This window comes from Schistocerca nitens, chromosome 4, assembly GCF_023898315.1.
Source record: "Schistocerca nitens isolate TAMUIC-IGC-003100 chromosome 4, iqSchNite1.1, whole genome shotgun sequence".
Taxonomy (NCBI): Eukaryota; Metazoa; Arthropoda; class Insecta; order Orthoptera; family Acrididae; genus Schistocerca; species Schistocerca nitens.
The window spans coordinates 126,805,677-126,877,765 of record NC_064617.1 but is presented as its reverse complement, the minus strand read 5'-3'; positions in this window follow the sequence as shown (position 1 = coordinate 126,877,765).

Here is a 72,089-nt window from a genome sequence, read left to right as displayed (position 1 = left end):
GGTGTGTTGGACCGAGACTCGAACTCGGCACCTTTGCCTTTCTCGGGCAAGTGCACACCGTTTTAATCTGCCAGGAAGTTTGATATCAGCGCACACTCCGCTGTAGAGTGAAAATTTAATTCTAGAAACATCCCCCAGGCTGTGGCTAAGCCATGTCTCCGCAATATCCTTTCATCCAGGAGTGCTAGTTCTGCAAGGTTCGCAGGAGAGCTTCTGTGAAGTTTGGAAGCTAGGAGACGAGGTACTGTGAGGACGGGGCGTGAGTAGTGCTTGGGTAGCTCATTTGGTAGAGCACTTGCCCGCGAAAGGCAAATGTCCTCAATTCGAGTCTCGGTCCGGAACACCGTTTTCATCTGCCAGGAAGTTTCATATCAGCATACACTCCGCTGTAGAGTGAAAATTTCATTCACTACAGGAGGTGCTGTGAGGGCATGCCTGAATAGCTCAGCTGGTAGAGCATTCCTCCACGAAAGGCAAACGTTCTGGGTTCGACTCTACTTTGACTAAAAGTTCCAATCTGCCAGAATTTTCGAATCAACACACACTCCATTGACTTGTATGCTATGTTCCGTCAGTTTAGCACATGTCTTTCTTCTTTCTTACCCAGCCAGTAAAAAAACTTGTTTCCGTGCAAGACGATGTGATGCATCCTCTTTTGAGTACAAACCACTGTTCACAACGTTTTATAGGGCTAAGTAGCCATGAACGTTACAGTGTGTGTGTGTGTGTGTGTGTGTGTGTGTGTGTGTGTGTCTTTCCTGCAGTACGCAGCTTGCAGCAGAGAGGTCGCCTAGCCTTCGCAAGACGAAGGAACTCTGCAGCACCGTCGGGAGTCGATAACACCTTTTCTCATCTCCGCTCTGCTCCACTACGGCCGGCAGGCCATTCGCCCTCACGTTTGCTCGAAGCTGCGTGCGGACGCCCTTTACGGCACGGGCCGTTTAGCTGGCGTGGTTATGCCGGCCAGCTTATCACCCTAACTGCCCATTCTGTCGGCTAACACTGCGTTCCGAGCCTCCCTACTGACGACAATCAGGTGCCGCCGTAAAAGCAACGTCCCTCTTTACTATTGCCTGGCAAGGCCGGTGTTTATAATAACCGCTCGCTCTCCCTCTCGTAGTATCCTGCAATTTCCGCACAACGAAATCACCGGATGCCGTCATAAAAGCCCGAAATGTTCTCTGCTTGAAACGTGTTTATTCTTTCGTCTTCCTCCGTTCATCGTTTTCACCGCACTTTACCCTGCAGTTCGTATTTCTTTCCTATTCAGACTTCACGAGCTGGGCAGACACATTATTGTTATTTAAGTTCGAAGACAAACAACTTCCCACCCCACCCCCCCTCTCTCTCTCTCTTGCTAAAGCAAAAGCAGAAAATGATATATTAAATCGAATCTTTACCGTACTGCTAGCCGATGTGGAAAAATGACGAACACAGGAACTCTTTTTATGATGTCTGTAGCTCGAAACCGTGCTTCCGACGAGGTACTTAACCGTGCCGTTTAATCGTTCTGGAAAATAAAAGAGCGAACACAGCAAATTGGGTCATCCTACCATTAAAGCGAAAAATATGAAATCTCTGCTGTAGCCGAAACCAAGCCCGCTCCTTTATACAGGGTGATTCAAAAAGAATACCACAACTTTAAAAATGTGTATTTAATGAAAGAAACATAATATAACCTTCTGTTATATATCATTACAAAGAGTATTTAAAAAGGTTTTTTTCACTCAAAAACAAGTTCAGAGATGTTCAATATGGCCCCCTCCAGACACACGAGCAATATCAACCCGATACTCCAACTCGTTCCACACTCTCTGTAGCATATCAGGCGTAACAGTTTGGATAGCTGCTGTTATTTCTCGTTTCAAATCATCAATGCTGGCTGGGAGAGGTGGCCGAAACACCATATCCTTAACATATCCCCATAAGAAAAAATCGCAGGGGGTATGATCAGGGCTTCTTGGAGGCAAGTGATGAAGTGCTCTGTCACGGGCTGCCTGGCGGCCGATCCATCGCCTCGGGTAGTTGACGTTCAGGTTTCATAACTAACCTTTTTCGTAGGACTCTCCATACAGTTGACTGTGGAATTTGCAGCTCTCTGCTAGCTCTGTGAGTCGATTTTCCTGGGCTACGAACAAATGCTTGCTGGATGCGTGCTACATTTTCATCACTCGTTCTCGGCCGTCCAGAACTTTTCCCTTTGCACAAACACCCATTCTCTGTAAACTGTTTATACCAACGTTTAATACACCACCTATCAGGAGGTTTAACACCATACTTCGTTCGAAATGCACGCTGAACAACTGTCGTCGATTCACTTCTGCCGTACTCAATAACACAAAAAGCTTTCTGTTGAGCGGTCGCCATCTTAGCATCAACTGACGCTGACGCCTAGTCAACAGCGCCTCAAGCGAACAAATGTACAACTAAATGAAACTTTATAGCTCCCTTAATTCGCCGACAGATAGTGCTTAGCTCTGCCTTTTGTCGTTGCAGAGTTTTAAATTCCTAAAGTTGTGGTATTCTTTTTGAATCACCCTGTATACTGCCACGTTCGGATTGAGATGCTACCAGCGTCCTAGGGACGGCTGACTTGATAAGTGCATGAGATACAGAGGACACTCTAAAGTATTCACAGGGTAAATTACATCACTGCCGCGCGGAGTGGCCGCGCGGTTAGAGGCGCCATGTTACTAATCGTGCGGCCTTTCCCGACGGACGTACAAGTCCTCCTTCGGGCATGGGTGTGAGTGTTGTCCTTAGCGTTAAATTAGTTTAAGTAGTGTGTAAGTCTGGGGACCGATGACCTCAGCAGTTTGCTCCCTTAGGAATTCACGCACATTTGAATATTTCGTTACCTCACCGTCGCATGGCGGGCAAAAAGCGCTACACATTTGCGAATAGCGACGCTGCAAATATAAAATGTTCCCGCGTATAGCCAGACGGGCAGGTGGTCACATCCACGTATTGCCGTCATTACGACTCGAGTATCTGTACGTACCTATAAGCGGCAGTTCTTCCTTTCTGGCGTGTTTCATAGCAGTTCGGCATTCAGAAAAACAGTGATGTTCTCCTAAACAGAAACAGGGATAGTAGGCATATCATTGTGGAAAAGATCGAAACTAGTGAGGTACAAATGACAAATTATATTACGACATACAGTCTGTTAAGTAAGATCGTGGTCGGCTTAACCAGTACAAAAATTTATTTGACAACAAACTAGTATATACATAAACTGCATATATATATATATATATATATATATATATATATATATATATATATATATATATATATACTTGTGATCAGATGCAGTATACAGAATATGCAGAAATACTGACAACGCGTGCTATGTTGTAAGAGATGACGAAATGGGGTCTTTCAAATAGGTAATCCTGTCTGAAATTTCAGAATTTGGGTAGTTTGGAGATTTGGAATTGGTTATCCTAATTACGCATGGAGTCAAACTTTAACATCAGCTGTGATGCGACAGGTGCGTGCTCCAAAATCTGTAAGTCGATAGTGAAGTGTGATCGGTTGTAGGCTGGAGGATGCAAATGGTTGACGTAAATTTTGGTTCAATATTGCAATAACTGTCATTTCATACGAACTGAATAGCAGTTTTGAGTAGAAGCGGCTACAGCAGCAACTACAGTTATAGCCAAAGTCTTCCCGATGGTGTATAGCTGATGAAGGGATAGTTTGGAAAAGAATAACTGCAAAGTGACTAACTAAATGTAAACGGACGAGTACATTAATAAGTAGTTCGTATTCTGCGAAGTAAATAGTATTTCGATTGTTCAAGCATTTTCAAGGAGCACACTAAGTGCTAAGTGAAGTTTAATTTTGGTTTTATAACACATGATGAACTTTAAATATGTATTATTGGGCAAGCACTGTTGCAATATAACTCTAAAGTGTATCATTCCCTTAACTGCTTGCTGAGTTTTCTTTGAACTGGTACGCTAAAATACGTTTACCTCCTGATCTAATGTCTGCAAGAACTGCAGAAGTTGATCCTATAATGTTTCTTGCACCCCAATCAAGTTGAACTCTTGAGAAGTTTTGTTTAATGAAGGCAGTCCAGATCGATTATTATAGTGCAAATTTCCACATTTTTGTGAGTAAAAAACTATAATTGTGTACGTTCTTGATAGCACAAATCATCAAAAATCGAATAAATAACATTTTGAGAGCATATGCTGATCGTGAGTGCTTAAAGAAAGTCCGGGCTTACCAGACTTTTAAATTCTCAATTAGAGCGTTTTAATCATATTATTAACAGGGTCCTTTCTGAACCAGCTGTTGTTTTAAGGAGGGATTTATACAAGTAATCTGTTTTAAATTTCATTTCCATGAACACATGAGGGCAATTGTAGCTTCCTATTTTTAATGTATGGTTATTCGTTTTTGTGTGATGTAATTATGACTATTAGCTGTCGTGTGAGCTTGTGAATCAAATACTGTATGGTGATTATATCAGGAAGAATAACGTTTGTTCCATAAACAAATACCACGTATCTGCAGCGGGTGTGGAGGTGAGTTGTATCATAAATTTCAATTGGCCGATAATTCAGTTTTCCGTTACAAACTTTTGCTGTAAGGCGGATGGACGGCGTAAGCCTTGTACCCTTACGAGACGCGCCCAGCCTCATCCCAAAGTCTTTCGTTCTCGTCATGTTGAAAATTTAGTGTTGCCTACTCTGCAGTAACCTTGTTGGCAGCAGTTTCACATTTACCGTGTACTAGAATCGTAATGAAGAACAGTCTTCTTGCATACGGCAAAGCTGATTCCGTTGCACGACTTTATGCTGTAAGGGCTTCCAGCGTTAGAATAAACCGGGAAAAGTCTAAGAGAGGGCGGTGTAAGGGAGACTGAGAATGTGACAGTTGTGGTGAAATATGTTAGAGTAAGCACAAATATACAGGGAGTTCGACTATTATCCAAAAGAAAGTGGCGAGTAGAGCACAAAGAAAGAAGCAAATAAACCTAACGAACGTAGGTCTGGAAAGTAATGGTTTCCTTGATACGATATCTTAAGACTGAATACACGAACACATTATAATAGCTATAATAGCGTCCGCGAGAATTCAAACTGAAAGTATGCATTGGAAAACAAACACGCTACAACAAGTGTACCACACGGACTGTCCAGTGAAGGCAGTCTTTAGAACATCTTTTCATTGATTCTCCCACCAGTTAAAAAATCACAGGCCTATTAAAATCCGTTGGGAACTATCCCAAATCGTTCCCGAATCTGGTCTGGAAAATAGCAATGCTTTTAAACATCCCCACACAAAAAATCAAATGGTTTAAAGTCGGGGTCCGTGGGAGGTCATGGTGTTTGCGAATCACGAGCAAGAAAGTTGCTACGTTACCAGTACTTAGGTGTCTAGAAAGATGATGAAATTACACCAAGGCAGTGTATCACTTTGTACGAGGGTTATTCGGAAAGTAAGGAACGATCGGTCGCGAAGTAGAAACCACAGTGAAAATCCTATGACGTTCTGCACAGGTGTCTTGGGCAGTGTCTCTAATATGCCCATCGATCGTATTACCTCGTTCTTTTTAGTTCTGAGCACACAGGGAGCACATAAAGATATCTAAAAGAATCGTGTCTCCCGCCAAGTACGAGGGCTTGGTGAGAAATTTCGCCTGAAGCTATGCAGCCAACATAACTGTCATGCGCTTTCATCTTCAAGACAGTTCTCAGCCGCATTCTCCAGGGGCAATGAAGATGCTCCTGCAACGTTTTCAATTGGAAATGTTTGATTACCCACAGTACAGCCCGTAATTGTCTCCCTTTGAGACTCATCTCTGCTCGCATGAACTCCTGGCTATGTAGACAACATTTTGGTACAGACAACGAGCTGTAGGCCAGCGTAGAGAATTGGCGGAAAGCACTGGCAGGTGCCAATGAGGGTATTGGAAAGTTGGTACAACGCTACGACAAACGTCTAAGCCGGATCGGCGACTATGGAGATAAGTAGCTGGAAGCTGTAGCTAACTGTTGCAAATAAAATAGCCTTGATTTTCACTGTGGTCTCCATTTCGAGACCTACCGTTCCTTACTTTCCGAACAGCCCTCGTAATTTACGCCTCAGTCGCATTGTTTCAAAATAAAATTAGCAGTGTTATAACATGCATGTGACTGCCCTTGTGCATACGTATGTCACATAGGGGAAACCATTGGTTTTCAGCCCCATGTTTATTACGATTATTTGCTTGTGTAATTGTCCTTTATTCGCCCAATCTTTTAGAACTATAATACCCAAAAACCACGTATAAGCGTGTATCGCCATAATGTGGAGCATGCTTAGATATACAGCCCCATCGCTGCACAGTGTGCGTAGACACTGCTTGACAAAAAAGAAAACGTTATCAGATGTCAGTGTAACTCCTTACACGTATACAACATCAGCCGCTGTATAAATGATTAAAATTACAATTCTTTACGACGGGTAGAACTGCCACTAGAATGCTTTAGTGTTGCTCATGTTTAGTGTTGTTACTAGGCCTGGTAGGGTATATATGACGTATGAAAACATCATATGTTGAGTGATTGCTGTGAAGGGCATGGAGATGCCGTATACAGCTGTGACACAGCATTATTACACCAGCTAGCGTTTGAAAGAGGCCTTATTGTGGTTTTCCATTTGTTTTGCTTGTCGAATTGTGCAGTATCCAGATTTGTATTGCATCTGGATGTGCCAGTGGCCTGATGTTGGACTACATGGGAACATGAGGGGAGGTAAACTGTTCATCAAGGTTCCAGTGGATCACGTCCAACCTCCACAAGGGTGGATCAGTGTATTGTGCACTGAGCACATTATAAGTTGATCACATTTACACCTGCCATCTGAGAACAAGTAATTTACTACCTACAATGTTCTGTGTCATCCCGCAACATCAGAATGCGGGCTAAGGATTTACTGACCCGTCTGTAGGCCACCGTTGACACCACAACATAAACGGTCGTATTTAGAGTGGACGCCGTGAACGGCAAGCATGGACTGCTCATGAGTGGCATTGAATTGTTCTAGACTGTCCTGGATCACCACAGTCGGTGAGTATAGGTATGACCAGAAGAAAGGTCCCATTCCTCCAATGCTTTGGAAAGGCACTGCATAGTTACTCCTGGCATTATTTCATGGTGAGCCATTAGGTCAGGGTTGGTATCCATTGAAGGATCTATCATGGTAGAATGTTACATGGGGATACTGCATTCTCATGTGCCATTAATCATGCAACAGTATCACGATGCAATTTTTCAACAGGACAACGCTCACCTGCACACGTTACATGTCTCTATGGATTGTCTGCATGTTTTAGATGCTGCTGCAGCCAGAGAGATCCTCATATCTGTCCTCAATAGATCATATGTGATACCAGCTGGGTCGTCAACTCTAGAGTACCAGTTTGGGTCCTGGAACAGATAATGATCTTATGTTTGTGGTGTCAGGTTACACACTTGCGCTATATATGTTCAAGACCATCAGTTGATCGACATCATTCAGGGGAACGCTTTGTCCTACCCACACACCTTAGGCAAGTTGCCTTTGTCATGATATATCTTGATATCTGTCACACGATATACACTCCTGGAAATGGAAAAAAGAACACATTGACACCGGTGTGTCAGACCCACCATACTTGCTCCGGACACTGCGAGAGGGCTGTACAAGCAATGATCACACGCACGGCACAGCGGACACACCAGGAACCGCGGTGTTGGCCGTCGAATGGCGCTACCTGCGCAGCATTTGTGCACCGCCGCCGTCAGTGTCAGCCAGTTTGCCGTGGCATACGGAGCTCCATCGCAGTCTTTAACACTGGTAGCATGCCGCGACAGCGTGGACGTGAACCGTATGTGCAGTTGACGGACTTTGAGCGAGGGCGTATAGTGGGCATGCGGGAGGCCGGGTGGACGTACCGCCGAATTGCTCAACACGTGGGGCGTGAGGTCTCCACAGTACATCGATGTTGTCGCCAGTGGTCGGCGGAAGGTGCACGTGCCCGTCGACCTGGGACCGGACCGCAGCGACGCACGGATGCACGCCAAGACCGTAGGATCCTACGCAGTGCCGTAGGAGACCGCACCGCCACTTCCCAGCAAATTAGGGACACTTGCTCCTGGGGTATCGGCGAGGACCATTCGCAACCGTCTCCATGAAGCTGGGCTACGGTCCCGCACACCGTTAGGCCGTCTTCCGCTCACGCCCCAACATCGTGCAGCCCGCCTCCAGTGGTGTCGCGACAGGCGTGAATGGAGGGACGAATGGAGACGTGTCGTCTTCAGCGATGAGAGTCGCTTCTGCCTTGGTGCCAATGATGGTCGTATGCGTGTTTGGCGCCGTGCAGGTGAGCGCCACAATCAGGACTGCATACGACCGAGGCACACAGGGCCAACACCCGGCATCATGGTGTGGGGAGCGATCTCCTACACTGGCCGTACACCACTGGTGATCGTCGAGGGGACACTGAATAGTGCACGGTACATCCAAACCGTCATCGAACCCATCGTTCTACCATTCCTAGACCGGCAAGGGAACTTGCTGTTCCAACAGGACAATGCACGTCCGCATGTATCCCGTGCCACCCAACGTGCTCTAGAAGGTGTAAGTCAACTACCCTGGCCAGCAAGATCTCCGGATCTGTCCCCCATTGAGCATGTTTGGGACTGGATGAAGCGTCGTCTCACGCGGTCTGCACGTCCAGCACGAACGCTGGTCCAACTGAGGCGCCAGGTGGAAATGGCATGGCAAGCCGTTCCACAGGACTACATCCAGCATCTCTACGATCGTCTCCATGGGAGAATAGCAGCCTGCATTGCTGCGAAAGGTGGATATACACTGTACTAGTGCCGACATTGTGCATGCTCTGTTGCCTGTGTCTATGTGCCTGTGGTTCTGTCAGTGTGATCATGTGATGTATCTGACCCCAGGAATGTGTCAATAAAGTTTCCCCTTCCTGGGACAATGAATTCACGGTGTTCTTATTTCAATTTCCAGGAGTGTAAAATTGGAGTGAAAGCGCCAGACTAAAGACAGCCTATTAAAATGGCAGGAAAACCGCTCCCTACATCCTTGGACCATAAGATTCGAACTTCTCATCCTCCCTTTCATCTTTTATAACTAGCTCAGATCTGGAGGCATCTTCATTCAAGTTCTGTGCATCATGAGAGACAGGATCAGGCGTTTTACAAACTTATTAACAATAATTATATAGTAACATGGTTTGGAAATAATAACTTTGATATAAGAAATTAATTACTAGAGTTGTATTAAAAATTTTGTGTTGTGCAAGATATTTATTGCAATAATTTGTTATTGTTTATTAAAATTGTTTCTTTTATTTACTGAGACACTTCTCTCTGCGACATACACACAGTGTTTATTTAATGTGCTTACTTAACAGCTGTTGACAGTCACCTTCAAAAATATTTTTAAAAAACGACTTTTTAAAAGCTAATTTGCTATACTAGCTTAAGTGTAACGTACCTTATAGTTATAAGTCATCAGAAAAATTACTCTGTAAATAAAACCGATGTCTTTATGTAAGAAAAAGTATGGCTGTGTATTTTCACCAACCAAAAAATTTATAAATTACTGAACAAATGGAAAAATAGCTTTGCAAAATACCATAGAAGGAAACACGTTTGTAAATGAAAGAAACAGAACTGTAAATAAACAACAAGAAATTGTTGTAGAAAGGTACTGCAAAAAAATAAAATGGTCATTAAAAACTGTTGGCTATCATAGTTATTATTTCCAAACCATGTGGCGATAGAATTATCGTTAATTTGTTTATAATAAACCCAATCTTCTCCCCATGATGAACAGACCTTGAATGAAGAGGCCTACACAATCATTGGCCTAGTAATGAAGGATGATAAGGGGGAAGGGCAGTTCGAATCTTATTGTTACAGGGAATAGGGACGGGCTTACCATCATTTTACTGCGCTGTCATTGCTCCAGGGGTTTACTACTAATGTTTTATAACTTGACCAGTATCGAGTTAAGCCATGACTTACGCCACTTGCCTAAGGCGGAATTGTAGGACAGGGAGAGGGGGGGGGGGGTTGCGTTCTGCTGAATGTTCTTTATTGTGGCGGCACAGTGGAGGGGTTTTAGATTTACCTCTGGAGGACACCGAGTTATTCAGAGAATATTCCTTACATTGTGATTATGCCTCAGGTAAATCAATGTTGGAAATAATCTGCTATGTTCCAATCTACCCATGACCTGCTTCGGTCACGGGAGAGGAAATCATGATAGTTTGTGCATTTGCTGTGACTTTAAAATCAACACACAGATATAAATTTCGTGATGGATTTTTGATGCCCACACACTTGCAGAAACAGGTTATGTCACCCCATTGTCTGCCTGTCCTTGCAGTTCCTGAGTATCTTGCTCAAATATTGCATAGGGACAGGACTGCACGAAAAAACCACATCTGTGATTTGTCTTTAACTAGCGCTTCAAAATCTTTAGTCTTTCTTGAGCCTGGTTGAAACAATTCACTGTACTTGTTATACAAGTCAGAAACCTTCGTGTGAGGTACTGAAAAACTTACTTGTAACACAATGTCTTTTACGGACAAGCTGAAATATTAAAAAAAATCTAAACCAAAAATGTTTGCACTGGTTCTAGATCTGAGTACATGAAATGAAACACGTTATGTAACGTCACGAAAAGTTGCTGGCAAACTGCACACACCATGTACTGGTATTTAGTGTCCATTATATGCTGAAAAAGCAGAAATAGGCTTCTGTAGCTGTGGGATATGGATCGTCTATTACCTAGGGAAACAAATTCACTTGTGTCTAATTGAAATTTAATTGTATTATGAGCCACTCTTAACTGGACAAATAGTTTGTTCTTCTTACTGTGTACTACAGCGGAAGGTTTCCGTAAGGCGGAAATGCGAGGCTTGCTCTAATGGCATTACCGACACAACATACATTTCCTTAAATCTTCGCTGAATCCTTGCACCAGCCCAGTGCGTCCCGTGGCTGTCTTCTAAATATCCTGTTTGGATGTGACCTTACCTACCACAATGGAAACATTTTGCTTCACGATAAGGAGAAGCTTTTGTATCATTATAATATTTCTACTTTTGCGTATATTGTTCATCTGGGCCCTGTTTTGGTGTATTAGATTTGTGCATAAGTTCGTAGTGGTTTTGTTTTGCATATTGGTATTCTGGTTGTTATGGGTATATTTAGCAATCGTCATTTTTTATTTTTAGTTCATTGTTGCTATTTGAGTTTACATATTCAAACTTTGTCATTTGGGGTAGTGAGTGGAGCTGTGGGTGCTACAACATGAAGTGCCAAGTGGAGAAATCGGAAAATTTACGGCATATTCTTCTGTTTGAGTTCGACACAGGGATGACAGCAACGGAGGCAGCCATAAACATTTTCATCGCGTATGGGGATAAAGCCGTTGGATAGACCATGGCAAAAAAACTGTTTTCTCGTTTTAAGGAACGTCGTTTTGGCATTAGTGAATCTCTACATTCAGGAAGATCTATGGTGTTTGATGAAGATCGTTTAAATGGATTAATCCACAACCTTGCATTTCATGTGAACTCGGAGCTCTGGCCTTTGTTTTTGCAAGTGACGACACGTTGCTGAAGAGCCCCACGTCAGTGTATTCGAGAACTGGCACATGTCATGGATGATCATTCTCCCATCTTGCGACATTTGCATTGAAAAGGAAAGGTTCAAAACTAAGGCATATTGGTACCGCACGCTCTAAGCCAAAATCACAAAAATCAGCAGGGGTGGCCATACGTGCGTATTTGTTTCCCATCTTCAGTTCGCTCGTGACAACATCGACCATTCCCGTGGAGTCATAAAGCATCGACTGAACACCGATCAGAGCAGCACTGCGAAACGGCATCAACCAGGCGCTGACTCACACAGCGCCGCACCTCCGGGAAGACAGAGTTCAGCACCCCTGTCAACGCTGACTTAACCAGCTGCCCATCGCTGGTCGGGCCCAGATCGGTCGCAGACATGGAGGGCGTCAGCGCTGAGTAATAGTAAGGCGACATTTAGCCTGCTTTCTGCGAGTAGTAATAGCGAGTACGGTAATTTCATGTGGGAAGCGCAGGAAACCAATTAAGTTATGTTCCTTCCCTCTTCAGAAATAATGTGACGAATTAATTAGAAATCTTAATGTACAGATTATTTTGGATTCCTGCCACCGACCATCTCAACTTCACTCTTTCCTTGTTTGTGTTGGTGCTCACAGCCCACAGAAGCCTGCATGACAGTTCCTATCTCGTATCCTTACTGATGACGAGAAATAATTGCTGACATTCGTTCTCAACAACTGAGACGTCATGCAGACGCAGTCCACGAGCAACGACCAGAAAGACTGCGTGAAGTGATGCTACTCCACGATAACTCGCGTCCGCATTCTGCTAGACTGACAAAAAGCATTATACAGGAGTTGGGTTGAGAAGTCATTCTGCAACCACCTTATTCACGTGATACTGAACCATCAGATTATCACGTTTGCCGCTCTCTGTCAACCAATCCTAAGGAACTTTCTTTCCGTATGAAAATGCTTTCCGAAGATGGCTCGACCATTTCTTCGCCTCAAACGCACGTCATTTCTACAGTCGATAAATGTAAAAGTTACCCCAGCTTCGGCATAGTGTTGTAAATAGTGAAGGGCCATATATTATTGATGACTAAAGACGTTTTGTGTTTATTAAACTTATGGCGAAATGACATGAGCTTATGCGCCAACCCAACAAACATTAAACAATATTCATACATTTGGCATTTGAATTGTAACTTAGTGGCATTTTCGTACTATTACTATTTTTATATATTTGACTTCTCAGTTCTAGCGCAATATTTACGTAAATCAAGAACGATATACTTCTAACTTCCCACGCCAAATGGTGGGTGCTATGTTTTACAGTAAGCAACCGTGTATATTTGATGTCATGTATGTATGGGTTCTGACCCAGTGCTTATGCGGAAGCGTATAACCACTGTTATAATAATGCTAGCTTGTCCAAAGGGACAAACGAGATGTACATCATCATGTCGGTTAAATATGATAACAAAATTGTTTATCTACACCTACAAACTTTTTTGTTATGAACATTGTATTTCACGGCATTTTAATTATTATGTAATGACAGTTTCGTACTATTACTATTTTTTATATATTTGACTCCTTAGTCTTAACGTAACATATTACGTAAATGACGAACGTTGTACTTCTAACTTCCCACGCCAGATGGTGGGTATTACGTTTTTTAAAAACCTGTGTTATACCTCATTTCATGTTATTCATATATTATTCTTTTTCATTGTCTTTTTCTCTTTTACTTGTCCTGCACTCTGACAACTTACTATCGATCTGTTTTATGTTTTGTAAGTTGGTTTTTTTAAAAACAATACGCCAATGTATTTTAGATGTTTCCTTCCTCCTTCGTCTGCTATGTGTTTTACGTACATTTTAAATTTGAATTACTTCATGATTCACAAATCCACAAGAGTTATTTTGTGTTAATATCTTGCAAAACCAGTAATATTAAGTCTTCATATGACACAAGTCACATAAAGGGCGTTCCAAGCCCTGTCACACCGAGGTCTGCTGAACAGGTGCATGTAAACAGCGGCCTCAGTTTATGTGATCGCTCTAAGCTTGTTGATACCAGTGCCTACCAATTTTAATTGTATATTAAAGCTATGTTCCTACCAACTGTTATGTTCATACGCAGGTGTAGTTGTGATTTTCTGTTTTATACTCTCTGCTCGTTATGTGAAATTTTTAACTTCTAGCACTGACCGAAAATCGATTTTGCGGATAATAAAACAAAAAAATACCACCAATGCTGATTCTCTTTCAAATTATATCCACTATTTGGTCGTGGTGGAGAGAACACTCCATGGAGTCGCCAATCAATTGTAATAAAGTGTTATACAGGGCGTTACCGTAAGAGAGTGCAAAACTGTAACAGGACATAGAGAATGCTCCACTGAACAATTTCAGATACGGGGCCTGGGGTCGCCGGCCGGCCGGAGTGGCCGTGCGGTTCTAGGCGCTACAGTCTGGAGCCAAGCGACCGCTACGGTCGCAGGTTCGAATCCTGCCTCGGGCATGGATGTGTGTGATGTCCTTAGGTTAGTTAGGTTTAATTAGTTCTAGACCTCAGAAGTTAGGTCGCATAGTGCTAAGAGCCATTTCAACCCAACTTAAGAAGTAAATTGTTCTACCGCTCTGTCTAGCATTCTGGTTTCTAGCTTATTTACAACTAACATGCGTACAAGTTTACACGTACTGTGCTGTTTATTTACATGTGTGTTCCTTATCTGCCGCAAGACAATAAGGAGGACGAGGCTGATTTTTAGGAAGTCATGATGCTGGTTTTGTTTACATCACTTGTCTGTAAAGTGGCTATGTTGTATCGTATTTACATTGTACCACGACAGAACGTCCTATGAAACGACGACAGACTCATTCATTACTCAGTGCTATTCAGAGACGTACAGTACAATACGATGCACCAGTATCGGTACAGTTACGCACAACTCACTGGCATGCATCTTGTGTATGGGGAAGTACGTTGCAATACTATCGCTGCTGAAAGGCTGTACAGGGAACATTTTCCTAACAGGCACAATCCGTCACGACGAGTATTTATTTCTCTCCGTCGAGGAATCAGGGAGATTAGTTCAAAAGAGGAACGAGAGACCTGGAAACATGAGGACCACTCGCACACCCGATTCTGAAGAGGAGTATCTGTAACATGTTGGAGCGGACCCTACTGCAAGTACTCGTATTGCACGTGAAATGGGTTGCACCCGCTGGCCTGTGGCGAGTACTTCACCACCAAAACATACACCGTTATCACCTGCAACGAGTCCATGGGACGCTTGTGACTGACTTTCATTGTGTCAGTGAACAATGGACAGATCGACCAGATTTCCTCCAAGTCGTACTTTTTACTGACGAGACCTCATTTAAGCGTGATGGTATTCGGAACAGTAGGAACAGCTATGTGTGGGATGAGGAAATCCCTGACTCTGCAGTGGAGTCAAACCATGAAGTAAGTTTTGCTGTACTAGGTGACAATTGTTGGCGACAATCTCATTGGGCCTTAACTTCTGCCTGGCCGTCTGAATGACAACCTGTACGTAAGGTTCGTGCAAAGACTTCTGTCTGAGTTGTTGGACAACGTACCGTTGGCTGTTTGCGAGAGGATGTGGATGCTATATGACGGGGCACCGCCTCATTCCAATGTGGATGTCCGAAACAATCTCAGTGCTGTATTTCCTGGTAGTGGGAAGGGAATAGGAGGTCCTATTCCATGGCCTGCAAGGTCACATGATCAGAAACCTAAAGTTGCTTCTATATCGCACCCCAGTCGATACGGAGGTGAAATTAGTTGCCAGAATTGTAGCAGACAATGATGTGATTCGAAACACACAAGGTATATTTGTCAGGGTGCGTTAGAATCTTCCTCGCTGAGGTCATGCTTGCATTGAGATTGATAGCCGTCAGTTTCAGCACAATTTGTGAGGTACAGTACAAATGGTACGTTCATTGTCAATGATGGTATTTACAGTTAACTGTAGCTAATGTAAATAAAAAAGCACACGTTAATGTGCTTTTGTACCTATTATCTCCTTAAGATGGCTTCTACGAACCCAGGTCTCAAATTGTTAAGTAGAGCATTCTCTAAGTCGTGTAAATTTTTGCACGCTCTTGTGGTAGCACCCTGTATGTGTTATAGTATCAATTCGGTCCCCTCTAGAAGAAATCCAAGGACCCACCCCGTGTCACGGAGTGTTATTTCGTCTGACACAGTACCCTTGAATATAAATCCCAAAACTAAGGTACATAGGTAACACAGGAAGTTCTCCTGCATACCTTGATCAGTTCTTCCAGAGGAAGGAGAGAGCATAAGACTGGGGGTTGACATTGAACACGTATATCACAAGTGTGTAACCTGACACCGGAAGACCTCATCAGTGACCTTGGGATAAGGTCTTAATCTGCTCCAGTACCTGCACTGATAACTTGCTGTCAACTCCCTCCCAGCATTAGTATCCAGAATATGGACTGGTTACATCAAATGTAGGTCAATTTTCCTCATGAGAGGGCACAACGTATAACAAATTTCAGATCCAATCAGTGCATGCATCCAAGACAGGGGAGATGCGACATCACACTGATGTTTGGCTCACACTGTCAAATTCTTTGGAAATCTGACTCTTTTTTGTAATCAGTGACATAATATCACATATCCTCTCAACCTGTGAAGTGTCATGCTTGTTTCCTACTCCCCATCAGGAAGCTTTTTTTTTTTTTTTTTTTTTTTTTTTTTTTTTTTTCAGGGGGTGTAGATGTGTTCCCCCTGGTAGCTCGACCGGTAATTGTTGCAAACAGTAGTCGCAGTTAGAAAGTAATGAATGTTGGGTCGTTCTCGCCACCGGATGTGTCGCCATTTTATGCGTCATGAACAATAAAACTGCTTCCAAATGGAGACAATCATGTTAAGAATGTAGTATTGAGCTATCGGATTCATATACTTCCATAGTGGGAATTTAAGGTGATGGGAACTGGATAAACTGAAAGAACCAGAGGTTGTACAGAGTTTCAGGGAGAGCATAACGGAACAATTGACAGGAATGGGGGAAAGAAAAATGGTAGAAGAAGAATGGGTAGCTTTGACGGATGAAATACTAAAGGCAGCAGAGGATCAAATAGGTAAAAAGACGAGGGCTAGTAGAAACCCTTGGGTAACAGAAGAAATATTGAATTTAATTCATGAAAGGAGAAGATATAAAAATGCAGAAAATGAAGCAGGCAAAAAGGAATACAAAGGTCTCAAAAATGAGATCGACAGGAAGTGCAAAATGGCTAAGCAGGGATGGCTAGAGCACAAATGTAAGGATGTAGAGGCTTATCTCGGCTTATCTCACTAGGGGTAAGATAGATACTGCCTACAGGAAAATTAAAGAGACCTTTGCAGAAAGGAGAACCACTTGCATGAATATCAAGAGCTTTGATGGCAACCCAGTTCTAAGCAAAGAAGGGAAAGCAGAAAGGTGGAAGGAGTATATAGAGGGTCTATACAAGCGTGATGTACTTGAGGACAATATTATGGAAATGGAAGAGGACGTAGATGAAGATGAAATGGGAGATATGATACTGCGTGAAGAGTTTGACAGAGCACTGAAAGACCTAAGTCGAAAGAAGGCCCCCGGAGTAGACAACATTCCATTAGAATTACTGACAGTCTTGGGAGAGCCAGTCCTGACAAAACTCTACCATCTGGTGAACAAGATGTATGAGACAGGCGAAATACCCTCAGACTTCAAGAAGAATGTAATAATTCCAATCCCAAAGAAAGCATGTGTTGACAGGTGTGAAAATTACCGAACTATCAGTTTAATAAGTCACAGCTACAAAATACTAACGCAAATTCTTTACAGACGAATGGAAAACCTGATAGAAGGAAACCTCGGGGAAGATCAGTTTGGATTCCGTAGAAATATTGGAACACGTGAGGCAATACTGACCCTACGACTTATCTTAGAAGAAAGATTAAGGAAAGGCAAACCTACGTTTCTAGCATTTGTAGACTTAGAGAACGCTTTTGACAATGTTGATTGGAATGCTGTCTTTCAAATTCTGAAGGTGGCAGGGGTAAAATACAGGGAGCGAAAGGCTATTTACAATTTGTACAGAAAGCAGATGGCAGTCATACGAGTTGAGGGGTATGAAATGGAAGCAGTGGTTGGGAAGGGAGTGAGACAGGGTTTTAGCCTACCCGATGTTATTTAATCTGTATATTGAGCAAGCAGTAAAGGAAACACAAGAAAAGTTTGGAATAAGTATTAAAATCCATGGAGGAGAAATAAAAACTTTGAGGTTCGCCGATGACATTGTAATTCTGTCAGAGACAGCAAAGGACTTGGAAGAGCAGTTGAAAGGAATGGACAGTGTCTTGAAGGGAGAGTATAAGATGAACATCAACAAAAGCAAAACGAGGATAATGGAATGTAGTCGAATTAAGTCGGGTGATGCTGAGGGAATTAGATTAGGAAATGAGACACTTAAAAGTAGTAAAGGAGTTTTGCTATTTGGGGAGCAAAATAACTGATGATGGTCGAAGTAGAGAGGATATAAAATGTAGACTGGCAATGGCAAGGAAAGCGTTTTTGAAGAAGAAAAATTTGTTAACATCGAGTATAGATTTAAATGTCAAGAAGTCGTTTCTGAAAGTATTTGTATGGAGTGTAGCCATGTATGGAAGTGAAACGTGGACGATAAATAGTTTAGACAAGAAGATAATACAAGCTTTATAAATGTGGTGCTACAGAAGAATGCTGAGGATTAGATGGGTATATCACATAAATAATGAGGAGGTATTGAATAGAATTGGAGAGAAGAGGAGGTTGTGGCACAACTTGACTAGAAGAAGGGATCGGTTGGTAGGACATGTTCTGAGACATCGATGGATCACCAATTTGGCATTAGAGGGCAGCGTGGAGGGTAAAAATCGTAGAGGGAGACCAAGAGATGAATACACTAAGCAGATTCAGAAGGATGTACGCTGCAGTAGGTACTGGGAGATTAAGAATATTGCACAGGATAGGGTAGCATGGAGAGCTGCATCAAACCAGTCTGTGGACTGAAGACCACAACAACAACAGTACACAAGGGGCTTGTAGCGAAATTGCGTGCTTACGGAATATCGCCTCAGTTATGTGACTGGATTCGTGATTTCCTGTCAGAGAGGTCACAGTTCGTAGTAAAACAGAAGTGATTTCTGGCGTTCCCCAAGGTAGTGTTATAGACCCTTTGCTGTTCCTTATCTATATAAAAGATTTGGAAGACAATCTGAGCAGCCATCTTAGGTTGTTTGCAGATGACGCTGTCGTTTATCTACTAGGAAAGTAATAAAAAGATCAAAACAAATTAAAAACGATATCTGTACGGTAACAAAAATGGCAGTTGACGCTAAATAACTAAAAGTGTGAGGTCATCCACAAGAGTGCTAAAAGGAACCCGTTAAACTCCGGTTACACGATAAATCAGTCAAGTCTATAGGCTGTAATATCAACTAAATACCTAGGAATTAGAATTACGAGCATCTTAAATTGGAAGTAACACACAGAAAATGTTATGGGTAAGGCTAACCAAAGACTGCGTTTTATTGGCAGGACACTTAGAAGGAGACTGCCCACACTACGCTTGTCCGTCCTCTTTTAAAATACTGCTGTGCGGTGTGGGGTCCTTGATAGGAGTTCCGGTTTATTACAAAAACTGTCGTCTTTTATTTTCAAGTTTACATAGGGTTACTGATATTGGCGAAAATTTCAGTAATTCATGACTCTTCACGGCTAGTCAGCAATATGATATGATCAGATTAGATTGGATTAATGCTTTTTCCATAGATCATGAATACGACACTTCGTAATGATGTGGAACGTGTTGTTTTAATGAAAGATTTCTTTACATACCGGTATTCATTTCCTTTAGAACAATTGTTTACCCTCTCTCTCATTCTTTATTATCTTTATTTCTCTCTCTCTCTCTCTCTCTCTCTCTCTCTCTCTCTCTGTCTCTCTCTCTCTCTTTTTCTCTCTCCCTCTCTTTCTCTCTCTCTCTCTCTCTCTCTCTCTCTCTCTCTTTCACACACACACACACAAACACACACACACATTCCTTTTTTAATTTTTATTTGTTTGGTGTTCTCGACTATCGGTGAGGCAGAAAACGTCCGTGAATCAGTTTCTTAGTTTTGAGTACAGTTACGAAAGAAATATAAAAACAACTATGAGAGTTACTGATTTATGATGCTTAGTTTGCAGTCAGTTCTACGTATTATTAGTAACTACTCTCCAGACCCTAAACCTGGTTGCAGAAATGCGAATCAGACGCATTACGTATTCCAGGCTGTAGCAGCCGCGTCTTTGAGAGGCCAGCTATGGTCACTTCCCAGCCCACTGTAGGGTCACATCGGTTCGTCTTCTTCCTGCTAGTACTGTAACTGAGATTTGGCAACAAGGCAAGGTATATTCGGCAACTCTGTGATCGACGAGTTACTTCCTGGTGTGCACGCAATTAAGCCTCAAAGTTCACTTGATTTTTCCTGTCATTTCCATTGAATAATCTGAGTTATTATCGATTGAGGTGTAATAAAAGATTGTAAATTTACGGTTTTCAGCCCAGGAAAGTCTTTGCATGTGTAAATCACAACTAAACTCGTTCTTTGAATAGCGGTTTAGCAGTACAAGTCACTATTGGCCTCGTAAGAGGAATGCACAACACGTACCTCTTCGCTAGCTGTGTGGTGACGTGCTGACCTATGAAAAAGCGTCTGGTATGGTTCGCGGTTGCAGTCTCGACGAATGTAACGTTTTTATCCTTTCTGTGAAAGAGATACAAGCAGTCAGATCCAACATCGATACAGAAATCGCAAGAAAATACTTTCAGCTCATAGTGCAATGGTGAAAAACTTACAATGCTGCACAACAGGTAACGCCTCGTTCCGCTGCTGACAAGCAAATTTTGGGTCTCTAGGAATACATGACTTTATTTATGAAATGCCACATTTGCATACCTGTTGAGTATGACACAGCATACCAATTAAACATAAACCCAATCGAAATCTGAGTAGTATTTTAATAATTCGTGCCGATAGATGCAAGCTTGTGTACAGATACTCAGTTTTATCAAAACAGACTGTCGTCGTAAGGTTATCGTGGGTAGTTTTCTTTCATTTCTTATAATACAGTGCACAATTTTCGTAAGGTTTCTTTTAGTGTTGTTAAAACAATACTAAACATGAGAGAGGAATTAATCATCAACGATATATGCGAATTCTCTGATGTTATGTATAACAGTCTGACATTGCACATGCAGATTATTGATTACATGCATGTAGAAAACTTGTTCTGAGTTAAAGCTGTCAAATAAGGTTTGAGAAAGAATAAAATGCCACTACCAGACGACAGCTAATGTAGAAAATACTTTTCTGACTACGTTAGCACGATGCGCTCTCCCCATACATAATACAAAAGCTTCGAATTGCATCTGCTGCCTGGCCGTCTATTAAACCTGAAAAGACCAAAATGTCGCCGAAGTTAGCCCTTTCTCCACATGCGGCTATTTTGGGTTGAGAAGTGAAGGGAATTTTGTTCAAAGTCCCATTAAATTGGTAACTTGAGCGTTGCAAAAAATGTAACAGCGAATGTAATAGAACTCGCGACGTCTTATCTACGGTGCGCAGCATTTGCCGTGACGCTACTAGCTGTCATCTAGCTACAGCGCCTCCAGAAGTCAAGAATAGTTCATCCAGAACTTCCGCATTCCACAGTGCTGTGAGATAATGTATATGGCGTGAACTAGACTTCTGAGAGAGAGACAGTTACAGATTTTCTTTTGCACTGCAAGACGTTTTCAACAAACAGACAGCGCAATAGAGTAGCTCAAATGGAAAGGAACACTTCCTATTTAAATTTCTGCATCCTAAACTGTTGGCAGTTCTGTGTAGGTAGTAGTTACATTATTTTATTTCGGTGACTACAAAATAGAGTTGAATGTATGCACTGGCTGGCCAAGACAGCTAGTTCATGGCGATTCGGTCAACCAAGTAAATGAATGTACAGAACATGCTGGAAACTATTACAGGGAGCCTGTGTGTCGGAATTCTCATCGAGTGTGCCGCAACAGTGTTATGATAGAAAAATGAGTCATACAGAAGAGGATTTGGTGGTCTGTTGGATTGATGATAGTTTACTATGATGATGGTCTGGGTTCGAGTCTGCCAATGATTTTTAATATGGAGAGACAGATTATATTCTATTATGGCTACGCCAAGTGAATAAGGTAAAATGGCATTGTGGTCTGAAATTGATATTAAACGTGATCTTCCTTCTCTACCAAGTAAACGTTAGGTTGAACCACAATAAAGTCAGGAGTTGCGAAATGTGGTAACTCTATCATCAGTATCCTTTCGTATACTAGTTTTTTATTTCTAGTTACGAAAAAACGCTATGTAGGGTCACAGGACCCTTATTCCAACTTTTATTTGAGCTTCTGTATGTCGATAAAATTGGTTCCGAGCTTGGAATGCAAGTCAGACCGCCCGTAACGCGGAATTTGATCCATTCGTGACAATGCATCTCGACTACAATTTGTTGTTTGTTCAAAACTGCAGATTTCTCAACATCTCCACATATTGCGCGTTAATGGGTTCGAATGCTGGCGCGGCACTAAACTTTTCATTATGTATTATCGAGCTCTAACATGAGTACACCTATCTGCTGGTGGATAATAATTTTGATTTTTAATGCATTTTCATTCGTTGTCAACACTAAAGTTATCTGACGTTTTTTACTCCCAGTGACATACAGAACAATTTGAGAGATCACTGTAAGTTCAAGGGTGGTATTCCGAGCTGCTGGTGAAGAAAAATTCTGTATCTGATGTCTCTTTGTGTGTAGTCAACAATGGTATGTGTGGGGTTCGATTCCCAGTCAGTACTGAACTCTTCCTCATATTATTTCTAGTTCAAACATGCTCACATGTCGCTGCTGATGTAACAAACCCACATTTAACGTTCGTTTTCTCTAGAATATAACAGAGATAGGTTCCGGGTTGGAGTCCTGGGAAGGAGAAACGTTAATGTTACGTCTCATCATTTCAGTTAAAACATCTAGCTACTGCCGAGAAAATCCGATATGTCACAGTTGATTGGGCTTCAATAACAATCCGATTAGGTTATGGGTTCGAATACCTGTCCAAAACAAAGCCTTACGTCACAGCATTTCAAGTAAGTTACATGTGAAGAAGCAATATCTAACATTTCCCGTAGTTCGTTAATAGGGACAATAGATGTTGTTGTTGTTGTGGTCTTCAGTCATGAGACTGGTTTGATGCAGCTCTCCATGCTACTTTATCCTGTGCAAGCTTCTTCATCTCCCAGTACCTACTGCAACCTACATCCTTCTGAATCTGCTTAGTGTATTCATCTCTTGGTCTTCCCCTACGATTTTTACCCTCCACGCTGCCCTCCAATACTAAATTGGTGATCCCTTGATGCCTCGGAACATGTCCTACCAACCGATCCCTTCTTCTGGTCAAGTTGTGCCACAAACTCCTCTTCTCCCCAATCCTATTCAGTACCTCCTCATTAGTTATGTGATCTACCCATCTAATCTTCAGCATTCTTCTGTAGCACCACATTTCGAAAGCTTCTATTCTCTTCTTGTCCAAACTATTTACCGTTCATGTTTCACTTCCATACATGGCTACACTCCATACAAATACTTTCAGAAATGACTTCCTGACACTTAAATCTATATTCGATGTTAACAAATTTCTCTTCTTCAGAAACGCTTTCCTTGCCATTGCCAGTCTACATTTTATATCATCTCTACTTCTACCATCATCAGTTATTTTGCTCCCCAAATAGCAAAACTCCTTTACTACTTTAAGTGTCTCATTTCCTAATCTAATACCCTCAACATCACCCGACTTAATTCGACTACATTCCATTATCCTCGTTTTGCTTTTGTTGATGTTCATCTTATATCCTCCCTTCAAGACACCATCCATTCCGTTCAACTGTTCTTCCAAGTTCTTTGCTGTCTCTGACAGAATTACAATGTCATCGGCGAACCTCAAGGTTTTTATTTCTTCTCCATGGATTTTAATACCTATTCCGAATTTTTCTTTTGTTTCCTTTACTGCTTGCTCAATATGCAGATTGAATAGGGACAATAGATGCTGGGTAGGAATTCGCGTCCGTTAAAAATGTTTACGTTATGTAATTTAAAGTTGATATTTGCTAACTGATAGTATCTAAAATCGAGCTATATCACTCTCTGTATGCCTAGTCAGGAATGACTGTTAGTTTCCGTCAGTCACGAAATCTTAGTCTGCATGATCTGGGTTTGAATCCAAATCCAGAACGAGACGGTTCGTCGTGTCAATTGAAGTTCATACATATTCTCAACTAGCTGCTCGTGAATAAATTAAATTTTAATGTCATTTTGTGTTACATAATAAGTACTGTATGTTACTTTGAAGAGAAAATCATGAATACGATGAACTTACTACGTGTGTTACCTATCTTACGTAATAACGAGTGTGGTAACATTTCAGGTATGTCATTTATTGTGATAAATGTGAGCTTACAAGCCTTAAGGACAGTCTTATCTGTGATAAGGTGTTCCCTGATACTTGTAGTATTGTGGTATTACTTTACATCTTGAGTTACTGCGATACAGAGCTGAGTTTTCTAGTGGTGACTTGTTGGAGCCATTTTCAATAGTCAAACGACTGTACCAAGGAGGGATTAGAGGACCTGCTAGACAGCTGAGTTATGTGGGTTGCATGCGAATCAGGCGAAATGCAATTCAGTCGTTCGGATACTTTTGAGCACGACTGTACATTCCTTATCCCCCGCAAGGAAACAACGAGGACGAGACTGATTTCCAGGAAGTCATGATGCAGGTTTTGTTAACTTTACTTGTCCATCAAGTGGCTCTATAGTATCGTATTTACATTGTACCACGACAGAACGTCCTACTAAACGACGACAGACACATTCATTACTCAGTGCTATTCAGAGACGTACAGTACAGTACGATGCATCAGTATCGGTTCAGTTACGCACAACTCACTGGCATGCACCAAGTGTGTGGGGAAGTACGTTGCAATACTCTCGCTGCTGAAAGGCTGTACAGGGAACGTTTCCCTAACAGGTACAATCAGTCACGACGAGTATTTATTCCTCTCGATCGATGAATGTGGGAGACTTGTTCATTGAAAAGAAGGAACGAGGGACCTGACAACATGAGGACCACTAGCACACCCCATTGTGAAGAGAAGGTGCTGGAATGTGTTCCAGCGGACCCTATCGCAAGTATTCGTATTGCACGTGAAATGGGCGTTGCACGTTCCGGCATGTGGTGAGTGCTCCACGAACAACACTTCCACACATATCACCCGCAACGAGTCCATGGAACGCTTGTGACTGACTTTGCAACAAGGGTCGCATTGTGGCAGTGTTTGCTCAAACAATGGACAGATCGACCAGATTTCCTCCAAGTCGTGCTTTTTACTAATTAGGCCTCATTTAATCGTGATGGTGTTCCTAACAGCTTTTGCTGTAGTTAATGTTCGTGCAAAGACTTGTATCCCAGTTGTTGGACAACGTACCCTTCGCTGTTTGTGAGAGGGTGTGGTTACAACAGACGATGCACCGCCTCATTTCAATGTCAATGTCCGCAAGCATCTCAATTCTGTATTTCCTGATCGCTGGATTGGAATGGGAGGCCCTATTCCATGGCCTGCGAGCTCACTTGACCTGAATCCCCTTGATTATTTCCTATGGGGATACCTTAAGCCGCTTCCGTATCAGACCCCAGTCGATACGGAGATGAAATTACACTATTGGCCATTAAAATTGCTACACCACGAAGATGACGTGCAACAGACGTGAAATTTAACAGACAGTAAGAAGATGCTGTGATATGCTAATGATTAGCTTTTCAGAGCATTAACACAAGGTTGGCGCCGGTGGCGACACCTACAACGTGCTGACATGAGGAAAGTTTCCAGCCGATTTCTCATACACAAACAGCAGTTGACCGGCGTTGCCTGGTGAAACGTTGATGTGATGCCTCGTGTAAGAAGGAGAAACGCGTATCATCACGTTTCAGACTTTGAGAAAGGTCGGATTGTAGTCTATCGCAATTGCGGTTTATCGTATCGCGATATTGCTGCTCGCGTTGCTCGAGATCCAATGACAGTTAGCAAAGGATGGAATCGGTGGGTTCAGGAGAGTAATACGGAACGCCGTGCTAGATCCCAACGGCCTCGTATCACTAGCAGTCGAGATGACACGCATCTTATCCGCATGGCTGTAACGGATCGTGCAACCACGTCTCGATCCCTGAGTCAACAGATGGGGACGTTTGCAAGACAACAACCATCTGCACGAACAGTTCGACGACGTTTGCAGCAGCCTGGACTATCAGCTCGGAGACCATGGCTGCGGTTACCCATGACGCTGCATCACAGACAGGAGCGCCTGCGATGGTGTACTTAACGACGAACCTGGGTACACGAATGGCAAAACGTCATTTTTTCGGATGATCCAGGTTTTGTTTACAGCATCATGATGGTCGCATCCTTGTTTGGCGACATCGCGGTAAAGGCACATTGGAAGCGTGTATTCGTCATCGCCATACTGGCGTATCACCCGGCGTGACGGTATGGGGTGCCATTGGTTACACGTCTCGGTCACCTCTTGTTCGCATTGACGGCGCTTTGAACAGTGGACGTTACATTTCAGATGTGCTACGACCCGTGGCTCTACCTTTCACTCGATCCATGCGAAACCCTACATTTCAGCCTGATAATGCACGACCGCATGTTGCAGGTCCGTACGGGCCTTTCTGGATACAGAAAATGTTCGACTGCTACCATGGCCAGCACATTCTCCAGATCTGTCACCAACTGAAAACGTCTGGTCAACGGTGGCCGAGAAAATGGCTGGTCGCAATACGCCAGTTACTACTCTTGATGAACTGTGGCATCGTGTTGAAGCTGCATGGGCAGCTGTAGCTGTACATGCCATCCAAGCTCTGTTTGACTGAATGCCCAGGCGTATGAATACCGTTATTACGGCCAGAGGTGGTTGTTCTGGGTCCTGATTTCTCAGGATCTATGCACCCAAATTGCGTGAAAATGTAATCACATGTCAGTTCTAGTATAATATATTTGTCCAATGAATATCCGTTTATCGTCTGCATTTCTTCTTGGTGTAGCAATTTTAATGGCCAGTAGTGTAACTGCTAGAATTGTAGCAGACTGTGCAGCCGCAAGAAATCTCCTCCTTCTTCTAATATTTCGGCTGTATAACGTTCAGCCATCTTCAGAGTGAGCCGCAAGACTGCCGCTCCAGTACTCGCTTCGTCCCTTTATACTGTTGTACCGCGCGACTGCGCATGCGGCCACAGATGCAAATGCGCCAGAGACGTTGGTCGGCGGCAGAGGCGTGCATAATGCGCGACCTGTATCTATGACTCCACAGTTGATCTTTGTTGGCATATCGATATATCATTGTGAGCTGCACTGTGACGACGTCTTTGCGAGTTTTTTGCAGCAAGTGCCGGATTCCAAGATTTATCAAGATTGAAACCACTATCTCTATTAATTAAGTTCGTCGTCAAGCGAATTTCAATTGCCTCCTTTACTATCGAGACCCAAAAGGATGATGTAGTTGCCAAAATTTCGACGTTGTCATACAACATACTGTGACCATTATCAATACAGTGCTCTGCCACTGCCGACTTGTTAGGTTGTAAAAGTCGTTTGTACCTCCGGTGTTCTGTACATCTTTCTTGGTCAGTACGAGTTGTTTGTCCGATGTAAGAAAGGCCACATTCACATGGAATTTTGTGAACTCCAGAATTTCGAAGCATCAAATCATCTTTGACGGAGCCCACGAGTGCAGCTGTCTTAGGTGGAGGACGAAAAATCACTTTTACTTTGTGTCTGCCGAGAATGCGTCCTATTTTTGATGAGAGGCTACCCACATATGGCAGGAAGGCCATCGAGTTAAAGGTTTCTTCATCTTCTTCTGCTTTCTTTGTGGCCTCTTTCGGTTTCATTTTCAGTGCCCTCTGTATTTGTTGTGGAGAGTACCCATTATCTTCAAACACTCTTTGTAAATGGGAAAGTTCATCTTGCAGACTGCATTCGTCAGAAATAATATGCGCTCTGTGAGTCAAAGTTCGGACTACACTCATTATCTGGGCAGGATGGTGGCAGCTATTTGCACGTAAATACAGATCGGTGTGCGTCGGCTTCCTATACAGTTCATGTGCCATCCTCTCTGCGCCGAACCGAAACATCCAAGAACGGAAGGCATCCCTCCTTTTCAATTTCCATTGTGAACGTTATTTGATCGTGGACGGAGTTCAGATGTCTTAAGAAATCTTGTAAGTTGTCTTCACCATGGGGCCAAACTACAAAGGTGTCATCAACATACCTCCAGAATACCGTGGGTTTCAAGTCAGCAGATTCAAGCGCCTTCTCCTCGAAGTCCTCCATAAATAAATTGGCCACCAGAGGGGATAAGGGACTACCCATGGCGACTCCGTCCGTCTGTTCAAAAAATTCGTTGTTAAATAAGAAATATGTGGAGGTCAGAACATGTTTAAATAAAGCTGAAATCTCTTTGTCAAAACTTCTTTCAATAAGTTGTAGAGATTCTGGTAGGGGAACCTTTGTAAATAAAGCCACCACATCAAAACTAACTAATATATCAGACGGGTTCATTTTCAACGATTTCAGTTTACTAATGAAGTCAGCCGAGTTTCTTATGTGGTGAGTACATTTTCCCACAAGAGGCCTCAACAATGATGCCAGATGTTTGCCAACGTCATAGATCGGAGAGCCTATGTTACTCACTATGGGGCGTAGACGAACATCCTTCTTGTGGACCTTTGGTAGTCCATAAAGTCTAGGAGGCACCGGACCACTTGGTTTCAATCTCCGAGCAACTTCTGGTGGAAAGGGAGAATCATTCAGAAGCGAAACAGTTTTCTTCGCCACTCGATTAGTGGGATCCCTGCCGATCTTCCGGTACATGCTGTCACTCAATAAATTGTACATTTTATCATGGTATTCGTCCCGAGACAATAAAACAATAGCATAGTAGTAGATAAAGGTAATGCTACTTGAGACTAAAAGAAAATAACAATCTTAAACAACAGAACAGTGGTGCTCGGAAGTGAGCCAAGGGTGGGCCTGAGAAGGTATCTCTAACATAAGTTTAGATGAGAGTGGCAGCGAAGCGTAATATTAAATAATCGGATGGCAACCCGACGCAGGGACGTCTGAAGGACCGACCAACAACCTAATCAGTTCCCTTCCGCCCAACCAACAGCACCACAACGGAAAAATCTACATCTACATCTACATCTACATTTATACTCCGCAAGCCACCCAACGGTGTGTGGCGGAGGGCACTTTACGTGCCACTGTCATTACCTCCCTTTCCTGTTCCAGTCGCGTATGGTTCGCGGGAAGAACGACTGCCTGAAAACCTCCGTGCGCGCTCTAATCTCTCTAATTTTACATTCGCGATCTCCTCGGGAGGTATAAGTAGGGGGAAGCAATATATTCGATACCTCATCCAGAAATGCACCCTCTCGAAACCTGGCGAGCAAGCTACACCGCGATGCAGAGCGCCTCTCTTGCAGAGTCTGCCACTTGAGTGTATTAAACATCTCCGTAACGCTATCACGGTTACCAAATAACCCTGTGACGAAACGCGCCGCTCTGCTTTGGATCTTCTCTATCTCCTCCGTCAACCCGATCTGGTACGGATCCCACACTGATGAGCAATACTCAAGTATAGGTCGAACGAGTGTTTTGTAAGCCACCTCCTCTGTTGATGGACTACATTTTCTAAGCACTCTCCCAATGAATCTCAACCTGGTACCCGCCTTACCAACAATTAATTTTATATGATCATTCCACTTCAAATCGTTCCGCACGCATACTCCCAGATATTTTACAGAAGTAACTGCTACCAGTGTTTGTTCCGCTATCATATAATCATACAATAAAGGATCCTTCTTTCTTTGTATTCGCAAAACATTAAATTTGTCTATGTTAAGGGACAGTTGCCAATCTCTGCACCAAGTGCCTATCCGCTGCAGATCTTCCTGCATTTCGCTACAATTTTGTAACGCTGCAACTTTTCTGTATACTACAGCATCATCCGCGAAAAGCCGCATGGAACTTACGACACTATCTACTAGGTCATTTATATATATTGTGAAAAGCAATGGTCCCATAACACTCCCCTGTGGGAGGACGAAGATACCAGGAGCACTACATCTTGAAAATTGGCGTCTAAATACAGTCAAGACACAATAACCACTCAAAAATATGAACGAAGAGATGTCACACCAGCTGAGGTTTCATAACAGGTTAACTGATCACTCAACTTCAGTGTGCAGATTCGGTGGGCGACGAACTTTGTAGCTCTCGCAGCTAGTGCCTAACAAATCCCACGGTGTGTGTGCACGCCACCAGCGGCCCCGGCCTGACCTCACGCCACGGAGACTTCCTCGCTGCTGTGTCCCAACACATCACACACGCAAATGTAGCGCTCACACCAAAGATGGTACAGCAGTACTAGTATCGATCATCGCTGCTGCTGTCACTTGTGGAGGCAAGTCAGTAACTCGTTATGGCAGTAACTAAGGGAGAAATAAGAAGCCACTCGATTGTGACAAATGCCAAAGAACAAGGCATCAACGCAAGCCGGCCACGGCTCACAACTGTCAAAGGGATTACACTCTGTGCCTTTTCCCCAGCTGTACAGATGTTAACTGACTGCACGAGAGCATGCTGTTGGTGGAACAAGAGCATTTAGTGTGGCATGTCACAGTGAATCAGGTACGTGGACATTACAGGCAACATGCTGCAGCAGTCAACATAGTGTTACTGGGCTTCCAACCATCTGCGTGTCCGTCGGGCCGCTTAAATCTTGTAATGCCAATACAATACACGTAGTCTAATTAGAAATGTTTCATCTCAGTTCGAAAGAGAAAGAACAGTGGAGACTATAACTGAAATGCAGGAAAAAGGCCACTAATGGGCTTGGCTATTCCTTTCTTTTCCTTACGTTAGCATAAAGACACCATTTCTCGTAATCGTAACGATACAGGATAGGAATGATAGGTGTCGCTCACGAGATAATTGATGACGAATAAGGAAAGACGCACGTATGTGGCGCGTCGCAAAAGCCGTCAAGCGCCGACGCCACACGGCAACACACCACTGTCGGGTTGGTTGCTGGTTCAGCACCTGCGACTATACGACGTGCCGACGCCGTCATTTGCAGCGCGACCTGCAGACAGCCTTCGTGTGTTCCGGACCACAGTACAGAGGTCGTGTCAATCAGCAAGAGAGGTCGCTCATACCACGAACATTTTGCTGCATCCGCCAATGTCACGGGCAGCCAATCAGGAAGAAGTGTACCTCCGCTGCGCGGGTATTTAGGACCCCGTCCGCGACGATTACCCGTACCTTGACCAATTCACTGCTTGGTGCAACCAGTGATTCCTCCGTGTTAATCCCTCCAAGACCCAGGCGATCATCATAGGCCGCACCACCCGCTCCTTCCTCCTCCATGATTTCTACCTCACCATTTATGGCCGTCCTATCCGCCTCACTCCTACCCTCAAATACCTTGGCCTCACACTCGACCGCCACCTCACCTGGACTCCCCTATTCCTTACCGTCCAAAACAAACCTCACAACCGCCTCCGCCTCCTGGAACTCCTGTCTGGCCGGACGCAGGGTCTGCATCCTTCCACCATCCTTCACACCTACAAATCCTTGATCCGCCCCATCCTCTGTTATGCCAGCGTCGCTTGGATTTCCGACCCTCCCCGGTTCTATAAAGCTCTCCAAATCCTCAAACGCCATGCGCTCTGCCTCGCCTTCCGCATCCGCCTTCCATCCCCCACGCGCATCCTCTATGACCTCATCCACTTCCCCCACCTTCTCCTTTTCCTTGAACACATCCGCACACTATATATTGTCCGCCGCCTTGATCCCCCTCACCCCCTGGTTTCTCCCATCCTCTCCACCCCCAACCAGTTTCCGCCCCTTTACCGCTGTGTCCCACCCTCTCTCCATCTCCACACCCTCCATCTCCTTTCCCAACACAACTTCCACCGTCTACCCCTCCCGGATGATGACCTTCGCCCTGACATCTACCCTTCCTACCAACTCTAACCCCCTCTTCCTGCCTCCTCCTCAGGGCTCCCTCTCCTCCCCCTCCCTCCTCCTGAGCGGCTTCCCCCTCCTAATCCCCCTTCATCTCTTGTGCCTCCTTTCAGTGTCTCTGCACTCCTTCCTGCCCTGTCTTCCTTTCCCGCCCCATGTGTCTCCTGCCTCTTCGTGAACCCACTGATGCCCCTCCTCTCTTCATCCCGCCGCTTCCCCAGCTGCCCCATGCTCTCCCCTCCTTTTCCATCCTCTCTGACCTTTTCCCTCGGCAGGTCCCACCTGGCAGTTTTATTCTTCGTCGTGTGTGCTCCAAGTGGGTTTTAAGTGTGTTGTTCTGGAGTGTTTTTACTACTGTGGCCGACTTTTAATCTGTGCCTGCGCATTCACTGTCTTCTCTGTGTTTTAAGAATCGCCAACTGTGTTTCTGGTGACTTTTTTAACTGTCCCCCATGAACGTCTCCATGTCAGTGTATATTTTACCTCCATTTTCTCCCCTTACTCTGTTTTATGTTCCTCTTTTTTTATCTCCTTATGTATGTATCATTTTATTCTTGTTTTATTTGTAGTGTCACTCGGCTGAAGAGCGGATTGTGCCGCTGACAGCCCTCCCCTGCCCATATGGAGCAGGGGAATGAAATCACAATAAAGAAAAAAAAAAAAAAAGATTACCCGTCCAAGAGAGGAAGTCTGCTCCGAATACAGCGTCGCGAACCACACGACACCGTCACCGCCGCCGCCAAGGGACCTCGGAACCGGCTCGTGGCCTATTGGTATTCTGTCAGACTCACTTGGCAACACTGTAGGAACTGTGAGCTATTACAGACTGTAACTTAAGTGTTAATCTGTTCCAATGTGCTCCGCTCAAGGAGAGAGAGAGTATAGAATGAAATCGTATTCTTAAAGGCTTCCTGTTGTTGTTCCAAGTACTTGCGTTTAGTTGTTAAGTCACTCAAGAAACTCATGGGCGCTTTTGACCACTTTTTTGTGCTGCTCTGTCAGATCTTTTGTAGACCATCTTTCGTACAGTTTATAGTATCTCAGCGTATCTGTGAGAGTCTCGTGCAGGAGATTCTGGTGAACAGTGGAAACATCGCTGAAATTTCACTCTCTGTCAGTTGGCGTTCTTCACGAACAGTTTACTCGATCTTTTTCACCGACTCGTCAGTCGCAACGGAATGTCTTCCACTTCTGTATTCGTCATGAACATTTTTTCTGCCTCCAGTAAATTACGTTGATCACTTAATCTTAAATGAATTATTTCTGGTAATAACACCTTCGCCATAAACTGTTCTGATTCGCGAAAAAATTTAATAGGGGTTATTTCATCCGCGAGTAGGAAGCCGCTCACAGAACGTGGCTCACACATGTCGGGATTTCTCACCGACATGTTTGACGCAACTGGGCACTATAACTTTTTACGTACTGCCGTGTTCGTGTTCGCTTTGATTAGGGGATCCCCCTCCACTACTCAGTGCTGCAAACCCGCACAACACAAAAAACACAATCCGTGTTGGTCACAATACACTTGCTTTCCTAACACGCCTGTTATATAACGATTGGCATGTAATGAACTAGTACTATGTAATTACATATACAGGATGTCCTTTAAGTCCTGCTATCATTTCAAAACTGTATATCTTGGACACTACTAGAGTTAGAGAATTTTGTTCTGTTGTAAAACGTTTAGCAGCTCTTAGTTGTTCAGAACATTTATCACAGCGCAGGGGCAACGGCCTTGCCGCAGTGGTGACACCGGTTCCCGTCAGATCACCGAAGTTAAGTGCTGTGTGCCTTGGCTAGCACTTGGATGGGTCACCATCCGGGTCTGCCGATTGCTGTTGGCAAGTGGGGTGCACTCAGCCCTTGTGAGGCCAATTGAGGAGCTACTTGATTGAGTAATAGCGGTACCGGTAGCGAAAACTAACACCGGACGGGTGAGCAGTTTGTTCACGACATACCTCTGCGTATCCGCATCTGAGGACCCCTCAGGGCTGAGGATGACTCGGCGGCCGATCGGTACCGTTGGGCCTTCTAAGCCTTTTCGGACGGCGTTTGTTTTTCATCGTCATATCAGTGGCGGTCTCAGGGTTGTTTTCCCTTCTGGATTTATTGCTAAACAGATGTTCACCTGAAGATAAGGCTTTCAGTGATACTAAACCGGTGTTGATCTAAAAAAAAGGACTTACCTCACCTGAGGATGACACGGCGGTCGGATGGTCCCGATGGGCCACTTGTGGCCTGAAGACGGAGTGCTAAATACAGCTGCATCGATTTATCAATGCCCAAGATGACGCGAGATAGGCCGAGCCTTAGCCCGCCCGCACGTTATGACGGCGTGCCGTTTGGAATGCTGTGGCCGACCCTGCTCTATACAAACATACACTCCTGGAAATGGAAAAAAGAACACATTGACACCGGTGTGTCAGACCCACCATACTTGCTCCGGACACTGCGAGAGGGCTGTACAAGCAATGATCACACGCACGGCACAGCGGACACACCAGGAACCGCGGTGTTGGCCGTCGAATGGCGCTAGCTGCGCAGCATTTGTGCACCGCCGCCGTCAGTGTCAGCCAGTTTGCCGTGGCATACGGAGCTCCATCGCAGTCTTTAACACTGGTAGCATGCCGCGACAGCGTGGACGTGAACCGTATGTGCAGTTGACGGACTTTGAGCAAGGGCGTATAGTGGGCATGCGGGAGGCCGGGTGGACGTACCGCCGAATTGCTCAACACGTGGGGCGTGAGGTCTCCACAGTACATCGATGTTGTCGCCAGTGGTCGGCGGAAGGTGCACGTGCCCGTCGACCTGGGACCGGACCGCAGCGACGCACGGATGCACGCCAAGACCGTAGGATCCTACGCAGTGCCGTAGGAGACCGCACCGCCACTTCCCAGCAAATTAGGGACACTGTTGCTCCTGGGGTATCGGCGAGGACCATTCGCAACCGTCTCCATGAAGCTGGGCTACGGTCCCGCACACCGTTAGGCCGTCTTCCGCTCACGCCCCAACATCGTGCAGCCCGCCTCCAGTGGTGTCGCGACAGGCGTGAATGGAGGGACGAATGGAGACGTGTCGTCTTCAGCGATGAGAGTCGCTTCTGCCTTGGTGCCAATGATGGTCGTATGCGTGTTTGGCGCCGTGCAGGTGAGGGCCACAATCAGGACTGCATACGACCGAGGCACACAGGGCCAGCACCCGGCATCATGGTGTGGGGAGCGATCTCCTACACTGGCCGCACACCACTGGTGATCGTCGAGGGGACACTGAATAGTGCACGGTACATCCAAACCGTCATCGAACCCATCGTTCTACCATTCCTAGACCGGCAAGGGAACTTGCTGTTCCAACAGGACAATGCACGTCCGCATGTATCCCGTGCCACCCAACGTGCTCTAGAAGGTGTAAGTCAACTACCCTGGCCAGCAAGATCTCCGGATCTGTCCCCCATTGAGCATGTTTGGGACTGGATGAAGCGTCGTCTCACGCGGTCTGCACGTCCAGCACGAACGCTGGTCCAACTGAGGCGCCAGGTGGAAATGGCATGGCAAGCCGTTCCACAGGACTACATCCAGCTTCTCTACGATCGTCTCCATGGGAGAATAGCAGCCTGCATTTCTGCGAAAGGTGGATATACACTGTACTAGTGCCGACATTGTGCATGCTCTGTTGCCTGTGTCTATGTGCCTGTGGTTCTGTCAGTGTGATCATGTGATGTATCTGACCCCAGGAATGTGTCAATAAAGTTTCCCCTTCCTGGGACAATGAATTCACGGTGTTCTTATTTCAATTTCCAGGAGTGTAGAAACGAGAATTTCCACTTTGAGGAGGGCGTTAGAGTACACTTTTGAGTTCACTCGAATAATTATTTAAAACAGTGGGCTAAAACGTTTTCATTCTTGAGTTGTTTAATCTGCGTAAAGATATAAAAACAATGGCACGTTTGAAATGTCTACAGCGGAGGCGAGCGCTCGTTCATATTTCATTAAGCGCGCACAAAAGAAATCAAGCGCAGCCGGGCTCCATTTAGGAGGAACGCACACAGAGGCCTAATGAAGGCGGCGCCGTCTTGTTGTGGCGGCTAACGAGCCTCGCAGCCGCGCTGGAGAGCGCTGGAGTCTGTCTGCCTGCACAGGGGACGGTACTTCGGCCCTCCTCGATGACGAACGAAGGCGCAGACTGGAGTGCGACAGCTGAGCTTGCTGCGCGAGGTGCCGGGGCTTGCAGTGTATTTACCACTAAATTATTCTAGAATCTTCATATGGAAATGATGCTCTAAGCCCCCCCCCCCCTTTTCTAACTCCGACTATTGCTGTTGCACATGGATTAAGAAGAAACGCGAATTGACTGTAATCGACCCTGCAAGTGGAGTAGGAAAGAGTTTGGCACCAGCAATAATTTAATTTGATAGAAATTAATTTGATAAAGGAAAGTTTCATAAACGTATTGAGAAATGAAAGGGTTGTTCTGCCGATCTACAGAATGAAAGTTCTGTCCAAAATAACAATTTTATTTATTATGACTAAACTAAAAATAGTAAACAAAACACATGAAACATTTACAATACGTCAAACTGGGTACTCAAGTAAATGCTGTGAAGCTGAATTTGTCCATAGACTAGATTGCGACATTTATGACCAAGAGGTATGCGGAGCCAATCACTTGCAACTCAAAAGAAACGTCCAACCAATCCAACATTAATTGCTGCTACAGTAGTGAGGACGCAGACAATGAACACCAAAGACAGAACCACGTTAGAAAAGACGGAAACAGGCGCGCTCTGCTGAGCTCTGATTATCACATAGCAAAATTCCCTAAACCGCCGGTGTTGCGGACATACATTACCAAGCTGTCTTCGTAACTGCAAGGACACGATCTGGCATACAGGAGGCGATGGCTGGTTGCTTCGACGTCCCGTCATGGTGATGATAATGTCGCGAGTATAGCCCGAAACAAATTATCCTGGTCTGGCAACACAAATGCGCCTCTGAGGGAGACGAAGAAGGCTCGCCACACAATCACAGACAGTACAGTGATAGATTTTAAGCGAAGTCACACAGTAACTCCGATACAGTCAACTTTAGCCAAAACTGCTCAAGTTTGACAACATAGGCCACTTGTACGCCTATGAAAATGAAAGTATATTAGACAACCAACGGAAGGCAGGCTTTCCAGAGCAGCAAGGCTCAGTCTTGTAACCTACTCCGACCGAAAGGCGACAGCCGACTCTCTCAAGAGCACCCGTACAAGCCGCACATCGAACATTACAGCCCCCACAACAGTGGCCCTGGTTAAACGTGCCAATCAGCAACTCGAAAACCGGCAGAAAATTCCACTATATTGCCGAAGCACTACTATTCCACCAGTGGAGATACTGGTCTCCAATTTCTGCGCCGATTTTGTTACGTCACGGAGTTATACCCTGAGCAAGTCACTCACAGTTATGATTTTGGAGAAAACGCGGAAATTTGCCCGCAAAGACTGAATGGGAACACACGTCATTCCCACGCCTTGCTCATAGCACGTGAGAAAGTGTTTTCACTAAGTTTCTGCGAATTAACGGAATCACTAACCCCAGCCTCTCCTTCAGGCCCCTGTGGGCGTGTCACCCCCGCTCTTATGACAATATCGGCGTCTGGACAGCATACACTCGGCTCCGTCACACCTGTCGGCATAACTCTTTCAAGGGCAGCAGAACCCGCCTGTCACCAGGCCACCCAGGTGACGAGAGACGCTGCGTGGGAAGTCTGCGTGTGAAGGAATAGTAACTTTTCACCGCATGCAATTAGAGAGGAAAATATTCAGACCTTCTGGGCTCTCAATACTAGCCGTGTAATGACCATACTCGGCTATACTACCCCAAATCGAATTACTCAGATACAAATATGAGAGGGGACAAGTCACTGTGTGCATCGTTTAGGCATGCCACCTCTCATCTCAACAACCGAAAGATGCTCATTTGATTGTTTTATTATTTACATACCTTAGTCCCCGCACAGGGGCAGTTTATAAACCTGATTAACAACACTCTTCCATCGACATCTGTCGACGCCACCTAGATTAGGAAGGCTTGCGCGCTAAGCAACACGTCTACCGAGAGCAGTCAAACAAGTCTTCTCCACCAGAGAAGTTTCTACTGGGAGGCACTTCTAGAAAGCCTTTTTTATGGCTAATATTTCATACTTCTAGTGAAATACACCACCACTTTAATAAAATCACTCTTATATCAATCATTTCATATATTAATGCACTACAACTAATCTGTTTCGACACTGAAAATCCTTGGCCTTGTGGAAGTAATATTAGTGACGTTCTAGTCTAGAACCGTATTTTAGAGACTCCCATATTTGTAAATGATGAATATTATATTTTCTGTTTCTGATGGATATCTAGGCACAATTAGTTGTGTTATCCTATCGACCTTGGTGTCCACACTCATATCAGGTTACCTGTTCTTTCCCAAATGACGTTATCCCAGACGCAAGGATTTTACTCCGAAATGGCCAAATAATATAACACCAAACTGCAGCTCGTTCTTCACTTGGTGACATGACGAAAACTTCTCCTTTTCCCGCCGTCCTTTAAACTTAGATTCGAGTGTCTTGAGTCAGTCTACTGTACCACTAATCCGGCACCAGCCAAACACAACACGTTGTTAAATTTCTACGAGCAGCTCGGCTGATGTAGTAAAATGCCATCAATCAACAAGAAAACAGTTTCTCTAAACACGTTACGTGGAGCACGGCAAAGTACACGGTGATACGCTCTTGTTCCGTACCACGCTTCATTTTCACGGCAAGCAATCAGCTAAAATAGCACGTTGTACTGAAAAATTCACACAACAAGAAATTAGCGTTTACCTACTGTAACTTCTGTGAATTCAACGACAGCGTATTGAAATATTCGTGAAAAATCAAAACTGTGAACTGGCAGCGATTAAATCACTGTAAAGAGTTTATCTAGAGCTATGGACACGGTGAAGGTACGGTGTTCAATCTTCACCATCAGAAAATGTACGATACATTAATGACGATAGTAATAATAATAACAATAAAAGAATGATGCCAACTGTAACACAGTAAGCTCTGAGTAAATGCAGGTTTACGCTTAACGTAATGAACGTAATAAACTGAATAGTACAGTATAATCATAAAGGAACTTAAATGACTTACTTTTGTTGTTTTGAGGACAGTTAAATCTTCTCTTATGATAGACCGTTTCCATTTTTCTAATAACTGTTCGTCGTTCGAAAATGAAAAAAAGCTTGCACTTTCAGTTCTGTCCGATAGTTTTCTTTACACGCAGTCGCACAACATCTGTAGGGTTTCTCGTCTGTTGGTAACACACATTTGAACTGTGCGTCATATACTTCACACAATAGTTATATGTGGGCAGCTTTAGTAAAACTATGCACTAGATTAAATATTGCACTAAATTAAATACTACAGTACCAACATAAATTACAAATTAAATAAAAGTCTTAACGCTAGATTGCCGAGAATCAGAACAGGATGGAACCTGTTACTCTTAGGTAGTCGGAGAATCAGTCACCTTATACAGGACAGAAATGCAAAGATCAGAATCGGTAGGAACACAGCCAGCCCGTAACTGTCACTTTCACATGCAACGTTACTGAAACTGACCGACGTAACTCACGCCGCTGCTCCGTCCACGGCACACAGCACAGCTTAGAAAGAGAGAGAGAGAGAGAGAGAGAGAGAGCGAGAGAGAGAGAGACAGACAGACAGACAGAGCGAGAGAGAGGGAGTGGGGCACGTGGAGGGGGTGGGGTCAGGCATTGTTTATAGCAGGCCAGACACGCGGTTACTGCCTGTCCTTTCTCGCTCCTTAGTGTTGCTTCCTTGTTGGCTCCCCACTATGACTGCTCAGTTCAGATTGGTACGCTTCTTCACTTAGCCGTTGGTCAGAGACGGACTCCTTGTACGAGTAGATCCCATCGCTAGCAGCGAGAACTCTCTGGCTAAACAAGAAGTAGAAACTGGAAATGAGAAAAAAGATCATTAAACAACATCTATTACATGAAAAATTGGTTACTTGTGTTACACGGTTACATTGATTGGAAGAATAATACATAACGGTACTTTACGATTGTGGAGTCCTTTCCACTTACAATCTATATTGTTCACAAGAGAAAGAGTTTTATTAACACTGATAATAACACAATTCCCCCAAAACATTTTCTTACTCTTTTGTGAATATAGGCTACGTGTTATCATTTAAAAGAGAATATTCTCATCATCTGTATGGTTAATACCGGAATCACCAGACATACAGAACAGAGATATGGAGCTACATCAGAATCGGGAAAATAGGTCTCAATACAATAGCAGACTAGTTCATGTGTGCTGTGACAAAAAAATGTTGTTTTATTTTCTTTTTTTACATCATTAGTTCTGTTTATTTAGCCCACGGTTAGAAGCGTTATTCCTCCATAATTCTTACATGAAACTCTCCTCCATTCCACTTCCCCCTGCCTCTTCTTTTCTTAAAAATAAAGGAAACGAAATAGATTCTGTGACTTCCTCTTACGAAAAGTTATCGGTTCAGTACCACAACGGTGACTTCCACAGAAAATGTATTCCTATGAAGTATATAATAACTTTTGCAAATACATCGAAATTTCTTCATAAGCAGGACGCAGCACGCAGTCCGGGAAGGAGATTAATCTACAGACAGTGAGGTTAATATAGAATGTACTGCACGGGAGTCTAATAGAACCGTTATTGTAGGTGCCTGTCAGTCCAAAACGTTTCGAAACTAAATTAATAAAAAAAAATAGAGAAATGTGAAGATGCTCTGCGTATGCTTCCCTAACTTGAGTAAAAGGCACAGAATATTTGTACAACCATATGAAGAACCAAGGAATCCTTTGTTAGGGATGTTCCTCATCTAGGGCGTCACATTGGCTTCGAATGTCGGTTGGTTGTGTCGTCAAGGAGTTGAACCTTCATATGAATTTCTGCCCCTTGTCGTCTCGATAACAAGCCTCGTCTCCCTTGACGATTTTTTCCAGAAAAGAAATGTCCACGTTTTGCATTTCAATCAAGTCGCTGCACGTCATTCTTTAGGTTTGGGAGTCAAGGTGTGCGGGACAATCTTTGCATACATCTTTTCTCCTCTTCAAAACATTCTATCCAACGTCTTTAGAGATGTTGCACAGTTAAGAATGTAGCTTACCTAAAACAAATAAAGCCTATGTTCGTCTGTGAAAATGGACGCGACAAGCAACCTAAGCTATCAGTAATCGGAATCTAACCTGCATAACACAGTGTGCGTGTTATTTGAGCGTCAGTTTCAGTGTCATTTAAGTCCTCAACAGATCGTCACATGAAAAAACTTAAAACCAACATTTGGATAAGCTATCTGACTGCGTATTTGAATATAAAAAACTACTGCAACAAACGAACCTGTGACAATGAATACTTAAGCTACCTGACTGCCTTTTTTGAATAAGAATTTACAAGTGATACAGAGTTTGGCGTGTGCAACGGAATTTACTGGATTAGAGGGGATGACATGCTGTGCTGTGTCAGTGTCTCTGTTTTGGCCCAGTTTTGCACTCACCACCTTAGATGACTGCTTTTTTCCAAGTGGTTTACAGAAATTCACAGCAGCATGTAGCAGCACCGGCTAAAGCTTATTGTTAATAAGAATGAATTTAATAAAAAGGAGTTTGTTTGGGTCCTGTTAACTACTAAATAACTTGTGTTAACAGAATGAGATTTTCACTCTGCAGCGGAGTGTGCGCTGATATGAAACTTCCTGGCAGATTAAAACTGTGTGCCCGACCGAGACTCGAACTCGGGACCTTTGCCTTTCGCGGGCAAGTGCTCTACCATCTGAGCTACCGAAGCACGACTCACGCCCGCTACTCACAGCTTTCCTTCTGGCAGTATCCGTCTCCTACCTTCCAAACTTTACAGAAGCTCTCCTGCGAACCTTGCAGGTAGGAGACGGATACTGGCAGAAGGAAAGCTGTGAGTACCGGCCGTGAGTCGTGCTTCGGTAGCTCAGATGGTAGAACACTTGCCCGCGAAAGGCAAAGGTCCCGAGTTCGAGTCTCGGTCGGGCACACAGTTTTAATCTGCCAGGAAGTTTCAACTTGTGTGAAGTCTATATAAAAACTTCATAAATCATCATGACCAATAATAGCTCAACAGGTATCAATAATGGCTGCGTGCCAGATTAACAAATTATATCAATTTCAAAGTTACATTAACAATTAATAACCACAGAATATTTATGAATTAGATGTGAAGAATAAATATTATTTGGAGGATAAGGAGGTTCCTTTAACTGACAAGCAAAACATGGCATTATTGCAAACTCGGACCAACAATCACGAGCCTAACCTAGCAATTGCGTTTTACGCTATGCTTGCGAATTTTACCTTGAATTCCATCTTCAAATGTACTACAGCCATTTCAATCTCTCCTGGCTTATAAATGGAATCAGACCTTAAGTGTTGTAAGATCTGCCATTACCGACGTGAGGACAGCAAGACACATCTTTTGTCTCCGAGCTCTCGACCAGCACTACTGATTCGTCCCACAACAATGGTTAGAATCGCGCTCCCATGTTTCGCCGTCAGATTGTTACTATCGATACCTGAGTACTTATTTATTTCCAATCTTACACTATGCAATGAAAAGCCTTAAGTTGGCCATATTGTTTTCGATATCCAATGTTACATTTAATCAATGTAATGGATAGTTCTGACGCACTCCTTACACGATTTGTTACACAACGCCGTTGACATACGACGGTCGCACGTCCACTGCCTAACACTGCCTGCTCACAGCTGGCTGGTCGAGTGCACGTGTGTTGTTTATTGATGTTAGTTAAAGATGCCACCGTAGTAACTGCACCGGCGTCTCCTATACACGAGTAATAAAATCAGTCTCGATCTTTTTTGGACGGACAGGGTACATCAGTGACGTAACGGATAACACTGTTTGCAAGCTTAGAGTTCCAGCAGTACACGGTTTTACTATGAGTAACTTTTTTTCCGGCCTGTATACCAGGTGTCTCCCTAAGAGTCGTCAGGTGCATCTCCTCTCGTGTTTCTGCAGATATTCGCACTTTTGTTTTTGCATCGTGTAACTGGAATCAGTCCAAATAACTACAGCTCGTCACGTCTTTCATGAGACCCCCGGTGTAGACAGAAAGCTTTCCCATCACAAACAAACTTATTACTAAATTGGAATTTTGCGTGCCCATTTGACATAGCGTAGCATATTAATCTAGTCCGGTATTCGTCTCATAAATATGTATTAACAGGTACAGTAAAAGCCAAAGAGTAAACAGCAATCCAGCAGCGAGAGAGTAGCGCTGCATTCTTGGCGGTGGCAGTCAGCGAGCACCAGGGCAGTGCTGTCGCTGCCGATATGCTGGTTATTCTTTGAGCAAATATGGCACTAGACTAATCTGTGACTGCTCTATCGAATGGGTACATAAAATTCCGCCTTAAAAACCCTCTTATTTCTAATGAGAAACAAAGCGACCTTTTCTGTAGACAATGGCGTCGCATGAAAGGCTTGAGAGCATTATTTGTTATGGCTGACTCCAGCTAAACAACGAAAAAACGAGATCAGAAATACCTGCTGGAACACCAGAGAAAATGAGCCTCACAACTCTTAGGAGGTACACCCTGTACATGACCTGATTGGTGGTTCAGTGGGCGTCTTGTCATGCGCGGGTCCGATGTCGACCGTTAGCGCAAAAAAAAAAAAGAAGTTCAAATGTGTGTGAAATCTTATGGGACTTAACTGCTAAGGTCATGAGTCCCTAAGCTTACAAACTACTTAACCTAAATTATCCTAATGACAAACACACACACCTATGCCCGAGGGAGGACTCGAACTTCCGCCGGGACCAGCCGCGCAGTCCATGACTGCAGCGCCTTAGACGGCTTTTTTTTTTAATCTCATTTTGTTCGTTTTCGCCGGCCGGAGTGGCCGAGCGGTTCTAGGCGCTACAGGCTGGAACTGCGCGACCGCTACTTTCGCAGGTTCGAATCCTGCCTCGGGCATGGGTGTGTGTGATGTCCTTGGGTTAGTTAGGATTAAGTAGTTCTAAGTTCTAGGGGACTGATGACCTCAGAAGTTAAGTTCCATAGTGCTCAGAGCCATTTTAACCCATTTGTTCGTTTTCGTTCGTTGTATCTGCTCGTTTCGGACGTCGTAAGACACCCGTTTCAGTTCGTTGTTGATCCATTAACGTAGTTTTTTTTATTACAGAGGGCAGCTACCCCTCTGACCGAACACGCTGAGTTACCGTGCCGGCTGTGAGAAAATTCATTCAAATTTACAGGATGTTGCTACGTAAGGTATCGGACGAACTTGACTACTGTTTGGACGTCTGTCTTGTGACCAGAGGGGCGCTCATAAACGTATGATGATGATGATGATGATGATGCCCCATACTCCGAGGACCGTAGGGAACGACGCGGGAGACCCGCACCGCCGTACTAGGCAAGGTCCTAGCGCAGGTGGTTTGCCGTTGCCTTCCTCCGACCGTAATGGCGATGAATGATGATGATGAAGACGACTCAACACCCAGTCATCTCGAGGCAAGAAAAGACCGCTCGGCTAATCCCGCGCGGCGAGAGGTAGTGCACTATGTTTCTCTGAGTCTTAAGAGTGATGGGATGCTTATGGATGGTCAGTTGGAGAATAGTGATACAGATTTCTACAATTATTGCCTGGGTTTGATTGGACTGATTTTGAGATCAAATACAGGGTGTCCTAAAAAGAATGACCCGATTTTAACTTGTAATAATATTGAGACTAGGTAAATGAAACAGCTCTAGATTTAATTGGAAAATCCGCTAGACGTCGCTACGGGTGCTGAAGAAACAGGGTGCCTCTGTGAAGGCAAAATTCCTGGCCGGCCACGCGTTCCTGAACAAACAGTGGAACAAATCCCAAGAGCAATTGAGCGGACCCCCCGCTAGTTTACGCGTCGTGTTAGCCGAGAACATGCGTTACGGCGCATGGCAGTGTGGCGTGTGTTACGGCGTTGTTTAACCCTCAAACCATACCGATTACAACTGGTAAAAGCTCTTCGAGGTACTGACAAAGTGAAGTGAGTGGACTTTAGCAATGCTATTCTAGAGGACATGGAAGATGACACTTTCATGTCAGCGATGAGGCAACTTTCCATATTAACGGTAAGGTTCACCGTCATAATGTGCGTATATGGGGGGAAGGAATGAGGAAGTTCTACGCAGAATCGAAGAGGAAAGGAATATGTGGAAAACACTGATAAGGAGAAGGGACAGGATGATAGGACATCTGCTAAGACATGAGGGAATGACTTCCATGGTACTAGAGGTAGCTGTAGAGGGCAAAAACTATAGAGGAAGACAGATATTGGAATACGTCAAGCAAATAATTGAGGACGTAGGTTGCAAGTGCTACTCTGAGATGAAGAGGTTAGCACAGGAAAGGAATTCGTGGCGGGCCGCATCAAACCAGTCGGTAGACTGATGACCAAAAAAAAAAAAAAATGGGGGCTCAAAAATCCCTATGAAACAACTGAACACAAACCTGATTCACCAAAAGTGAATGTTTTTTGTGCTGTTTCGCAAAGCAAGTTTTATGGAACCCTACTTTTTTGAGGAAGGAACCGTAACAGGACAATCATATCTTGCAATGCTACGGAACTGGTTATTCCAACAATTTGACTCTGACAATTTCATCTATCAGCAAGATGGAGTACCACTTCACTGGCACAACAATGTGCGCAGTTTCCTCAGTGCCAACGTGCCTCAACGTTGGAAAGGGCGTACAGGAACGCGAGGCTGGGCTTTACACTCTTGGCTTCCTAGGTCCCTTAACACCATGTGATTTCTTCCTGTGGGGATATGTTACACAATGTGTTTACGTTCCTCCCTTACCTTGTGACATTGATGAACTAAAAACCAAAATATCAGCTGCTGTAGAAGACGCCTTACGCTCAGTTTGGGATGAATTCGAGTATTGGCTAGATGTCGTCCGTGCAGACAATGGAGGACATATTGAACATTTCTGATGGATTTTTATAAACTTCTGTCTTTTCTGAGTAATTTAGTATGAAATTTGTTGGTGTTAAGCCCTTCTTCCTAATAAATAATTCTATTTACAATTGAGTCATTCTTTTTGGAACACCCGTGTATATTTATTTCTCAGAACAAAATATTGGAGTCCCTTTAAAAAAATGGCTCTGAGCACTATGGGACTTAACATCTATGGTCATCAGTCCCCTAGAACGTAGAACTACTTAAACCTAACTAACCTAAGGACATCACACAACACCCAGTCATCACGAGGCAGAGAAAGGAGTCCCTTTAAGACATGGCGCTTGTGCGCGTAACAAAATGACGTCACGCGGGATGCAGGTAAGCGTCGTGGATGGTAACAACACAGCAGGCCAGAGGGCTGAGTCTGGCCTCACTGTTGTGGAGGAGGGATTTACCAGCCCGCGAGAAGGTGAATGGCTGGGAGTGGTGGGCAACGAGCTGTGGTCGATACAGTCAACACTGGGTCCGTGGCGTGCCCCCCGCTGCCACATACGCAGGAGTAATGAGACTCCCAGTGGGGACCTGACTCTTAATACTGCAGCGAAATGGCGTGCCAGCATGTGAGGCTTGCGTTGTGCGGCATTCTGTGCTCGTAACTAGCTGGGTGCTTGGCCGACACCATTTCATTCATCCTCGGGTATAACTGAGAAAGTATTTTTGCATGGGTCACTATATTTTTAACGAGTCTGGGGTATTGTATCTCCTATTTTCTTAAAAAGAATGGAATAGCTTGTAAAATCCGACTTCATGGAAGGTTAATTTCGTTTTTAGAGAAATGTAGGAACACTCCAGGCAATATTGATACTACGACTTCTATTAGGACTTTAGGAAGACAAACGATTACAGATTTCTTGGAGTTATAGCGAGAGACTGACAGTGCTGATTGGAATACGCTCTTTGAGATTCTGAAGGTGTTATTGTTATTCTGTGTCTTCAGTCCGAAGAATAGTTTGATGCACTGCGGTGTGCGTAGGGTAAGACCTTCGGTACACACACCATCAGATTATTTGACTTGTCACTCTAACGAAGTAGGCGAGTGTCAGCAATATGTATCGTGGTCTTATCGTGGCGTGTTTATCTTCTGCCGTTAGGTCAGACGATAGAAATGCCACTTGCACGCTTAGAGTAGCAGATTGACAGTGACCAACTTTAAACAGAACTTGATTAATTTTAACACACATTTATTAAAATAATAAAAAACGTAGATATTACGTAACTTGATTCTGGATGCTGTTTACGATTGACAATAGAGAGCACTGGGTGCACCCGACTGCAAATTGTTGCTCATGTCGGCACCAATGACTCCTGCCGTCTGGGTTCAGAGGTCACCCTCAGTTCGTACAGGCGGTTGGCGGAATTGGTGAAGGCGGAAAGCCTTCCTTCGCGGGGTGGAATCAAACTATTTGTAGTATCGTTCCCAGAACAGATCGCGGTCCTCTGGTTTGGAGCCCAGTGGAAGGCTTGAACCAGAGGCTCAGACGATTCTGCGGAGGTCTGGGGTGCAAATTTCTCGACCTCCGCTGTCGAGTGGAGAAATGCAGGGTCCCCCTGAGTAGGTCAGGCGTGCACTACACGCCGGAAGGGTAGCGGCGTACGTGTGGAGTGCACATGGGGGTTTTTTAGGTTAGAGAATTCCCTCCCTAGGCCCGACAAGACGCGTCCTGAGACGCGGCAAGGTAGGAGTAGGCAAAATGCAACAGGGAATAACAATATTAATGTGCTAATAGTAAACCGCAGGAGCGTCTATAGAAAGGTCCCAGAACTGCTCTCATTAATAAACGGTCACAACGCCCATGTTGTACTAGGGACAGAAAGTTGGCTGAAACCAGACGTAAACAGTAATGAAATCCTAAACTCAGATTAGAATGTATACCGCAGAGACAGGCTGGACAGTGAAGGGGGAGGCGTGTTTATAGCGATAAGAAGTGCAATAGTATCGCAGGAAATTGACGGAGATCCGAAATGTGAAATGATTTGGGTGAAGGTCACGGTTAAAGCAGGCTCATACATGGTAATTGGATGTCTTTATAGGCCCCCTGGCTCAGCAGCTGTTATGGCTGAGCACCTGAAGGATAATTTGGAAAATATTTCGACTTCCCCACCATGTTATAGTTCTGGGTAGAGATTTTCATTTGCCGGATATAGACTGGGAGAGTCAAACGTTCATAACGGGTGGCAGGGACAAAGAATCCAGTGAAATTTTTTTTAAGTGCTTTATCTGAAAACTGCCTTGAGCAGTTAAACAGAGAACCGATTCGTGGCGATAACATATTAGACCTTCTGGTGACGAACAGACCCGAACTATTTGAAACAGTTAACGCAGAACAGGGAATCAGCGATTATAAAGCGGTTACGGCATCGATGATTTCAGCCGTAAATAGAAATATTAAAAAAGGTAGGAAGATTTTTCTGTTTAGCAAAAGTGACAAAAAGCAGATTACAGAGTACCTGACGGCTCAACACAAAAGTTTTGTCTCAAGTACATATAGTGTTGAGGATCAGTTGACAAAGTTCAAAACCATCGTACAATATGCGTTAGATGAGTATGTGCCAAGCAAGATCGTAAGAGATGGAAAAGAGCCACCGTGGTACAACAACCGAGTTAGAAACCTGCTGCGGAAGCAAGGGGAACTTCACAGCAAACATAAACATAGCCAAAGCCTTGCAGACAAACAAAAATTACGCGAAGCGAAATGTAGTGTGAGGAGGGCTATGCGACAGGCGTTCAATGAATTCGAAAGTGAAGTTCTATGTACTGACTTGGCAGATAACCCTAAGAAATTTTGGTCTTATGTCAAAGCGGTAGGTGGATCAAAACAAAATGTCTAGAGGATGACAGACTAAAGGCCGAAATACTAAATGTCTTTTTCCAAAGCTGTTTCACAGAGGAAGACTGCACTGTAGTTCCTCATCTAGATTGTCGCACAGATGACAAAATGGTAGATATCGAAATAGACGACAGAGGGATAGAGAAACAATTAAAATCGCTCAAAAGAGGAAAGGCCGCTGGACCTGATGGGATACCAGTTCTATTTTACACAGAGTACGCGAAGGAACTTGCCCCCCTTCTTGCAGCGGTGTACCGAAGGTCTCTAGAAGAGCATAGCGTTCCAAAGGATTGGAAAAGGGCACAGGTCATCCCCATTTTCAAGAAGGGACGTCGAATAGATGTGCAGAACTATAGACCTATATCTCTAACGTCGATCAGTTGTCAGCAGTGTACCGAAGGTCTCTAGAAGAGCGTAGCGTTCCAAAGGATTGGAAAAGGGCACAGGTCATCCCCATTGTCAAGAAGGGACGTCGAACAGATGTGCAGAACTATAGACCTATATCTCTAACGTCGATCAGTTGTAGAATTTTGGAACACGTATTATGTTCGAGTATAATAACTTTCCTGGAGACTAGAAATCTACTCTGTAGGAATCAGCATGGGTTTCGAAAAAGACGGTCGTGTGAAACCCAGCTCGCGCTATTCGTCCACGAGACTCAGAGGGTCATAGACACTGGTTCACAGGTAGATGCCGTGTTTCTCGACTTCCGCAAGGCGTTCGATACAGTTCCCCACAGTCGTTTAATGAACAAAGTAAGAGCATATGGACTATCAGACCAATTGTGTGATTGGATTGAGGAGTTCCTAAATGACAGAACGCAGCATGTCATTCTCTATGAAGAGAAGTCTTCCGAAGTAAGAGTGATTTCAGGTGTGCCACAGAGGAGTGTCATGGTACCGTTGCTGTTCACAATATACATAAATGACCTTGTGGATGATATCGGAAGTTCACTGGGGCTTTTTGCAGATGATGCTGTGGTGTATCGAGAGGTTGTAACAATGGAAAATTGTACTGAAATGCAGGAGGATCTGCAACGAATTGACGCATGGTGCAGGGAATGGCAATTGAATCTCAATGTAGACAAGTGTAATGTGCTGCGAATACATAGAAAGATAGATCCCTTATCATTTAGCTACAAAATAGCAGGTCAGCAACTGGAAGCAGTTAATTCCATAAATTATCTGGGAGTACGCATTAGGAGTGATTTAAAATGGAATCATCATATAAATTTGATCGTCGGTAAAGCAGATGCGAGACTGAGATTCATTGAAAGAATCCTAAGGAAATGCAATCCGAAAACAAAGGAAGTAGGTTACAGTACACTTGTTCGCCCACTGCTTGAATACTGCTCAGCAGTGTGGGATCCGTACCAGATAGGGTTGAAAAAAGAGATAGAGAGGATCCAACGGAGAGCAGCGCGCTTCGTTATAGGATCATTTAGTAATCGCGAAAGCGTTACGGAGATGATAGATAAACTCCAGTGGACGACTCTGCAGGAGAGACGCTCAGTAGCTCGGTACGGGCTTTTGTTAAAGTTTCGAGAACATACCTTCACCGAAGAGTCCAGCAGTATATTGCTCCGTCCTACGAATATTTCGCGAAGAGACCATGAGGATAAAATCAGAGAGATTAGAGCCCACACAGAAGCATACAGACAATCCTTCTTTCCACGAACAATACGAGACTGGAATAGAAGGGAGAACCGATAGAGATACTCAGGGTACCCTCCGCCAGACACCGTCAGATGGCTTGTGGAGTAGGGATGTAGATGTAGATGTAGATGTAGATCTGAAGTTCCTTTGGTCTTGGTACGTTAATCTTATTCTCACATATCTCTGATACTTGACAAAGTGTCTATACATTTATCTTCATGGCTATGTACCGGAATATGGTAATCTTATTAGGCGCAGACTGAAACTTGACTACAGACTAATGCAGACTGACTAATCGGAGGTCTGTACACTCGTTATAATACCTCGAGCGTTCAGGTATCACTGAGCGAGTGTGATCCGCGAGGAGAAAAGGTTCTACATTAGCAGCAATCTCATTGGCTGCGTTACATTTAATACGCGGATCGGCGGAAGCAGAATTTGGTCCGTCTCTAAGACAGCGCCATCTCATAGTGCGGAGACGGACGAGCGCTACGCCTCGGCTGTTGTGCTTAGCGGGGCGCGCTCTAGTGGGGAAGTTGTGTATGCGCTGACTACGCAGAACTATGTACACAACATGCACCTCTCCACGCTACTCTATCATGTGCGAGCCTCTTCATCTCCGAATAACTTGGTTCAAATAGCTCTGAGCACTATGGGACTCAACTGCTGAGGTCATTAGTCCCCTAGAACTTAGAACTAGTTAAACCTAACTAACCTAAGGACATCACAAACATCCATGCCTGAGGCAGGATTCGAACCTGCGACCGTAGCGGTCTTGCGGTTCCAGACTGCAGCGCCTTTAACCGCACGGCCACTTCGGCCGGCTCCGAATAACTATTGCCGCTTACGTCCAGCTGTATCTGCTTACGGTATTCATCACTCTCTACAGTTTTTATGCCTCACACTTGCCTCCAGTACTGTATTGGAGATTGGTTGATGTTTCACAATGTGTCCTATCAACTGATCCCTTCTTGTAGTCAGGTTATGGAATAGGTTTCGTTATGCTCAATTCTATTCATTACTTCCTCATCAGTTACGTGATCTACTCATCTAATCTTCACCATTCTTCTGTCGCTCCACATTTCGAGAGCTTCTATTCTCCTCTTGCCTAAACAGTTTATCGTTCATGTTTCATATCCACACTTGGATACAAGCCACACAAACACTTTCAGAAAAGACCTCCTAACACTAAAATCAATACTAGATAACAACAAATTTCTCTTCTTTAGAAACGCTTGTCAGTCTACATTTTCTATCCTCTCTACTTTCGCCATAATTAGATACTTTACTGCCCAAATAGCAAAACTCATCTACTACTTTCAGAGTCTCATTTCCTAACATAGAAACCATCAGCATCACCTGATTTAATTAGATCACATTCCATTATCACTGCTTCTGTTGATGTTCATCTTCTCTCGTCCTTTCAAGGCACTGTCCACTCCGTTCAATTGTAAGTCCTTTGCTGCTTCCGACAGAATTAAAATCTTAACGGCAACCTCAACGTTTTTATAATTCCTACTCCAAATCTTTCCTCGATTTACTTTTTTTTTTTTTTTTTTTTTTATCATGAGTCTACTGACTGGTTTGATGCGGCCCGCCACGAATTCCTTTCCTGTGCTAATCTCTTCATCTCAGAATTCCTTAACTTCATTGACTTCGTGACCATCAAGCCTCATGTTAAGTTTCTCGCTGTCCTCATTTCTACTACTTCTCATTACCTTCGTCTTTCACCAATTTACTCTCGAACCATACTATGTACTCGTTAGACTGTTCATTCCGTTCAGCAGATCATTTAATTCTTCTTCACTTTCACTCAGGATAGCAATGTCATCAGCGAATCGTATCACTGATATCCTTTCACCTTGTATTTTAATCCCACTCCTGAACCTTTCTTTTATTTCCATCATTGCTTCCTCGATGTACAGATTGAAGAGTAAGGGCGAAAGGCTACAGCCTTTTCTTACACCCTTCTTAATACGAGCACTTCGTTCTTGATCGTCCACTCTTATTATTCCCTCTTGGTTGTTGTACATATTGTATATGACCCGTCTCTCCCTATAGCTTACCCCTACTTTTTTCAGAATCTCGAACAGCTTGCACCATTTTATATTGTCGAACGCTTTTTCCAGGTCGACAAATCCTATGAAAGTATCTTGATTTTTCTTTAGCCGTGCTTCCATTATTAGCCGTAACGTCAGAATTGCCTCTCTCGTCCCTTTACTTTTCCTAAAGCCGAACTGATCGTAACCTAGCGCACTCTCAATTTTCTTTTCCACTCTTCTGTATATTATTCTTGTAAGCAGCTTCGATGCATGAGCTGTTAAGCTGATTGTGCGGTAATTCTCGCACTTTTCAGCTCTTGCCGTCTTCGGAATTGTGTGGATGATGGTTTTCCGAAAGTCAGATGGTATGTCGCCAGACTCGTATATTCTACACACCAACGTGAACAGTCGTTTTGTTGCCACTTCCCCCAATGATTTTAGAAATTCTGATGGAATGTTATCTATCCCTTCTGCCTTATTTGACCGTAAGTCCTCCAAAGCTCTTTTAAATTGTTGGTTCTTCTTCTATCACATCAGACAAATCTTCACCCTCATAGAGGCTTGCAATGTATTCTTTCCACCTATCTGCTCTCTCCTCTGCATTTAACAGTGGAATTCCGGTTGCACTCTTAATGTTACCACCGTTGCTTTTAATGTAACCAAAGGTTGTTTTGACTTTCCTGTATGCTGAGTCTGTCCTTCCGACAATCATATCTTTTTCGATGTCTTCACATTTTTCCTGCAGCCATTTCGTCTTAGCTTCCCTGCACTTCCAATTTATTTCATTCCTCAGCGACTTGTACTTCTGTATTCCTGATTTTCCCGGAACATGTTTTTACTTCCTCCTTTCATCAATCAACTGAAGTATTTCTTCTGTTACCCATGGTTTCTTCGCAGCTACCTTCTCTGTTCCTATGTTTTCCTTCCCAACTTCTGTGTTGGCCCTTTTTAGAGATGTCCATTCCTCTTCAACTGTACTGCATACTGCGCTATTCCTTATTGCTGTATCTATAGCGTTAGAGAACTTCAAACTTATCTCGTCATTCGTTAGTACTTCCGTATCCCATTTCTTTGCGTATTGATTCTTCCTGACTAATGTCTTGAACTTCAGCCTACTCTTCATCACTACTATATTGTGACCTGAGTCTATATCTGCTCCTGGGTACGCCTTACAATCCAGTACCTGATTTCGGAGTCTCTGTCTGACCATGATGTAATCTAATTGAAATCTTCTCGTATCTCCCGGCCTTTTCCAAGTATACCTCCTCCTCTTGTGATTCGTGAACAGGGTATTCGCTATTACTAGCTGAAACTTGTTACAGAACTCAATTAGTCTTTCTCCTCTTTCATTCCTCGTCCCAAGCCCATATTCTCCTGTAACCTTTTCTTCTACTCCTTCCCCTACAACTGCATTCCAGTCGCACATGAGTATTAGATTTTCGTCCCCCTTTACATACTGCATTACCCTTTCAATATCCTCATACACTTTCTCTATCTGTTCATCTACAGCTTGCGACGTCGGCTTGTATACCTGAACTATCGTTGTCGGTGTTGGTCTGCTATCGATTCTGATTAGAACAACCCGGTCATTGAACTGTTCACAGTAACACATCCGCTGCCCTACCTTCCTATTCACAACGTATCCTACACCTGTTATACCATTTTCTGCTGCTGTTGATATTACCCGATACTCATCTGACCAGAAATCCTTGTCTTCCTTCCACTTCACTGACCCCCACTATATCTAGATTGAGCCTTTGCATTTCCCTTCTCAGATTTGCTAGTTTCTCTACCACGTTCAAGCTTCTGACATTCCACGCCCCGACTCGTAGAACGTTATCCTTTCGTTGATTATTCAGTCTTTTTCTCATGGTAATCTCCCCATTGGCAGTCCCCTCCCGGAGATCCGAATGGGGGACTATTCCGGAATCTTTTGCCAATGGAGAGATCATCATTACACTTCTTCAATTACAGGTCACATGTCCTGTGGATACACGTTACGTGTCTTTAATGCAGTGGTTTCCATTGCCTTCTGCATCCTCATGTCGTTGATCATTGCTGATTCTTCCACCTTTAGGGGCAATTTCCCACCCATAGGACAAGAGAGTGCCCTGAATCTCTATCCGCTCCTCCGCCCTCTTTGACAAGGTCGCTGGCAGAATGAGGCTGACTTCTTATGCCGGAAGTCTTCGGCCGCCAATGCTGATTATTTATCAAAATTTAGGCAGTGGCGGGGATCGAACCCGGGACCGAAGACGGTTTGATTATGAATCAAAGACGCTACCCCCAGACCACGGGTCTGCTCGCTTAACATTGGGGATGGGCTACAACCCTGTCTCCCTCGCTTTTGAACCACTCCTCCCTTTCATGCCCCCTTTTCAGAAACGACTTCCTGACACTTAATTCTACACTCGATGTTAACAAATTTCTCTTCTTCAGACACGCTATCCTTGCTATTGCCAGTCTACATTTTATATCCTCTCTAATTCGACCATCATCAGTTATTTTGCTCCCAAAGTAGCAAAACTCATCTACTACAATTCCCTCACCATCACCCGACGTAATTCGACTACATTCCATTTTGCTTTTGTTGATGTTCATCTTATATCCTCCTTTGAAGACACTGTCCGTTCCGTTCAGCTCCTCTTCCAAGTCCTTTGCTGTCTCTGACAGAATTACAATGTCATCGGCGAACCTCAAAGGTTTTATTTCTTCCCCATGGATTTTAATTCCTACTTTGAATTTTTCTTTTGTTTACTTTACTGCTAGCTCAATATACAGACTGAATAACATCGTGGATAGGCTACAACCCTGTCTCATTCCCTTCCCAACCGCTGCTTCCCTTTCATCGCCCTCGACTCATAACTACCGTCCGGTTTCTGAACAGATTGTAAATAGCCTTTCTCTCCCTCTATTTTACCCCTATTACCTTCAGAATTTAAAAGAGATTATTCCAGTCAACATTATCAGAAGCTTTCTCTAAGCCTACGAATGCTGTAAATGTAGATTTGTCTTTCTCTAGCCTATCCTTTAAGATAATTCGTAATGTCAGTATTACCTCACGTGTTCCTGCATTTCTGTGGAATCCAAACTTACCTTCCCCAAGGTCGGCTTCTACCTGTTTTTTCTATTCTTCTGTACAGAATTCGTACTATTATTTTGTAGCCATGATTTGTTAAACTGGTACTTCGGTCGTATTCACACCTGTTAGCATCTGCATTCTTTTCATTTGTTATTATTATGTTTTTCTCGAACTCTGTATTTTCCCCGTTTCAAACATCTTATTCACCAGATGATAGCTTGATAGCTTGGACAGAAAACAGACCACAGGTACAAGAGTCGTAAGGCATGAAATGGAGGCCAAAGTTTGGGAGTAGGACAGGGATGCAGTTAGTCACCTAGGTTTTTTAGTCTATACAGTGAGCCATCAGTAATGGACATCAATGAGAAATTTTGTAACAGAATTAATTTTGTGAGATTGTCCACACTTTGTATCTGCATAGTGAGTGGACTAATGTGTACAAAATTAGCTTACCACTTAGAGCGCAAATGAACAAAACATCTGAACTGTCTACTCAAGCCCAGGGTGTTAAACAGACATTCTATATAAATACGGCCCTGTAAGGCAGTCAATATCATGTGAGGATCATAACAAAAATCATTAGAAATGCTGCTGTCACTTAACTAGAATGCATGAATTAATAAAAGTGAAAGTCTGGGATCTATTCTAGAAAGACAAAACAGCTATTCCCTTTTTTATTCTACATATATTTTATCAACTGTGCTTTGGGAATCAAGTGATACATGACAATCATGTTCAAATACTTTCAACATTCAATAGGAAAATATTTTACTCCTGGACATATTGAATTGACGATTATTAAAGTCGTTATCCCTACATATGAAACATTTTTTATCACAGGAAATAATGATTAAAATCTTCACTATCTCATTTACAACTATGATGTTGTAGCTGGTCAATGCACTGAGTTGGTGGAGAATAAATTTACTTTCTGAACCAATGAAAAAACTCTCATGTGCTCAATGTGAGGGTAGATTAGTATACTAGCTTTTGATATTCAATGGTCAAAGCGTATGCAAGTTGGAGTGAGCAAAATCTCACTCAACATTTACTGTGGCCTAATGCGCAATGGTACTTTACCAAATGGCATCTGCAATGGCGTTGTCTCTGTGCTAGATCTGAAACGCTAATTCCCTACTCTGGCCTTGACTGAATTCACTAAGTCTCAAGTCTCCTGCGTCTCGTAGAACGTTAATTTTTCCCTAGTCGGAATAGTGGCTATTCCACACTGGTTAAGGATTGGAACGACGTGCGCAATTTCTCTGCCTGCAAAAATTCCTAATATGTTGGATCGCTAGACAAAATTCAAATAAATCGTATTAATGAGCTTCATTACAAAAGGAAAAGATTACAATACTTAACTTTGTGATTACACAGATTTGTCACAAGTAAAGTTCGACATGCAAAATAAGCTCCGTTCTTCAGTATAACAATTCCCGAGTCCATGTTACATAGACCATACAAGCAAGCGATTAGAGTTGACACTTCTATACAAGTCACTAGTCTGGAAGGTAGTACTCGACTGGGCTGCGTCCAGCTGGGTGCGGCGCGTATGTCTTATTCACCTTGCGGCTGCTGCTGTAGTGTTGTTGTCCTGGAGATCAGTCGGACAGCGTGTGATTGGCTGACGTCTTCTCACAGCCATCTCTTCTTTCTCGATCACGACTGGCATGCTGGCTCTTGAATTTATGCTGTAAGACAAAGTTCACATGTAGCCTCCTCCTTCACTTCATTGTCAATGTTATTTGCCAGTTGTTGATTGTGTTGTTCGCAATAGCTACAAATGATAGTTGCACCTTTCGGCTTCCCCATTATCAACAACCTCCACATTTTTCTAATTCATAGCTCCAATGGAAGATATTTTCTGTGTGGAGTTATAAAACGCAACAAAGTAACGTAATAATAGCACAAAATTAGTTTTTTATTCATATAGGACTACAGTTTAAGTTAATTTCCACATAACATATCAGACATAGTGAAAATAGTGATGAGAAGTTTAATGTCTTATTTTAGCGAGACCCATTCAAATTATAAGAAATTTACACATGAATAAATATGTAGGCCTATAATGCCATATTTACTGAGTTTGGTTATTCCGATTGTTCTAAATATTCATATTACAATACTTATCTTATCCCTGCCACAATATCCTTCAGTACACTTGGTGCTCTGAATGTGCTACCGTATTAGCTCTGTAATTGAGTCAGTTCTTTGATTAAGCTGTTTGCCATCGACCCTCTCTCTTCTTGAACTCCATTGAAAATATGAAATGCTGCAAGACGTTGTACTCTCTCCAGGTCTATTCTGGGAATGCTGCAGAATGCAGACAAGACACTTTCACTTTTCCACCGGTACAGTTTTGAATAAAATACTTCACACAAATGTTTCCTCATGATTCATCTTGTGCTCTACACCTCTCATATATCATGACAATTATACACTCCTGGAAATTGAAATAAGAACACCGTGAATTCATTGTCCCAGGAAGGGGAAACTTTATTGACACATTCCTGGGGTCAGATACATCACATGATCACACTGACAGAACCACAGGCACATAGACACAGGCAACAGAGCATGCACAATGTCGGCACTAGTACAGTGTATATCCACCTTTCGCAGCAATGCAGGCTGCTATTCTCCCATGGAGACGATCGTAGAGATGCTGGATGTAGTCCTGTGGAACGGCTTGCCATGCCATTTCCACCTGGCGCCTCAGTTGGACCAGCGTTCGTGCTGGACGTGCAGACCGCGTGAGACGACGCTTCATCCAGTCCCAAACATGCTCAATGGGGGACAGATCCGGAGATCTTGCTGGCCAGGGTAGTTGACTTACACCTTCTAGAGCACGTTGGGTGGCACGGGATACATGCGGACGTGCATTGTCCTGTTGGAACAGCAAGTTCCCTTGCCGGTCTAGGAATGGTAGAACGATGGGTTCGATGACGGTTTGGATGTACCGTGCACTATTCAGTGTCCCCTCAACGATCACCAGTGGTGTACGGCCAGTGTAGGAGATCGCTCCCCACACCATGATGCCGGGTGTTGGCCCTGTGTGCCTCGGTCGTATGCAGTCCTGATTGTGGCGCTCACCTGCACGGCGCCAAACACGCATACGACCATCATTGGCACCAAGGCAGAAGCGACTCTCATCGCTGAACACGACATGTCTCCATTCGGCCCTCCATTCACGCCTGTCGCGACACCACTGGAGGCGGGCTGCACGATGTTGGGGCGTGAGCGGAAGACGGCCTAACGGTGTGCGGGACCGTAGCCCAGCTTCATGGAGACGGTTGCGAATGGTCCTCGCCGATACCCCAGGAGCAACAGTGTCCCTAATTTGCTGGGAAGTGGCGGTGCGGTCCCCTACGGCACTACGTAGGATCCTACGGTCTTGGCGTGCATCCGTGCGTCGCTGCGGTCCGGTCCCAGGTCGACGGGCACGTGCACCTTCCGCCGACCACTGGCGACAACATCGATGTACTGTGGAGACCTCACGCCCCACGTGTTGAGCAATTCGGCGGTACGTCCACCCGGCCTCCCGCATGCCCACTATACGCCCTCGCTCAAAGTCCGTCAACTGCACATACGGTTCACGTCCACGCTGTCGCGGCATGCTACCAGTGTTAAAGACTGCGATGGAGCTCCGTATGCCACGGCAAACTGGCTGACACTGACGGCGGCGGTGCACAAATGCTGCGCAGCTAGCGCCATTCGACGGCCAACACCGCGGTTCCTGGTGTGTCCGCTGTGCCGTGCGTGTGATCATTGCTTGTACAGCCCTCTCGCAGTGTCCGGAGCAAGTATGGTGGGTCTGACACACCGGTGTCAATGTGTTCTTTTTTCCATTTCCAGGAGTGTAGCATTAGTAATGAAGTCATCTTGATCTACCTTCGATATCAGCCCATAAAACACTTGTAAGGTAGCTGTTTTGCAATGTCAGTCATTATGTTGACACGAAAACTCCGCTTTGCGACCGTCACTCGCACATCTCCGTAGTAGCCGACCGGTGTGGCCGAGCGGTTCTAGGCGCTTCAGTCCGGAACCGCGCGACCGTTACGGTCGCAGGTTCGAATCCTGCCTCGGGTATGGATGTGTGTGCTGTCCTTTGGTTAGTTAGGTTTAAGTAGTTCTATGTTCTAGGGGACTGATGACAGATGTTAAGTCCCATAGTGCTCAGAGCCATTTGAACCATTTTGAACATATCCGTAGTTTGTCTTTTGCCACTCCAATGGTTCATGTTCCCTTTTTCTGGCGTGTCAACGCGATAATTGTTCAACATTATCGAGAAATTCCGACATGTTTGAAGATATAACACGAAAGCACCTAACGTCATCGAAACACAGCGGCCAGTACTGCTGGGTGGTCATATGTCAAAAGCTAGCTTTCCTATTGGCGGCTTGGAAATAAGACTGTTTGGACATAAAAACAACCAGGACATGCGTCACTCTGGAAATAACTGCCATTTTTTCATTCCGTTTTTAGAGAGTTTTTAGAAAGTTTTGGTAACACTGTAACATAAAACAGCTTAAGACGAAAACTATGGCATGGCTAACTCGAAAAATAACAAAAATGGAGATGTGTCACTTTGGAAATATGCTCTTTAGTTGTGTGTACTATTGAAAATCAATTTTTTTTGCGCCTGAAGACTTTGAATAGACAATTCAATAGGCAAGAAGCAGCTGGGATCAGTCGACTGCGTGCCTGGTTTAACAGTTTAGTAGTACAGATTTCTGGGCAAAAACAAAGCCAGTTCCCAAAATGTAGCACAAGCCAATGTACACTGCATGGAAGACTTCACACACATCTTAGAACAACAACTTAAAGAGAAATAGTTTTACCTACAACTACTTTCATTTGGTTCTTCTACATTTTGCAGCTTCCAAAGGATACTCCTCGTTATTTTACGACTGATACTATTTCCAATAGGTTAAAACTGAGTGTGATTCGTTTCCGTGTTATTCAGAGCAGGAACGTGATGTTGTAAATCAAATCTGGTTACAAAATGAAGAGATTCAGTTAGTGGTCATGTATTTGTCTGCATAAGTTTTGTAAAGCTTTTGCTCTGATGTCTTTAGTTCGAAGAACGGTTTTATGCATGTCTCCATGCTAATCTATCCTGAGCAAGTATTTTCGTCTTTACATATTTATTGCAACCCACATCCATTTGAACCTACTAACTGTAGTCAATTGTTGAGCTTCCACTAAAATTTTTATCTCCTACACTTCCATTCATCGCCAAACTGAAGCTTCTTTCAGAACGAAATTTCAGTCTGAAGGGGAATGTGCACTGATACGAAACTATCCGATTAGAACAGCTTTCCCAGGCTGTGCGTATGCTACGTCGCCGCAATATTCCTTCTTTCAGGAGTGCTAGTCCTGCAAGTTCCACATGAGAATATCTGTAGAGTTTGTAAGGTAGGAGATGAAGTACTTGCGGAAGTAAAACTTTGAGGACGACTCCTCAGTCATGCTGCGTATAACAGTCGGTTGAGCATTTGTCCACGAAAGGCAAAGGTTCCGAGTCTGAATCTGGAGACAACAAGTAGTTTTAATCTGCCAAGAAATTTGACAATTCTTTGATGCCTGAGGACGTGTACTGTTAGTCAGTACCACCTATACAGTTCTATTCAGTATCTGTTCATCTGTTGTCTAACCTGTAAATCTAATTTTCAGAATTCTTCTTCATCAGCGCATACTAAAAGCTTTAGTTGTCGTCATTGTTTATCATCCATTGTTTACTGTCGTACAAGGCAACACTCCTCACAAATATCTACATAAAATACTTCGCTACACTTTTCCGTTTGATGTTAACGAATTTCTGCTTTTCAGAAATAAGGCTGCTGAAATATTTGCTGCTCAAACAGCGATAATCATCAATGTCTCATTTTCTAATCTAATTCCGTCAGCATCACCTGATTTAATTCAGTCAGGTTCCATTAGCTTTGTTTTACATTCGTTGATGTTCTTCGTAGAGCCTCTTTTCAAGGCGCTACCCATTCCATACAACTGTACTTCCGAGTCCCCACTATCGCAAAACCTCATTTTTTTCACCCTCAAAATTGTAACGCGTCCGGATGTTACGGACCTTACATGAGCTTCATCCATAATGACGGTACGATACAGTATGAGATCCTCAGAAAATAATTATTAAAAGCAGTTTGAGAACTAAAATTTCTGATCTCACTATCATCTCGCAGCAGACCGCACAAGTGTGTGGAAAATAATGAGGGCATTGAGAGCTTTGCTTTCTGCAAAGTGTGGATGATACACTTCACGTATCGTGGTGACAGACAGCAAAGACGTAGCCACCAGCTTGCACAGTGTCTTGTTGACTACTAGCTCCATGGCTTTGTGGGGTCTTGCACCACACTCGAACCCTAACATTAGAACAACTGAAATCTGGATACATTTGACCAGGCCACGGTATCCCAGTCATCTATCAACCAACCGTTGTGGTCACCAGCCCAGGAGAGGCGCTCCAGCCATGTTATGCCTCTAGCAAAGAATCTCATGTTGGTCGCCTGTTGGCATAACCCATTAACATCACATTTCACCGCACTGTGTCCTCGCGGATACGTTCGTTGTACCTCCCACATTGATTTCTTTTGGTCATCAGTCTACTGACTGGTTTGATGCGGCTCGCCACGAATTCCTATCCTGTGCTAACCTCTTCATCTCAGAGTAGCACTTGCAACCTACGTCCTCAATTCTTTGCTTGACGTATTCCAATCTCTGTCTTCCTTTACAGTTTTTGCCCTCTACAGCTCCCTCTAGTACCATGGAAGTCATTCCATCATGTCTTAGCAGATGTCCTATCATCCTGTCCCTTCTCCTTATCAGTGTTTTCCACATATTCCATTCCTCTCCTATTCTGCGTAGAACCTCCTCATTCCTTACCTTATCAGTCCACCTAAATTTCAACATTCGTCTATAGCAGCACATATCAAATGCTTCGATTCTCTTCTGTTCCGGTTTTCCCACAGTCCATGTTTCACTACCATACAATGCTGTACTCCAGACGTACATCCTCAGAAATTTCTTCCTCAAATTAAGGCCGGTATTTGATATTAGTAGACTTCTCTTGGCCAGAAATGCCTTTTTTGCCATAGCGAGTCTGCTTTTGATGTCCTCCTTGCTCCGTCCGTCATTGGTTATTTTACTGCCTAGGTAGAAGAATTCCTTAACTTCATTGACTTCGTGACCATCAATCCCGATGTTAAATTTCTACTACTTCTCATTACCTTCGTCTTTCTCCGATTTACTCTCAAACCATACTGTGTACTCATTAGACTATTCATTCCGTTCAGCAGATCATTTAATTCTTCTTCACTTTCACTCAGGATAGCAATGTCATCAGCGAATCGTATCATTGATATCCTTTCACCTTGTATTTTAATCCCACTCCTGAACCTTTCTTTTATTTCCATCATTGCTTCCTCGATGTACAGATTGAAGAGTAGGGGCGAAAGGCTACAGCCTTGTCTTACACCCTTCTTTATACGAGCACTTCGTTCTTGATCGTCCACTCTTATTATTCCCTCTTGGTTGTTGTACATATTGTATATGACCCGTCTCTCCCTATAGCTTACCCCTACTTTTTTCAGAATCTCGAACAGCTTGCACCATTTTATATTGTCGAACGCTTTTTCCAGGTCGACAAATCCTATTAAAGTGTATTGATTTTTCTTTAGCCTTGCTTCCATTATTAGCCGTAATGTCAGAATTGCCTCTCTCGTCCCTTTACTTTTCTTAAAGCCAAACTGATCGTCACCTAGCGCACTCTCAATTTCGTTTTCCATTCTTCTGTATATTATTCTTGTAAGCAGCTTCGATGCATGAGATGCATGAGCTGACTCGTATATTCGACACACCAACGTGAATAGTTGATTTGTTGCCACTTCCCCCAATGATTTTAGAAATTCTGATGGAATTTTATCTGTCCCTTCTGCCTTATTTGACCGTAAGTCCTCCAAATCTCTTTTAAATTGCGATTCTAATACTGGATCCCCTATCTCTTCTAAATCGACTCCTGTTTCTTCTTCTATCACATCAGACAAATCTTCACCCTCATAGAGGCTTGCAATGTATTCTTTCCACCTATCTGCTCTCTCCTCTGCATTTAACAGTGGAATTCCCGTTGCACTCTTAATGTTACCACCGTTGCTTTTAATGTAACCAAAGGTTGTTTTGACTTTTCTGTATGCTGAGTCTGTCCTTCCGACAATCATATCTTTTTGGATGTCTTCACATTTTTTCCTGCAGCCATTTCGTCTTAGCTTCCCTGCACTTCCTATTTATTTCATTCTTCAGCGACTTGTATTTCTGTATTCTTGATTTTTCCGGAACATGTTTTTACTTCCTCCTTTCATCAATCAACTGAAGTATTTCTTCTGTTACCCATAGTTTCTTCGCAGCTACCTTCTCTGTTCCTATGTTTTCCTTCCCAACTTCTGTGTTGGCCCTTTTTAGAGATGTCCATTCCTCTTCAACTGTACTGCCTACTGCGCTATTCCTTACTGCTGTATCTATAGCGTTAGAGAACTTCAAACGTATCACGTCATTCGTTAGTACTTCCGTATCCCACTTCTTTGCGTATTGATTCATCCTGACTAATGTCTTGAACTTCAGCCTACTCTTCATCACTAGTATATTGTGATCCGATTACTGCGGTTATTTCACGCAGTGTTGCTTGTCTGTTAGCACTCTACGCACACGCGACTGCTCTCGATCTTCAAGACAGTGGACTCGCAGTCATAATTTCCCTAAATCGCTTAAGGCAAATTCCGGGAATCTTTCCTTCGAAAGCGCATGCCCGCCTTCCTTCTCCAACCTTCTTTTGCTCTGTCTGTAACGACCTTGCTGTCGACGGGACGTTGCTAATAAACCAACGGTCGTCAGGTGAAGGCCATCAGCCACTGAATCGTCTATGGTAGGAGGAAGATACTCTCGATACCATGGATCGAAATATCGAATTTCCTAATGATTTTCGAAATGTAATGTCCCATGCGTCTAGCTCCAAATACGAGTACAGTCCTGCCTTCAGGCTGTTAATTCCAGTTGTGTGGCAGTAATCACATCGGAAATTATTCCCAGTTAATCACCTGAGTACAAAAGACAGCTCCGCCAGTGTACTGCCCTTTTACACCTGGAGTATTCGATACTACCGCCATCTGTACATGTGCGTATCGTTCTCCCATGACTTTTGTCACCTCAGGGTAGTCTGAGGATGATCTTCCTTTTATACGCCATCTCATTTTGATTATCAGGTCATGACCGGCGTCACATTCTGGGATGCCATTGGACAGTTCTAAATATGAGGACTGACCACACAAAAAACTGACTCCTGTAGTGCAATGGCAGGTAACAGCGAATCGGCAGCTTATATCGGACAGCCATACGAGAGCTGCAGTGCGGCGTCGACGTCTCACTCCAGAGAAAAATAATCTCTGAATGCAGATATCATTCTACTGACACCAATTAAAATTTACATTATGCCTTACATTTCAGCAATCTATTGAAACACATTCGAGTAGCTCCTGCTAGTTTGTTTGGTGCTACGTGCATGCATTCCCTGCGTGAGTCGTTTGTTTTTCAAAGCATCGTGAGGCTATCATGTTCGAAATAGTATCGTTGTGACTTCTATGTTAGGTGGCGTGTCTCGGTTGCTTCAAGGTCTTTTACCTGCGGGAAGCAATCAAAGCGTGGGGTACCAAAATCAGTTGAGCCAGCATGTTCCGGAACAGGAACCAAGAACCTCTTGGTGTGGCTGTTATATGACGTGGTGACTCTGGTGCCATTTCTTGTATAGTATGGAGGGATGTGGCTGTTCTGCGGTCTCAGAGTGCTGCTTTCTGTAAATGGATGATATCACCGCCTGCTGCTGGCTTTACCTGTGCGTTTCATTCGTGTCCCACTATCGTTTCTTGCATTTCATTTCTATTTTCCACTCATGCTTAGCCAAATAACTTCTCGTGTCGCGCATTTATTCGATTTGCAGCAGAAATTACATATTCTTTTGTGATCCATTTGACTCCCCATGTACACCTTGATGACAGCATCCATTTATAATTTATTCATCTGAAACATCAATGACTTGCCACATTCTCTTCCTCTCCCTCTCTCCCCCCCCCCCCCCCCACCCTCTGTCTCTTAAAAGCACAGAAAAATTTACATAATTCATTTTGGGTCTCATTAGTGATCATGTAAATTGTGACCTTCTTCAGCACTTCTACAACTGAACTGGATTTGACCGTTTGGGACTATCCATTTTCTACGAGTCTTTTGAGCATTTCGTATTCACTTTATTAGAGAATTACCTTTGTATATATACAGCGTGAGTCACCTAACGTTACCGCTGGATATATTTCGTAAACCACATCAAATACTGAAGAACCGATTCCACAGACCGAACGTGAGGAGAGGGGCTAGTATAATTGTTTAATACAAACTATACAAAAATGCACGGAAATATGTTTTTAACACAAACCTACGTTTTTTTTAATGGAACCACGTTAGTTTTGTTAGCACATCTGAAACTATAAACAAATACGTAATCAGTGCCGTTTGTTGCATTGTAAAATGTTAATTACATCCGGAGATATTGTAACCTAAAGTTGACGCTTGAAACCTCCGACGTTCAGTTGCGTGTTGTAACAAACACGGGCCAAGGTCGACGAGCAGCATCTGCAGGGACTTCTTTCTGTGGGGTACGTTAAAGGAGAATGTGTACCGTGATGTGCCTACAACCCCAGGGGATATGAAACAACGTATTGTGGCAGCCTGCGGCGACATTACACCAGATGTACTGCGGCGTGTACGACATTCATTACGCCAGAGATTGCAATTGTGTGCAACAAATGATGGCCACTACATTGAACATCTATTGGCCTGACATGTCTGGACACACTCTATTCCACTCCGTAATTGAAAACGGAAACGACGTGTGTACGTGTACCTCACCCCTCATGGTAATGTACATGTGCGTCAGTGAAAAAGACCAATAAAAAGGTGTTAGCATGTGGACGTAGTTGTCTTCCAGTCTCTTCTGTACCTAAGGTCCATCACCGTTCCCTTTGGATCCCTACGTAATTCGGTGCTCTCCGATACACACGATCGAACAGCGGAGGAGTGGTACTCAAGCGTCAACTTTAGGTTACAATATCTCCGGAAGTAATTAAAATTTTACAATGCAACAAACGGCACTGATTACGTATTTGTTTATATGTTCAGATGTGCTAACAAAACTAACGGGGTTCCATTTAAAAAAACGTAGGTTCGTGTTAAAAAACATACTTCTGTGCATTTTTTTTATGGTTTGTATTAACCAATTACACTAGCCCCTCTCCTCACGTTCGGTCTGTGGAATCGATTCGTCAGTATTTGATGTGGTTTACGAAATATATCCAGCGGTAATGTTAGGTGACTCATCCTCTATATATATACCACATAGCCCTGTCTACTCTCAGTAATACTCGGTTGCCTCATGGGAACTGATTCCTTTCTCGTGCGTTGTTTGTTTCGAAAGAAAGGCCCCTACTATATTTTGCAACATATGTGCCAGCTATTTTTATTAGTATTTTCCAGGATGAGGTAAGTCAACGAGACACAGATCTGGAGATGCAACTTACAGCAGTAGCTCGACTAAATACAGTTCCAAGACAACAGCTCATTGTGTCTTAGGTTTTCTAGTAATGTACACAATAGATGGCAAGCATCATTTGCTCTGCACGAGCTTAACCTATAAGGCGTAACATCTGAGTTGCACTTTTACGCCTCCGTCGTAGAACGTAGATTCTCATTACGATTTGTTATTAGTACGTTGTCCTTGGTGCGTCTGTTTGGGTTAAAACGACGCAAACTGCAGCGCAAGTAACTGCGGATTGGAAGACTCGACTAGGTAATATGCAAGGACAGCAGCATTCATAATTACATACACTGACTATATTCTAAATCAGATGAAAATTAACAAACAGACTTTCCTGTTGATTAGGAAGCAGTTTGAAACAGTAAAAAAATTACTTCAGGGACAACGTAATTTTGACTATATGTATCCAACCTCAAAATACCGGTAAGTAATAACAATGTACTACTCGCATTCGGGAGGACGACGGTTCAATCCCGCGTCCGGCCATCCTGATTTAGGTTTTCCGTGATTTCCCTAAATCGCTCCAGGCAAATGCCGGGATGGTTCCTTTGAAAGGGCACGGACGACTTCCTTCCCCATCCTTCCCTAATCCGGTGAGACCGATGTCCTCGCTGTCTGGTCTCCTTCCCCAAAACAACCCAACCCTAGCCGGCCGCGGTGGTCTCGCGGTTCTAGGTGTGCAGTCCGGAACCGTGGGACTGCTACGGTCGCAGGTTCGAATCCTGCCTCGGGCATGGATGTGTGTGCTGTCCCTAGGTTAGTTAGGTTTAAGTAGTTCTAAGTTCTAGGGGACTGATAACCACAGCAGTTGGGTGCCATAGTGCTCAGAGCCATTTTAGCCAACCCAACCCTAACAATGTACTCAGTCATCTCTTTTAAACAGCCAAAGGTTATCGCAACAGCAATCAGCTAGTGAATTTATCCCACAACGATAAATGGCAAGCATTATTCACATTAGATTTTTAAATGGTTGAAATTTTTTCTCACAACAATAATGATGATGATGAATTTGCAGTAAACAGCAAGACGAAATAGCTGCATGAATATGTGAAGAAATCGAAAAAGAAATGATTGTGGGAAGGATTGTCTCAGCATGTACGAAAGTCAGAACAATCTTCGTTGAAATTAAAAGTAAGGGTGGTAACATTATGAGTACAACCGGAATTCCATTGTTTAATGCAGAGGAGAGAGCGGATAGATGGAAACAGCACATTGAAGGCCTCTATAAAGAGGAAAATTTGTCTGATGTGATAGAACAAGAAACAGGAGTCGATTTAGAAGAGATATGGGTCCAGTATTAGAATTTAAGAGGGCGTTGGAGGACTTAAGATCAAATAAGGCCGAAGGTATCTATAGCATTCCATAAGTATTTCTAAAATCATTAGGGGAAGCGGCAACAAAAGGACTATTCACATTTGTGTGTAGAATGTATCTCTTGCAATATACCGTCTGACTTTTGGAAGACTGCAAGAGCTGACAAGCGCGAGAATTATGGCACAATCAGATTAACAGCTCGTGATTCCAAGTTGCTGACAAGAATAATATACTATAAAATGGAAAAGAACATGGAGGATGTGTTAGATGACGATCTGTTTGACTTTAGGAAAGGTAAAGACACCAGAGAGGCAATGCTGACGTAGTGGCTGATAATGGAAGCAAGACTAAAGAAAAATCAAGACACGTTCTTAGGATTTGTTGACCTAGAAAAAGCGTTCAACAATGTAAAACGGTGAAAGATGTTCGACATTCTGAGAAAATTAGGGGTAAACTGTAGGGAGAGTCGGGTATCATACAATATGTACAAAAACATAGAGGGAATAATAAGAGCGAGCGAACAAGAACGAAATGCTCGGATTAAAAAGGGTGTAAGACAGGGATGTAGTCTTTCGCCCCTAGTGGTTCTCTAATTTACAAAATAGATTGTGACTCTTCCAGTGTACCGAACTGTATTGGAAGAAATTAGAATTATATATTAATACTTTCAGCTGCTGATATATACCAACAGGGAAAGGTGAAAATGTGTGCCTCGACCGGGACTCGAGCCCGGGATCTCCTGCTTACATGGCAGACGCTCTATCCATCTTAGCCACCGAGGGCACAGAGGATAGCGCGACTGCAGGGACTATCTCGCGCACGCACCCCACAAGACTCATTCTCACCTTATATGTCCACGCACTACATTCGTAGTGTCCCTACAAAACACACTCATTACTTGTGGAAGACATTCTTACCAAGTCCCGTAAGAGTGTGTTGGGTAAATGGAAATGCGCGTTTGGCGTCATTGGCCGGGAGGCCCCTTGCGGGGCAGGTCCGGCCGCCGAGGTGCAGATCTTATTACATTCTACGCCACAGTGGGCGACCCGCGCGCCGGATGGGGCTGAAATGATTAGGAAGACAACACAACACCCAGTCGCTGAGCGGAGAAAATTCCCTGACCCTGCCAGGAATCGAACCCGGACCCGTAGGACGGCACTCCGTCACGCTGACCTCTCAGCTATCGGGGCGGACACTCTGTTGAGTTGGGACACTACGAATGTAGTATGTGGACAAATAAGGTGAGAATGTGGGTCTCGCGGGAGGCGTGCGCGAGATAGTCCCTGCAGTCGCACTATCCTCTGTGCCCTCGGTGGCTTAGGTGGATTGAGCATCTGCCATGTAAGCAGGAGATCCCGGGTTCGAGTCCCAGTCGGGGCCACACATTTTCATCTGTGCCCATTGATATATACCAATGCCCGTCAGCATCTGAAGGTGTTAATATAATTTTAATTTCATTCTAGACGGCTGCATGTCCATGTAAGTATATGCTGGAAGAGTCCTTGTCAGACGAGGTCACACCTGTAGCTGAATCTGTCAGCGGGGTTCTATATCAAGAAACGGCAACACCACACGACCGTTATGTTGTGAAAGCTTAGCGCCATTAAACGTCACCAGCACGCCCTGCTGCCTCTGTTCACAGAGGTACAGCGACTTTTGTTCTGACAGTGCGCGCTCTCACACCGTCAGACTGAACTGCGTCTCTCGCGCTGATCGCCATTTTTTCCGGATGGCTTGTTCCCCCCCCCCTCCCCCCTCCTCCCCACCACCCCCTTTGTCCGAAGCGTTGTGATTCTGTGGCTCAGGTTTCAGAAGCGCACGTCCGGATCATCCTGGTCCCGCAAAATTCCTCTTTCTCTTTGTGAACCCGTTGTTCTTTTAGGTCTCCGTCATTTGTTTCTCTACATCGTGTGTCGTGTTGTCGAATGACCGTTTAGTGGGTTTTATGCGCACAGAGATGAGAGTAGCTGGTTTTTCTTTGCTAATGGAAACTAAAGTTGTGGAGGCTCTATTTCTTGAAATGGAAATGAAGCTTGAATTTATTTAAAAGGTAAACAATGCTCTCAGATCCCGGACGCTAAATTTCAGTAAAAGTTCGTGTTATTACAGCTTGTCTTGGGTGAACCACCGATATAAGGGATCTAAAATAAACATCCCTTGCAAAATTTAAGTTTTGTAATAATAATCATATCTGAGGATATTACACTACTAACCATTAAAATTGCTAAACCAAGAAGAAATGCAGACAATAAACGGGTATTCATTGGACAAATGTATTATACTAGAACTGACATGTGATTACATTTTCACGCAATTTGGGTGCATAGATCCTGAGAAATCAGTACCCAGAACAACTACCTCTGGTCGTAATAACGACCTTGACACGCCTGGGCATTAAGTCAAACAGAGCTTGGATGGCGTGTACAGGTACAGCTGCCCATGCAGCTTCAACACGGTACCACAGTTTATCAAGAGTAGTGTCTGGCGTATTGTGACAAGCCAGTTGCTCGGCCACCATTGACCAGACGTTTTCATTGCTGAGAGATCTGGAGAATGTGCTGGCCAGGGCAGCAGTCCAACATTTTCTGTATGCACAAAGGCCCGTACAGGACCTGCAACATGCGGCCGTCCATTATCCTGCTGAAATGTAGGGTTTCGCAGGGATCGAATGAAGGGTAGAGCCACGGGTCGTAACACATCTGAAACGTAACGTGAACTCTTCAAAGTGCCGTCAATGCGAACAAGAGATGACATGTAACCAATGGCACCCCATACCATCATGACGGGTGATACGCCAGTATGGCGATGACGAATACACGCTTCCAATGTGCGTTCACCGCGATGTCGCCAAACACGGATGCGACCATCTGATGCTGTAAACAGAACCTGGATTCATCCGAAAAATTACGTTTTGCCATTCGTGCAGCCAGGTTCGTCGTTGAGTACACCATCACAGGCACTCTTGTCTGTGATGCAACGTCAAGGGTAACCGCAGCCATGGCCCTGATAGTCCATGCTGCTGCAAACGTCGTCGAACTGTTCGTGGAGATGGTTGTTGTCTTGCAGATGAGTCAGGGATCGAGACATGGCTGCACCATCCGTTACAGCGATGCGGATAAGATGCCTGTCATCTCGACTGCTAGTGATACGAGGCCGTTGGGATCCAGCACGGCGTTCCGTATTACCCTCCTGAACCCACCGATTCCATATTCTCCTAAACCGCAATCGCGATAGGCTACAATCCGAACTTTATCCAAGTCGGAAACGTGATGGTACGCATTTCTCGTCCTTACACGAGGCATCACAACAACGTTTCACCAGGCAACGCCGGTCAACTGCTGTTTGTATATGAGAAATCGGTTGGAAACTTTCCTCATGTCAGCACGTTGTAGGTGTCGCCACCGGCGCCAACCTTGTGTGAATGCTCTGAAAAGCTAATCATTTGCATATAACAGAATCTTCTTCCTGTCGATTAAATTTCGCGTCTGTAGCACGTCATCTTCGTGATGTAGCAATTTTAATAGCCAGTAGTGTCGATTCCGCATCTGACTGCAGTCAATAATACTAAAAACCGAATAATACTAAATACAAAGAGTAAATGTTTGTATCAGCTCTAC